The sequence below is a fragment of the Gambusia affinis genome, linkage group LG16 (genome assembly GCF_019740435.1).
Source record: "Gambusia affinis linkage group LG16, SWU_Gaff_1.0, whole genome shotgun sequence".
Lineage (NCBI taxonomy): Eukaryota > Metazoa > Chordata > Actinopteri > Cyprinodontiformes > Poeciliidae > Gambusia > Gambusia affinis.
This window is the reverse complement of record NC_057883.1, coordinates 25,808,287-25,880,375: the sequence shown is the minus strand read 5'-3', so window position 1 is coordinate 25,880,375 and position 72,089 is coordinate 25,808,287. Positions and strand designations below refer to the sequence as shown.

General features: G+C 37.8%; 1 protein-coding gene across 1 annotated transcript; it reads right to left on the bottom strand.

Moving 5' to 3' along the window:
• Window positions 1-18,843: 18,843 nt before the first annotated feature.
• htr1d (5-hydroxytryptamine (serotonin) receptor 1D, G protein-coupled) lies at window positions 18,844-48,208 on the bottom strand. The gene is made up of 2 exons (XM_044142476.1): window positions 47,910-48,208; window positions 18,844-21,968 (listed from the first exon to the last, which is right to left on the bottom strand). The coding sequence occupies exon 2, from the start codon at window positions 20,885-20,887 to the stop codon at window positions 19,778-19,780; it is 1,110 nt and encodes a 369-aa protein (XP_043998411.1). The 5' UTR covers window positions 20,888-21,968; window positions 47,910-48,208; the 3' UTR covers window positions 18,844-19,777.
• Between the last annotated feature and the right edge of the window lie 23,881 nt (window positions 48,209-72,089).

The following is a 72,089-nucleotide window of genomic DNA, read 5'->3' as shown; positions in this document are numbered from 1 at the left end:
TCTTGTAATAAAACAAAACAGTTATTAACAGTTGATTAAACAGTCGAATAAAAAGTGACTCAAAACCAAAGTAAAGGGAGGAAGAACTGTTCCTCTTGCTCATGTTCTGGTCCGCGTTGAGTCACGTGATTTTCACACTTTCGTTTTGACTGATTACGGAAAAATGTGCGAACCGAGATGAGCTGCTTTAAAACAGACTGGCTTTGTTTCCTGACGTGTTGATGTTGTATTTATCAGTGTTTTCTGACGTATTGTGTCACCATCGCTTCACAATCAGATCCTCATCATCTCCGTGTTATCACTGTATGATACGGCTCCATTCATTTCCTGTTCATTTCCAGCAGCAGACAGGAAAATAGGAAAATACCTCCCCGGATTTAATTTATGGTTTTCTTTAGGCTGTCTTTGTATTTGTGTCTGCATTTTGTCCTAATCAGATAGTGATTTTTCTAGCTAAGAAGTTTAGATAGCCTCATTTCCAGCTTTATTGTTGTACTCGGTCTCGGTTCGGTTTCAATTCATATATGAACGGCAAGCGGACCCGAGACTGCTCCAATAGCAGGAAGCATGGCATTCTGGGAAAATGCAGCCAAAACAAACGCGTTAGCTTAGCGCTAGCAGGGAGAAATGGCTCTTAGTCGTTTACCAAAAACAAAGAAAAAAGTCATACAACCGTTAAGATCTGATGCTACTCCATTTTAGTTTACATTTTGCAAAGAAGGAAGTGGCACTCAGTGTCTTTTCTCAGTGGTTTTGGTGCAGCGCCCCCGCTGGCAAGGAGGGGAACAGCTTTTTCAATTAGTCTGGATCTTTTGACAGTGCAGTGAAAAACCGGAGGCTGAAATACTTTGAGGAGTATTTTTACTATTCTGTACTTTTACTTAAATAATTATATTATGAAGTATTTTTGCTCTTACTTGAGTAAAATTTCTGAATTTTCTGCCCACTGAATGAAAATCAAACATGTTTTAACCAGAAATTCACCAAAAAACAGACCTGCAGTTTCTGTTAAAGTTTTATTGAAAGAAATTGATTTAGAAACATTTCTTTTATTTTTTCTACTTATATGAATTATTGTCATATTAATTCTTAAAAATATCCACTTAATTTTATATTTTGGTCAGTGTGATTGTGTAATTTTTTAATATTAAATGATTGATTATTTGATCAGTTAATACTTGAATAGATTTTTACTCTTACTGGATTCATTTCTTGGATGTCGACTTCTTACTTTTACTTGTACCACTCTTTCTTACGTACAAAGTTTTGGTTCTTCATCCACCTCTACTCAACAAGCGGGACGTTTTTCAAACAGCTCTTTTTACTCTTACTTGTGTATAAATATGTTGAAGTATTGTTACTAAAATGTCTGGGTGTTTTGCCACCTTTGGTCCCAAACTGAATCAGATCTACTGAACTGTTATGTGGGAAACCCTGAAACGGTTAAATCTACTTTTCAGGCAGATGATAACCCTGAAGGGCGTCAACCCTGGACCTCATACTTATAATTGTAGCTCTATTTTGTCAATGTATATTCATTAAACTATTTTTGTGTTAAAAATAGTTAAAAATTGAAAAAAAAAAGTTTTTCACTCCAAACAGGGAAAACAAACAAACAAAAAGGTCCAGATAGGTATTCAAACAGCGTTCAGAGTTTTAATTATTGATTAAAACCCTGAACGCTCACATGCACTAATTATCTGTATGTATATCATATTTCTGTTGATCATTTTTGCAGTTAATCCGTTTACAGTGACAAACAATAAATCAGTCAAAATGCAGCTGTTGTGCCAGCTGCCATGTTAAATCAATGTGTATCTAATTCTTTTCTATTTTTCTTTTTTTAATATAACAACGCTGAACCATCTGCTAAGAAAGAAGCGCTGTATAATTTCAGTTTTTGTTGAATAATAATTGTCCCTTGCAAAAAGAGCGATTAATAAAGAACCAAAAACTGGAACATGGCAAAACAAAATAAACGCAGAACATATTTCCTTTTCTATTCTTCATATTTAAAATGATATAAACTTTGCTGCAGCTGCTGAGCTGTTTCTACGTGTTGAGGAAACAAAACTGTGCAGCCAGTGGAGGCTAATGAGCAGCAGCACAACGACAACCTGTTTGCTTTTCCAGGAGGGAGAGAGAGAGAGAGAGATGGAGGTAAAGATGGACAGCTTGTTAGAAAACCAGAACAAAAGACACCTTAGTTTACTGCTGTCATGGTTTAGTGACTCAGGTTCACAATCAGCTGTGATTACAGCTGAACGTTCACATGTTGTGTCACTTTCACCATGAACTGACTGAGATGTTCCTGTTTTACCTTCTGGAAAAACGTGACTTTTATTTTGCCTCCTTGGATTTCTACAGAAAGGAGAAATCAAGTACCATACTTGAACAGGTTAAGATATGTCCATGGCCTATACAAAACCCGTTTATCACATTTATTGGACAGTTCTGCCCATTTTGAGCAGTTTTAGAGCATCTTGTCAATTTAAATCCAAATAATCTGCTGCTGGCCACGCCCCCAAACTCAACCTTTACACTCACACCTGGAAATGGCTGCTAACCGAACAAACATACAATCATCCATCTTTGAAAAGCAGAAGTGGAGCTTCCTGCACAATCAACAAGAGTGGAACAAGTGGTATCTGGGTGATAAGTCAACAACAAAATGCTTTTTATCTTTTCCAGAAGCCATTGTGCATCAAATATAGCGGTAACACCAGCTTGGGTTGCTAGGTAACCACACACTGTGACTTAATAATCAGGAGGTTTTGGAAACGACTCATTTTTGAGACCCCAAGAAACATTAAAGAGGACCTACTATGAAAAATGAACATGTTTTTATACTTTCAGTTGGTTCTAAAACATTTAAAGAAAACATCCAGCCACTATTTATCGATAAGTTAATGTTTTATGAATCGTTCCTATTTGTTTAGTCAGCTGTCACAGGCCCTGAGCCGTTACCTAGCAACCCAAACTGAACTCCAGCACATTTGGTCAGCTGGTACATGCTGTACAATGGCTACTGGAAATGACTTGTATTTATTTGTTGACTTGCTGTCCAGAAACCGCTTGCCTCATTTTTGTTGGTTGTGTAGAGGGCTCTACTAATGCTTTTCAAAGTGTACAGCTGTATAACTGCTCACCTGTAGCAGCCATTTTCATGTGAAAGTGTAAACACTGAGTTGGGTAGCGTGGCCAGCTGCAGCGTATTTAGATTTAAAGTGACAAGACGTCTTAAAACAGTTCAATCTAAAAGGAGATCAAGACGAAAATCTTTTTATCCAAAATGAATGTTTTGCATAGACCATAGATTTATCCCAACCTGCAAGTTTAATAGGTCATTTTTAATTTATGGACATAAAATGGTTGTGGATGTTTTCAGCAGCAGTTGAGACCCAATCAGAAGTGCAAAAAGTGAATTTTGCTAACAAATCCCCTTCAGAATAAAAGCAGGACGGTTCATTGTGTTTGTGTGTTAGCAGATCGTGTTCTCCATGCCGCTGTTGTTCTGCGGTACTGTAAGCTCACTGCGCCCCGCTGGGTGCTGACAGGTTTATGTTTGACATGATTAAGCGCTCTCCCTCTGCGCGCCAACATGGCTTCCGGCTGCCCTCCATCTCCCAGCAAACGGTTTGTTTGACAGCTTGTGGAAAACGCGGCGCACCTCCTGCTTCCCTGACGCTCCGCTCAGGGACTCGGCTTTTCAGCTGCTCCACGCCAGTCTCTCAATCGTTTCTTTTCTTTCTGACTTCATATTTTCTGCTGCTGCTGTGGGACGTCGCTGTTGGATCTGACCTCCGGAGATCTCAGCCCACACCTGGCGAAACACAGACTTCAACCTTTTTTCTTCGTTCCCCTGAGAGTTTCCTCAGTTCTACCCTTTTACTTTTGATTTCTGCCTTTTACAAAGATGTTTTACTTTCTGACATCTTTTATCTGTCAGCCTGAAAAGTTCACTGACAAGCACATCAAAAGGCATTTGAACTAAAAACAGACTCCTGTGACGTCGCCTATATTTGTGTTGCTTCAACTATAATGGAGAACAAACTGGACAAGTTTGTTCAATTAAATAAGAAAAACAGTGGATGGATTTTCTCCAGCTGCCCTTTACTCCTACAAAGTTTAGTAACGTTCAGGTTTACTGAACTTTAAAGGTTAACATCCCGATACCTTCATCGTGAGCGGAAAGATGAAAACGTAAAATAATAGTTTTTATAGAAAATTACAAATAAAGAAAATTTAAAATGAAAAAGTGCCTCTTTCATCATTTTAATGCTCCTATAAATCAGTCAACAAAATTTGGCTTTTTTCCTCAAGAAATACCATTTAGAATCAATTTCTGCAAAAATAATGACAAATAAATAAAAATATAACAAAGTAAGAGAACAAGCAAAACAGGCTAAAAATGTTTAGCCTGAGTTTAAAAAAAAAAGATTTTCTGTGGATTTAAGGACAAAATTCATAAAAATGTATTTGTTTTCCAGATAGTTGGTGATACGTCTTTGAAAAGCAGAAGTGGAGCCTCCCGCAAAGCCAACAAGAATGCAGTAAGTGGATCCTGGACGGTATGTCAACAACCAAAGACTTTTCTTTTCCATATATGGAGGTGAACCAGCTGACCAAACATTCTTGACATCCATTTGGGTTGCTAGGTAACGGACTGGGGTTGCTAGGTAACGGTGCAACGCTTTCTTGTTTGTGACGTTATATTCCAGACGTTTTCTAAATGTCTCATTGTCCAGACACTAAAACTTCAACTTACTGCCAAAACTAAAACAGCTTCTATAGCTAATAAAAACTAAACAATATTTAATTGATAATAACTCATAAAAGGCAGCAAATGCACTCTAAAAACTAATTAAAACTGAATTAGAAAAACAGAACGTCACAACAAAATAAAAGTAAACTATAATAAAAAACCCAAATTATTACAACCATGACACAAACAGAGCTAACAAGACATTCAATTAATTCCTTAAACTTTTTATCTTTCTCTGTCATGCAAAAATAAAAACAGAATCTGAAGCGATTAATCGGATTAATCCTGATTAAGTGAAGTAATTGTCAACCAATTGATGAACTGGAGTATACAGGTGCAGAAAGCACATTCACAACAGAAATGAGGGAAATAAATACATATTTTACATTTAATATCAAAAAATCTCCTCTGCTAAAAATCTTTTGGACGTTCCTTAAATAAACAGTTTCATCTGTGATTCATTTCTGTAACATCAAATGAAGACGGGAGTAAAAACTCTTCAAAGTGTCTTTTATGTTCCCGTCATTGTTACAGTGGAAGAAAACAATAATTAAAATGAAAACAATGTGTGGGCCTTACAGGAAGTAATGGCTCAAATGAGAACATGGAAGCAGAACAATCTGAAGACGAGCAGCGAAACGGAGGAAGAGCCAACGGAGAGAAAACGGCCAAAACCTTTTAATGGCAGCGAGATGAAGAACAGGGAGAGAAGAGAGCGACATGTTTTCACCACGCAGCCGCTTTAAACCTTTAATGACTGTTTTAATTAGACAGAAATTCATCGTGTTACAGTCATCATCATCATCAAGTTTATTTATGAACCGGCAGGAACACGGTGCTAAACACAATCATAAAATATAATGTGATTATAAAATAGAGAAGATACAAAATACATACAGATAAACAAATAAAACAAAGTGTAAAACAATCAGAAGGTCTCTGGAGGTTTTTTGCGTTTTATTTTCCCGGGTTTTTCTCCTGCTAGACGGCACCGAGGCCAAAAGCAATCGGGTTTCTGTTTAATCTAGCAGAGCCTCCAGAGGTCCGGATCCATTAGACTGAATCAGGACCAGGCAGCAGAAGTCACACTGCTGGGCCTCTTGGAGGATTGGCAGCTTCTGCTTTTTATTTGCTGCTCTGCTGTCGGGTCGAAACCAGAGCTTCCTGACAAACAGCCAACCAAAACACACAGTGTCCAAGTTTCAGACGGAAACGTCTCTCTGCACCTCCAGACAACCCAAAGACAGAAACATGTAGCTGATTCAACCAGCCAGTTCATTCATCAGCTTTATTTGTTAGCATGAAATCCTTCATCAGTAAGTTTTAGTCCAAATATCTAAGACAAAACTAACGTCTACGTAACTTTTCAGGAACATTCAGCAGCTCGTTTAAAGGCAAGAAGTTCTAGTTCAGGTGGGAGATTATTTCACTGTCAACATGTTGAGTCCCTGCGTGCTGCGGTGGCGTAGCGGACAGCGCGACCCACATGTGGAGGCCTTGAGTCCTCGACGCAGCCGACGCAGGTTCGATTCCCGGACCCGGTGACATTGGCCGCATGTCTTCCCCCTTTCCCGTCAGCCTAGTGGTTCCCAACCGTTTTAGTGCAGCGGATCGGTCAACCCTTCGTAAAGGGGGGTTATAAGGATCGACATCGACGGGGGGGGAATCGAGACCGACCCGTTGTTTCTTCCTCATTCTGCTGCATGTTGGCGCGCAAGACATGACCCACAGCATCCGGTTTAGGATTTTCAAAATAAAAGCTCCTCCAAACTCAATACAGAGAACGGACATATTTAATTATTTCTTGTGCGGCCCGGTACCGATTGGTCCGTGGACCGGTACCGGTCCGCGCCCCGGTGGTTGGGGACCACTGATATAAGGGACACTAGAGCCACAAAAGACCCCCTGGTGGGAAAAAACAAAAAACATGTTGAGTCCCATTCCTCAGGTGCTGCACCGTTACCTAGCAACCCAAGAGGAGCTCCAGCACCTTTGGTCAGTTGTTGTCACTGCAAAAACGTAAAATCTCATCAAGTATTTTTTGTCTAGTTTGTAGTGCAAATATCTTCGTTCACTTGAAATAAGACAAAAACTAAATTACAAATAACTTTACATTCACTGGCAGATTATGAGATTTATAACATCACCTTTTAGCTACAAGTGAAATAAATCCTGACTTTCATTTCAGAATTCAGAAAGTTGACTTTCTTCTCACTTTTGATTGATTTTTACAGATTTTTTTTTCTCAGTATTCTGACTTTTGGTCTCAAAAGATTAAAGTTACGTATATATTTTTTTCAGAGGCTCTAATCCTCTTCCATCCTTCTGATTGCCTTAATGTGTGTCTACATTTTGCTTCTCTGCTAAAGCACGTCTGCAGACAGGAACCACACTGTAAAAAATGTGGTTTTCTGGCGATTCTTCCTTTTATGAGATCAATAGTTGAGCTTTCACTGACAGACATTGGAGAGAGGAGCCACACGACTCCGCTCTGCTTTCTTTCTCTCCATCCAGTCACATTTCTTCATCCTATCTCTTCCCCAGACCATCCACTGGACTTTCTTTCAGTCTTCTGGTTAGTTACTCGGGTCAAGACCGGCCAGCTGCGATCTGGAAACAGGCGAACAGAGACGGAGGCTCAGGTAAAGGCCAGCGTTCCCTCCACCATGAAAGAGCCTCTGGTCTGATAGCATCCAGCTTGACCTATAAATGGACTTGAGAAAGAAACGGATCTTGTCGTCTGGAGAGGCTCGGTTGCCAGAAATGAGTTTAAACATCCCTGCAGGGACAGAAATTTCAATCTGACATTAGGAGCTGGGTGAGACAGAAGCAAAATTGCTTCGTATTTGGCAAAGCAGCAGCAGGGAGGATTTCTGAATCATCGACCGGAAAGCAGACAAAAGGAGGAAAACATTCATGTTAATTGGTTCATGTTTTGGGGATTGTTAATGAATGTTTTCTGAATCAAACGGAAAACTTTTAATCACAGTAGATTTGTCTTTTTCCGTTTAGTTTCAGCTCTGTGGACACAGTTTGGATTGTTAAATGATTTTGGTCATGAATTAAATCACATTAAATTTCCTTAACCCTTCAGCTCCGACTTGTTTTGCTCTAATTGGTGTTGTTACTTTGGGGCACATTAAAATAAAAATAACCAGAATGTCTCCTGTGTCTCACTCAGTAGCTTGAAAATTATTCAGCTTCAACTTTGACACATTATTTTTCTTGTACATCAACAAATTTAATTTACTGGGATTTCACAGGAGAAAGACTTAAACATTAATTTTAGTAATCAATTAATCAATCATACTGACCATTAATATATTAATCTGATGAAGGATTTTTTTTCATTTGCCTTTTTTCTACAACTTTAGAAATACATTAAAGATGCAAATAAACAATTAAATTCCTCATTTTAGTAAGAAAATAAACATTTTATTGCCTAAAAATCAATTTGATATCATTTCTTTAGTGAATTTGAACCAAGTGATTTAAGGCGTTTTAATCAACACTGCAAAACACTAAATTTTACCAAGAATTTTTGTTTCAGGTTTTAGTGAAAATATCTAAAACTAAATATCTTAGTTTTGCCTTACTTTAAATGTACTAACTTAAACTTTTTATCTTTTTCTATCATGCAAAAAACCCAGAATCTGAACAAAAATAGATAATCTGAAGCGATTAATGTGATCACTCATAGTTAATTGATTATTGACATGAGCTAATTTAGCAATCGATGAATTGGTTAACTGAAGTAAAAAAAAAAAACATATTCAGAGCAGAAATGAACCCAGAACTAAACAAAATAAAAATACTTTTTACATTTAGTGTAAAATATTGGAAATATCTGAATTTAGTTGTTTTCATTTGACTTTTTGTCTCCCAGCTCAAACAATTCAAAGACAGTTTTTCATTTATGATCAACCTGCTGTTCAAAAAATCCGACAGACTCGGATGTTTCTCCTTCATACACTGAAAAAAATACCTCTTTGGATGAACATAAAAAAATCATGGAAAGGTTTTCCACCTGATTACTTTGCTTTATTTCAGCACCATGTAACTCTGTTACTATTATTTAAAGCAAACATGTTGGATCAACTTCATTTATTTATGGTTATTCTAATTTAAATAAAATGTGTTTGCTCAATATAATTTATTAAGGTTGATTCAACTCATTTACTATAGTTGGACCCAAAGTAATTTAATAGAACCAGCCCAACTAATCTGCAACGCTTTGGACCAAATAATTTACTGATGAACTTTAATGGCAATTTAGTTGAAACCAACTTTTTTTTCTCCAAAGAGTTTTTGCAGTGCTAGTGGCTCGTATTTTTTTGAGACAGTAGGCAGTCAGGGTGAGGACGTGGCAAAGGTCACCGGGAGTCGAACCAGCGACGTGCACGTTGAGGACTAAGGCCTCCAAACGTGCAGTGTGCTAAACCGCTGCACCACCACATCACACTGGAGAAACCAACTGATGTTACAGTGACACCTTCACAATAATTATTAAGTTGATCCAACTCATGAACATTAAGTTAACACAACAAACATGCTTCATCTGAAAGAAAACTATTTAATGGTGTGGAAATCTTTTCCATGATTTAATTATGTTAATTCAAAGACTTTTCTTAAAAAAGTCTTTTTTTAAAACAAGACTTTTTTTACAGTTCTTAAATGCTGAAAGAAATTTAAGAACTGTTTCAGTGCAGTTATTAAATGCCAATAGTTCCCTGCAGAGAAAATAAATATCTATAGTTTAACGTGTAACTAAAACCACTCTGAAGTTTTCCCAGGCGTAAAACAGTGATGTCTCATAATCTCTCGTGATCCCCTGATCTCACTAGATCCTCTTCAGAGGGAAATGAATCTGACTACATTGAATCACGTTGTCTCAACTTAAATACATTTTATTCAAGTTGAGACAAAAACGATTGTGTCGCGTGAACTCGTGTGACATCCTGTGATCTCACTCGGCTTCAGCACCAGATCAGTCTGACTTTAATGAATCATGTTATCTCAACACGATTAAATTTCATAAACGTGAAGTTGTTGAATTGTTTTGTTTATCCAACATGATTGTATCACGTTTTTGTTTGAAACATGAAATTATTTAGTCAAAAGTACATGATATTCTTTTGTTAATCTGATAACCCCCTAAGTTCATTTTTTACAGTGTACCTCAGTAAACCGGATTCAGTACAAACAAAACATACAATGGGGAAACCAGCTGACCAAACATTCTGGAACTCCACTTGGGTTGCTAGGTAACGGGTGGAGTTCTGCTGGGGTTGCTAGGTAACGGGCTGGGCCTTCACTAGGTGAAGGGTCATTACCTGCTAACTTTACGTCCCAGAGATTTCTGAAGCCTCTCATTTTTTTTTGCACCAAAAACTATTAACTTATTGCCAAAAACAGACAGGTGATATTTATTTAAGCTCTTGGGTTGTTGGTAGAAGCAGTGGAAACCCAAAATTATTATGCAAAATTTATATCTAAAAGGTAATTTGACCTCTTTCTCCCAAATATCTTAACTTTATACAGGCACCAAAAGTTTGCATTTTCTATTCTTAATTTACTTTCTGCTCTTTTCAGGAGAAAAGTTTGTGGTATTTAATGTAGTGCAGTTTGGTTCAATTTAAAATATGAAAAATGATAAATCCCAAAGGGGTTAAATGTTTCACGTCATCAGTACGGTCTTCTCTCTTCAGTCCAGTTTGTTGTCCAGATGAACATTGAGTTTTTCCTTCTGCCATGATGGAAAAGTTTGTTAAAGAGCCACTAAAAGCATTTATCAGCTGCCTCTTCCTTCTCTGGTTAACATAACAGTTAGATCAGGAATATTCTCATTTGTGTTACTATGGCAACCGTTCATGCTACAGTTAGTGTCACAACAGGTTCTTATGATGAATCCAGTTGCTTTTCCTTAAACACAACGATGACCTTTAGCAAGTCCGTTAGCATCATTTATGGGTAAGAGTCTTTTCTCACAGCTGTTTTTATTTCCACATGAGGCATTGTGGCCGGATGTAGATTTCTTTTGTTGTCCTGGTCCTGTTAGTCTCTAGTTAATATCTTCACTTTACTGTCTGTCTTTACCACTGGACATGATAAAGATATTTTACAGCTAAAGTTGCTAAAGGGAACCTTTTATGCAATGTCACAGATGTACATTTTTAGAGAAACATTAGTAGAGTCTCCTGCACAAATAACAAGAATGCAGCAACTGGTTTCTGGATGGTAAGTCAATCCCAAAACCCTGGTCTTTTCCAGCAGCCATTGTACAGTGGTACAGCTGACCAAACATGCTGCAGCTCAGCTTGGGTTGCTAGGTAACCATGCAGTGCCCATCCACTGTAACGTAACAGTCTGGAGGAATTTGTTTCCCAGACACCAAAACACATGAAGGTACCACAACATGGTCGAAATGTAAATATAAAAATGAGCAAAAAGAACATTTTGCATAATGGGTCCCTTTAAACTGTGAAAAATTCCCTGAATGAAAATGTTCACCATGCTTCACTCCGTTTGGGTTCGTCTGCTTTTAACAGGACGGATCACTGAGTGGAACAGAAAAACCCTCGGCTCCCTCCTCTCATCCAAAAAAACTCACATTTTCTCTGCCAGAAGCTCCCAAGCATGATAAACATTGTTTCTGAGTTGTTATGGCAGCCATTTTTGTATTTAGTTATGTTTGTCCCCTGGATATGTGAACAATCTGCCTGTGGTTTAAGGTAAACGTGTTCATGTTTTGTTACGGTTAAGATGTTCTGCTTCCTGTATTACTGACTAACTCTAAACGGACTCCAAGGAAAATATTGAGCTCCGTTTGTAACCTTCACATCTGATCTTTTAATATTCACATAAAAATGTTCCACTTCTCAGAAGTCAAAATTTACTCTTACATTTGTAATCTTTCTGTTCTTATCCCTCTTTAAACATTTATTGCCTTTAACCATGTCACTGTGACACAGTAAAGGGCAGAGCACCAGGATAAACAGAAGAAAACGAAAAACAAAGACAAATGTGAAGGATTTTATACGGGAGGCTAATAAAACCACGTAAAATTCATACTAAACACACAATGTGTCATATTATAATAAATTAAGAAAACTTCTGAGTTAAATGCACTGTTTTATTCAGGATTTGGAAAAAATAACATGAATAATAGAATAAAAGTAAATTATAGTGGGATTTGACCCAACATGGATGAGTTTGGCTCAGAGGAAGATCATCGCTTAAAAAGAAAAGTCTTTTCTTATTTGTTCTCATTTAAAAGGCCTCCTAACTAACTAACTAACTAACTAACTAACTAACTAACTAACTAACTAACTAACTAACTAACTAACTAACTAACTAACTAACTAACTGTCACTGCAGCACAAGCAGCAGGCCAAAGGTGCTGGAACTCTGGTTGCTAGGTAACGGGTGGACTGCAGTTTTGGTTGCTAGGTAACGGGTCTGGATTCTGCTGGGGTCAAGAGGTCAGAGCAGTTCTTAGAGATTTGTGATGTTACTTTTGGAAAGTTTTTAAAATGGCTAATTTTTCAGACGCCACAAAAAACTTGATTGTTTTCAGAAACAACAGAAATTCAAATTTTAGCAGAAAATTGTGAAAGTTCTGAAAAAACACTGAAAAAACATTTGAGCTGTATTAATAGTACTGTAATCAGACAAAAGATTTTTCACTTAGTTGCCTGTTTTATACAGCATTAAAGATGCAAATCAACAACTAAATTCCAATTTTTAATAGGAAAATAAAAATTTTATTGCCTAAAAAGACATTTCATAGCATTTCTTTAATTTGAACTGGATAAAGTCGCTTCAGGAGTTTCAGCTGACGCTGCAAAAATATCATTTAGAAAAGCATTTCTGTTTGACTTTCTACAGGAAATACTTTTGCTTTAAGACAGGGAGCCAAAAGTGGGCCCCTGAGGGCCGGCGGGCCTCCCGGAGGGCGGGCCTGACTAATCCCATTAATCCAGATTAATGGGATTAATCCTGACTAATCCCATTAATCCAGACTAATCCCATTAATCCAGATTAATGGGATTAATCCCATTAATCCTGACTAATCCCATTAATCCAGATTAATGGGATTAATCCTGACTAATCCCATTAATCCAGATTAATGGGATTAATCCCATTAATCCTGACTAATCCCATTAATCCTGATTAATGGGATTAATCAGGATTAATCCTGACTAATGGGATTAATCCTGACTAATCTCATTAATCCAGATTAATGGGATTAATCCTGACTAATCCCATTAATCCTGACTAATCCCATTAATCCTGATTAATCCTGATTAATGGGATTAATCAGGATTAATCCCATTAATCCGGATTAATGGGATTAATCAGGATTAATCCTGACTAATCCCATTAATCCTGATTAATGGGATTAATCCTGACTAATCCCATTAATCCGGATTAATGGGATTAATCCTGACTAATCCCATTAATCATTGCCATTTTAGTTCCACTAGACAAATAGGAACTATTATTATTGTTGTTGTTTTTTCTATAACGTCCCAATAAATGAATGGATGTTTGTGATAATTAAAGCAGCAGGATTATTCATTTTTTCAACAATAGTGTAAACATTTGAATTGTTCTGTTTTAGTTGAGGTTTTTTTTAGTCCAGCTCAAACCACTGAAAGATGTTTTGGTGTAAATGTGAAGCAGTTGTTGGGTTTCTTTAATATTTCATGCTGTGTATCTGTGAGTCCGTGTCGGAGCTGCAGACCCAGAGCTGCGTTGGAGGATGTTGTCACATCCTGTACGTATACAATAACCCAAATGTCAGCACTCAAATCTGCATAATTTATGTACGGTGTTGTCTCTGCAACCCAACCTTATTCTGTCTGTTCAAAACCAAAAGTGTGGACATAAAATCAGTTTTTATTTCTCAGATATAACAGAAACCTATTTGTGTTTTTTGCACAAGGAGGAAAAGGATCTTTTAGTGGGAAGTAAAAGATGATTCATTTGAGAGTTGATTTAATTTATTTTAGCTGCACATTCCTGAAACTTTTCCTAAAAATAACTTAAAGTATCTGTATAATGCTTAAACCTTTTTACTCTGCAGAAACAAAATCCCATTTCTAACTGAAATCCTTAGAAATCCTCCAGTTAAATGTTGCATCTTGTCGTTTCCCTGAAGCGATGCTGGTGCTTCCCGGCGCTCACTGCATCGTTTCAGCTGAACAGCATCGACGGAAAAACCACATAAAATCAAAACCTGTCCAGACGCCATCAGGTTCTAAACCTAAACTGGATCACAACCCCACTCTCAGGTTCATAAAGGTTGTTTTCCCTCTTCAGTATATTTAAAGAAATATGAAGACATTTTGTACATTTATAGAAAAGTTTGATTCAAAAACTCCTGAATAAGCAAAACAAGTGAACATTTCAAGGCATTAAAGCAGAAAATAAACTTTGTTAGCATTTTTAAGCATCCATCCATCTGAATATCCTTTCATAATAAACAGAAATTCAGCTCAGGAAGAAACGGCCTCTTAAAATCCCCACTTTCTCTTATTTCAGTCAAATGAAGGTTGTTCTTTTATTCTGTGAACTACTGACATGTCTCCAAAATTCAAAGCAGAAATTTAACATTTATTTGCAGAAAATGAAAAATGATGAAAAAGATGCCGTACTTTCAGATTTCAAATAATGCCAAGAAATCAGGTTTATATAAATGAATGTAATAATAATGATTTTTGATGATTTGTGTTTCGTCTGTTGAGTTTGATCTTTTTGGGTTTTTTCCCACCAGGGGGTCTTTATTGGCTCCATTGTCCCTTATATGACAGCAGGCTGTCAGGAGGGGGGAGAGAGAGGGAGGACATGCGGCGAATGTCGCCGGATCCGGGAATTGAACCCACGACGGCCGCGTTGAGGACTCAAGGCTCTATCCGCTACGCCACCGCAGCACGCCCCGTCTTACTGCCCTTCAGCGCCGCCATCAGCAGCTCTTACGATCCGTCACTCTGCTCTCCTGACGAGAAGCGACGTCTTCTGAGGTCAAATGCGTCGTGACCTTTCGGTTTTCCTGCTCCTGACAGCTGAATGTCAGCGGCAGCAGTTTCCCCGTCGCAGCTGATCTCCAGCCACGGTTCATGTTTTTCTACCGTCTTTGGAATAAAATTAAGATTTTATTCAACAAACAACAGAAATGCTGCAATTGGAACAAAATGTAGATTCTGATGAAGGTCAGTTTAGTTTAGTTTAGTTCTGCATCGTATTTATACTTATTGTATAAAATGTACATAGATCTATATCTGTGTTCAATTCATAAACTGTTATTTATTAATTAAAAAGTAATCAAAATGACCTCCAGTCTCTCTCTCTCGACCCTTGACCCTTGACCTGTGAACTGACCGTTTGTGGCGACTTTGGGGGATTTTGCTGCGTTCTGTGAAGCATCAAGTGTCCAGTTAAAGTTTTGTTTCTCTCCACAGTGGAAGCTGGTCGGGTTTTCTGTGTTCAGGTTTTATATTCTGTTTTCAGTTAATATTTTATAATTAACGGTTGTTCAGTTTGTTGTTTTGGCCCTGGAGGCCCTGAAGCTGAAGTTTCCCTCTGCTTGTTGTCCTGACTGAGATTTTACTGAAAATTAAACCATATTAATCCAACGGTTCAGGATACTTTATTTTGTTACAGCCAGTGTCAGAATTGACCCTTCGTGGTCTTGGGGGGTTGCAACAGAAAAAAATACAGAAAAGTCAAATACTGGCCAGGAAAAAAAACAGAAATTTGATCTAAAAAACCCTCTACAAATAACTTTAAAATGTCTGAATTTCAAAAGAAGAAAACTTTTTTTAACTTTGGAAAATTTCTGTATTTCAAAACTGGAAACTTGGCTAGAAAAAAAAATGTATTTGAGATTTATTTCAGAAATGTTCTGGAAAACAAACAAATTTCAGAGTTTCAGATTTAATGATAAAATAGTAATTTAATGAATGAAAACCATTTATTAGTTTCCTTCCAATTCATAAAAAGTCCAGATAAAATCCAAAGTTTAAGTCGAGACGTAACAAAGTGTGAATATTCCCAGGTATTTTACACTGTTGGCCGTTTTAATCCAAAACGTCTTAATTCATATCCGTTTATTGTTTCTGTGCCAAAGCTACAGTAACAAACGTCTGTTTTATATTCAGCTGACATTTTGAAAAGCAAACAGAGACGAGAAACCATATTAATGTTCACAACATGTCAGAATATTTTCATTATTTCATCTTTTATTTATTCCTAACTTTTATTTCTCATTAAAACAGATTCGTCCAGCCCTCTCAACACATTTTAAACAGAATAATAATAATAATAATAATAATAATAATAATAATAATAGTGGATCTGGTGGACGGGCCTCTGATGGTTCGTTGTTTTCAGAGATTCCAGGATTGTGATTTAAATCGAACTTTTCCTGCAAGTCCATTCAATCTGCCAATAACCTTTTCCCACATGAACACATTAATTAACAAGCACATAAAAACCCATTAAAATCAATATTTGCTGTTTATGTAATATCAATGTGACCCTGTTCTGCTGCTTCAGCGTTATTGTTGCAGCTACAACATGTACACACCTCAGCCCCGCTCTTTTATTTTTATGCAAATGAAGCGTTTGTAGTCTGGCTTCTTATTTTCCTCTGGCACAGAGAAACACGGGAGCAACGGCAGAGAAAACACACATTTTCATTTACATCTCTGCAGGGTTCAGTTGCTTCAGGTTTGCTTTTTTTAACAGTCACAAAAAATCATTTCACAATAGTTCCAGAAAACATTAAAAACAAAAAATAAATAAATAAATTAGATTTTTGGGATGTTGTTGTATCTGTTGTAGTTCTCTCCTTTCTTTTGAAAGATGCATGCTTCAGTCTTTAAAATGGTTTTCTTGCATGGCTCCAAATAAAATAACCTGTTATCATCCAAACCTGTTTGGAAGATGAAGATTTTAAATCTAAACGTGTCAAAGATGTAGTTTCCATAATTCAATTGAAAAACTCAGTAATATCTTTTTAGGATTTATGGGTTACAGCTAAAGAAAACCCCCAAACTCTCTTCTTCAATAGATATAAATACTGAAGACAAAATAAAGAGTGATTTTAAAAATAAATGTTTTGTTTTACCATGATGTTCAGCAACGTGAAAGAAGCTGGAAAGTTCACTGCAAAAACTCAAAATCTTATTATGTCCCATCTTAATACACTTCCAATAAAACAAAAATAACAAAAAGTAGCTTTTCAGCAAGATATATTAGTTTATTTAAAGTAAATAATTACTGGGACCTGATTAAAATAGTTCCACTGGCAGATTGGTTCATTTATAATGTCTCCTTATAAAGGGAAACTACCAATTAATATCTGGTAGATAGTTTTAGGGTTACCATTTACTTTTGGGGTTTTTTCAATATAAATAGAATTACTAACAAGTTCTTATACCTCGCTGAAAAGTTGATTTTAAGTTATTTTTGTCTTATTGAATTAGAGACTAGACAGAAAATACTCTGTAGCATTTTTGCAGTGTCCTCAGATGCATTATTTTTTTTTAAGTGAAGCTCCCAGGATCTGAAGTAAGAGTAGAAAATTAAAGTTCCTAAAGGTCGAGAGTCGGAGATGATTTGCGGCGCCGTTTCAGGACCAGTGGGTTTTATCAAGCCCAAAATCAGCAGCACAGCCAGGAAGTTTGAGATCTCTTCATCCTCCCCTCTGCTGACAAACTGAACTTGGCGCCTCGATAATTAGTCCAACGTTTAGAAACTACAGCGGCTGTAATGAGTCACAGCAAAGGTAAAATAACCCAAACAGGTGATCAACTCAAAACCACTCCTACCTTTTTACTCTCTCTCTCTTTCTTTGTAGTTTAAACACACCTGTTACCATGGCAACCGCCTGCATCCCGCAAGACGAGCAAAGATTACGTTAAAAACAAAACATTCAGTCCGTTACCATATCAAGTTTATTTCTGGATTATTAATCGTTGGTTCCCTGAACACAGTGATGGTTGATTGACCAGCTGTACTTGGTGCTAGAGAGGCTAACAGGAGGAACAGTTTAGTCCAAAACCTTTTCTGTTAAAATAAAATCTTCAGTGTGTGTCAGATACACGTTGCATATTGATCTGTTTAGCTAACGTAAGACTGTAGCAGACAGGCTACAAGGTGTACAAGTTGTATCAGTGCTGCTATTATGCTGTACTTAGCTAACAGGAAGCTGTTTGTGAGACAGCCAATCACGTGACCACGTAGAACGGGCATCAGCCAATAAAAAGCGGCCCTGTGGTTAGGGTCCACCTGGGTCACCACTGGGAGGGATGCTACCATTTATTTATGCATTCACACTGTTAAAAGCTCTGGAACATTTGAAACGTAGCCTGGGTGGCGCAGACAAATAGGGCCTGCAAGTTCGTTAGTTGATAGTTAGAAATCTTCCTGCGTTTCCTAACGTTACAAAACATGAATGAGACACGTGACGTTACGTCTTACCCCAAAAGCCCGTGGCGTGGAAAATCCGAAGGGAGGAGCTGATAACTGGGCTGACAGCGGCTATGAGGAGCTGAGAGAAGCTGTTGACGTGGCTGAACCAGAGCGATGAACCGGTGGAAAGGCGATGAGCTGGGAGGCGACGGACATCAGTGCAGCGACACCTTGGCGGGCCGGCCAGGGCCTGAGGCGGAGAAAGACGGCCCGGGGATGTAGACGGTGGGATTCTGTGCCGGCTTGCCAAAGATGGACCGTGGAGAAGGTGGCGAAGGAGCAGGAGACGGTGGATCCCAGTCAGGCGAGAGAGCGGTGGGAGAAGCTGCTTGGAGTGAACGAGGCCGGGAGAAAATCTTCTTCCATCGGAGGAGCGACTGAGGGGAAAAGAAGAGGCCGAGCTAAGCGGCTTTAAGACGGAAGGATGAGAGGTGGAAGGACGAGGGATCACGAAGAAAAGGATCTGGTGGGATATCTGGCTGAGGCATGTGGATGAACGGGTTGAGCGTAGCTGGAAAGCGGAAGATGGAGGTCCTTATCAACTGGAGCTCGGTCGGTGATTGGCTGTGACGTGGCTAAGCGGGACGCGCCGATTGGATGATGCAGGTGGGGCTAGAGAGGCTTCCAGTTTGAATTTACGCCCAGGCTTCATCTCACAAATAGTCCAAATTAGGATGCATTTTTATTTCTTTCCTACTAACGGAACATTTCTGTTTAAATAGCTTTTTGGTGTCTTTCTATCCTAAGACAAAGATATAAAACTTCAGATATTTCACAACGAGATACTAACGTTCGTGGAAAACCCCACAGAACCTTTTATTAAAGCAGAAGGTAGGAAAGAAAGGCTTACAGGATTCAATTATGTCCCATGAACTGATCAGTAGATGATTGCAGGGACGGAAAATCTCGCAAAAAAAGAAAGAAAAAAAAAATCCCAATTCCCCAAAAGGGCTCCGTAAAAAGTCGAACATTTTTGACTTTTGGGATTTTTTTTTGTGTTTCATAAATTGAAAATTTCCAAGAAAAAAGTCAAAGTTTGATATTAAAACTTTGAGAATGTTTTTAATTTTTGTTTTCTTTGTGTTTCAAGTTGAAAATGTTCAACTTTTGAAACTCAAAAAAATTTAAAAAGTCCTAAAAAATGATAATCTCATAATTTTAGAGTTATTTGGCAGAAATGTTCTGATTTTCTATGCCATCGGTGTCCCAGGGCTCAATGACTCAAGTCAAACATCTGCTGGAAGAAAATGGGAAATTTTGAGATCAAATATTTTTGTTGACTTGTGAAACTCCAGAAGTCAACAAAAATCTGGAATATTTCTAGTTAATCTCAAAATTTGCAAGTTTTTTCTTGCAGTTTTTCAACTGTTGAAACTCAGACATTTCCATGTTTTTCTTGTAGATTTTGGAGACTAATGTAAAAAGTTCTGAGTTGTTTGGTGGAGATTTACTCCTATAATCTCCCTAATATTCCATGAATTGAACTGCAGAAGTTGGAATCTACTGGAACATAGTTTGTGTGTTTGCCGCGGCCTAAAAGCTCCGTCTGCACTTCATGAGCTTGTGGAAAGCCTGCTTGAAGTCGTCATTGAACGCCGTGTAGATGACGGGGTTGATGAGCGAGTTCAGGTATCCCAGCCAGGTGAAGAGGTCGAACAGAACCGGACTGAACCAGCACGCCGTGCAGATGGCGTTGACCAGCGTGCTGACGAAGAACGGCAGCCAGCAGACGATGAAGGCGCCCAGGATGATGCCCAACGTCTTGGTCGCTTTGCGCTCCCGCGCCGCGCACAGGCGTTTCCTCTCCAGCACGCTGTCCGCCAGCTTCACCTTCACGCTGTTCATGAACACAGGTGAGCCTCCGCCTCCACCTCCGCCTGTGTTTCCAGCGTGCAGGTGCGCGTCCTGGTGCGAGGCGGAGTTCAGAGAGCAGAGCGAAGACCCCGCGGAGGTCTGGATGAGCTGCGCCGTGGTGAAGCGCTTCCCGGATGCCGGCGTCTTGAAGATGCGTGAACGCGCCGCAACGTAGATCCTCCCGTAGAGGATGACGAGAAGCACAGTGGGGACGTAGAAGGCACCAAAGGTGGAGTACAGGGTGTAGGAGATCTTCTCCGTGTTCACCACGCACTCCGTCAGCTCGCCCTGCGCTTTGGCCTGCCGCCAGAAGAGCGGCGGCATGGAAATGGAAATGGAGATCACCCAAACGACCGCCACCATCATGGCCGCCCTGCGCATGGTGCGGTGCTTGGAGTACTCCAGCGCGTCCGTGATGGCCCAGTAGCGGTCCAGCGCGATGACGCACAGGTGCAAAATGGAGGCGGTGCAGAAGGTGATGTCAGAGGAGAGCCAGATGTCGCAAACAATCTGACCGAGCGACCATGTTTTGGTCACGGTGTACACGATACTGATCGGCATCACCAGGATGGACACCAGCAGGTCCGTGATGGCCAGAGACCCGATCAGGAAGTTGGCCGGCGTGTGGAGCTTTCTGGTCAGGAAGATGGTGGCTATGACGAAGGCGTTGGAGAGCGCGGTTACCAAGGTAACGACGCCAAGCAGCACGTAGAGGGAGACCTGCAGGCTGAGCAGCGTGGCCTCGGTCCAGGGCGCCGCTGTCGCGTTGTTTTCCGTGACGTTTTCCATGATTTCAGTTCATAAGAAGATCCAGAGAAGAACCGAATGATGTTTAAAAAACAACTGGCTCATAACACATCAGATCTGTCAACATTTTGAATCATCAACACTTCCTCCAAGTCGACCCGGAAGTTATCGCCATAAGCGCTAATGTTGTTGTTTTGTCGTCATTTAATAATCATTATTAAAAACAATTAATGAATAACTATATCTCATGAGTATTTAACACTGGAACTGGAAGACATTTTAAATATCCAAATACATAAAATCATCTCAATTTATTAACTCTTATTGTGTGTATAATAACTGTTTTATGTCGACTGTTTGTTCTGATTGTATTTATTGACTAAATGTCTCTAATTCAATCATTTTAATCTTGTTTTGTGTAAATTGATCTTGTTTTTGCTTTAACCTTTTTTCTAATTGTGATTTTAAATCAACATTTTTGATCCACTTATTTGTTTTCAAACCTGTTGACTATCTGATGTGTTTATGTTTCTAATCTGTAATATTGCTGAAATGTGCAACACAAATCAACTTGATTGACTGTTTGATCAATAAAAATGTTAATTATTGTGTATTTTCTCAACCAAATCAATTATTACATTTCAAATTCTCCTTTTTGCTTCGTCGTTGAGGTTAAATCCTAATCCATCAGGTCGTAACATCGTCATAATTTCCAATTTATCAGCCATAAATCTGTTTCTCCTCTTCAACAAAACCCAGAATTGGATGTAGGAAGATGATGACACTCGTTTCACTTTTATCTTTTGTTTCTTCCTGATTTTAGGTTCTTGTGTCAGACTTTTTCTACGACGCTTTGAAGACAAGAACACCAGAGTTGCATGATTAATGTGAGAACTGTTTCGGTGTCGGAGTCTCTTCAGCGTCTGCTGGGACTCTGGGCCATCCGCACAACTTCGCTGGAATGAGATGATAAGAAAAGGTTTTCTTTCAGTTTCCCAGAGTAAAATGTTTGTCCATTAATTTCTCCTCTTCGCTGCACTGATTATCCAGGAACGTTTCAGTCGAGGCGTCTGTTGGGATTACGACGTTCAGAGTGACTTTAATCCAGCGATGCATTAATCTTCTATATGAAAGAAGCAGAAAAAAAGATATTAGACATTGTTTCCTTTTGCCATTATGTGTGTGTATTTCTGTGGATACACACAGAAATAATTCATTTGTTGACAAAATAGATGGCAATTTTAGGCAAATAAGGAGCAATTTTGATGACATTTAGTTGCTAATTAAACTGTCAATATTTATGATTATTATTCAAATAAAAAAACTGGCACTAAGTCAGAAACCAGCAAAGAAAAAACTGAAATTTTGAGAATAATTTCCAAAAATTGTGGAAATTTCTGAGTTAAAAAAATCAAACATTTGCAAGAATATTTATTAATTTTGAGATTAATCTCTGAAATATTTTAGAAGTAAATGTGGAAATTTCTGAGTGTGAAATGTCAAAAAATTGCAATAATTTATTTTTTTTACATTTTTGGAACAATCTCAAAAGGTCTTTAGAAAAATCTTGGAAATTTGTTCATTTTCAATGTAAAGTTATATAGGAAATGTCCGAAATAATTTTGAAAAAAACATGCAAATTTCTGTTGGAAAAGTTTCAAATTTGCAAGAACATTTTTTAGAAACTTTCAAAACAATCTCAGATTTTTTTTTCTAGAAATAACATGATTTTCTGAGTCTGAAAAGTCAAATTTGTGAGAAAAATGTATTTAATGTTGAGAATAATCTGTAGAAAAAAAATGTTTGAGTTTGAAACAACAGACCTTTAATTTTTATTGGGATTTTATGTCACAAAATGGAGCATAGTGATAAACTACAAGTGCTTTTAAAAGGCTTTATGCAAATAAAATTCAGATTAAATTTATATCTGTTGATGGTAAGGAGTCCAATTACTTATTTTTAAAGCATGAAGTTTCATCTGATCAACAGTTTTAGGGATCATCTAACCAGTCGGTTAACCTAGTTACCAAGTTGGAAGACAAAACTGACAGAAATGTTGCTGTTATTTGTTCTTCATTAATTGCATCACAACTAAAAAGTCAAACTAAATCTGATCAGTGAAGAGATAAAAACAAAACATTTTTTGGTCAAATCTGTCTTGAAATATTTGATCTTGTCAGAGGAAACAATTTTTGATAAGTTTAAATGAAAATGTGGCTAAAATCACACAAACACTATAAAAATGTGTTTCTTTAACACCAAAGATGTTTTCAGCTGAACAGAAAGAAAACAACCGACGTTTTTCATCAACAAGGTTTTTTATAGATGACTTTTGTTCTTCCTGATAAATGGTTTGATAAACGTCACTTGATTTCATTCATTACTATTTATTAATATCCACAAATGTAAATAGATGCAAGCAAATATTTTTGATAAACATGTATAAAAAGTCTTAAAATCTTATATTTAGCAGCTGAAACTCACAAAGTGAATGTGTTTAATTACATAAATATAAGGACAACACTGCAAAAAACACAAATAATCTTACCAAATATTTTTAGTCTAGTTTAGTTTCTAGTGCAAATATCTTATTCATTTTTAAATTAGACAAAACTAACTTAGAAGTAACTTTTCATAAAGAAATAGGAGCTTCTTTAAGTCACAGATTCATTAATAATAGGAAAAAAATGCTGCTTATGTTGGCAGGTTATTTTTATTTTGTTATTAGAACAAAATATTTCTCTTATTTTATAACTCTTATATTAACAGTGAAACTAGAACTTTTTCATCACTATTAAAGAATTACTGATTTAAAACGCGCTCCTATATCCTGCTGAAAATTAGTTTAGTCTTATTTCAGGTATAATAAGAAATTTGCACTAGAAACTAAACCAGAAATACTTTTTAATAGATAGAAAATAGATTTAGCATTTTTGGATAGTAAGTCAACAACAAAGCAAGTGTCTCTTCCAACATATACAGTTAAGAAAAACCCGCCCACTGGGTTGCTAGGTAACGAGCTGGGCTTGGCTGGGGTTGCTAGGTAACGGCGCAGTGCCCTTGCAATGTGACTCAACATGTTGTAAGTGAAATAATCAGTAAGCTCTTCATCAATATTAAGAACTCATTGATATTAAGATATTAAGACTCTTATCTTTTGCTGAAAAGTTTCCTGTAAGTCAGTTTTGTCTTATTCCAAGTGAACTAAGATATTAGCTCTAGAAACTAGACAGAAATACTTGGTAAGGTTTTGTGTTTCTGCATTGGAGATGTAGAAATCATAAATTCAAAGCCACCTCAGACCATATATCTAAAAAATGTTCCCAGTTTGCTCCGTGGCATTTAAATGGCTGCTGGTTGTCTCCCATCAAAGGCCTGTGTGAGCAGTTTGACAGCCAGGAAAAGGCCAGAGGGAAACCATCAACGCAACGCAGGCGAATGCATGGCTGACATCAAATGATTGTGTTACTTACCCAGCACTTCAGCTTAGTTAAAAATTCAGAAGAAACGTAAAGGGTATAATTTTGTTTTTAAACCAGAGGCACTGAGTGGCTTGGTTATGAAGATAATAGTCATCCAGGAAGATTAGACGCCTGCCTGAGTTTTAAATTGTTACTCACTCCTGAGCAAAACTCTGAAACTGGAGAAAAATTCACAAGTCTTGGCATTTGCCTGAAAAAGAAGCAAGCAGAGATAAAATAAAAACTATCATACAAATACAGTTCAGAAGTGAGCAGCTTCGGCGTTTTGGTCAAAACCTTTAAAATGTGGTTTAAAGGAGACCTGTTCCGCTTCCTGGGCAGGTCGGGATAAATCTACGGCCAAACTAAACATGTTCATCTCACTTTTTGCACCAGATCATTCTTAGATTTTAGTCTGCTCAGTTCTGCCTATTTTGAGCTGTTTTAGGACGTCCTGTCACTTTAAATCCAAATAAAATGAGTTGGCCACGCCCCCAAAACAAAATTTACACTCACGTGAAAATGGCTTCAAACACATGGGCAATTATACAACTGTGCATCTTTGAAAAGTAGAAGTGGAGCCTTCTGCAAAACCAACAGAAATGCATCAAGTGGTTTCTAGATGGTGAGTCAACAACAAAACACTTGTCTTTTCCAGCAGCCATTGTACAGCGGTAAAAGCAGCTGACCAAACGTGCTTGAGCTCATTTTGGGTTGCTAGGTAACAGCATAGTGCCTGTCGAGGTTTTTGTAACGCCTCATTTTCCAGACATCAAAAAAAAAATTGCCCAGTAGATGTGAGTGATGGTGCGGTGAAAGAAGCCTGATGAAAGACATCTATGACCTGGAACTCATTTCCACCTGTGTTTGACTTTCACTGCCATCTCAAAATGTTCTTAATGAGATTTAATTGAACTCCAGTTCGATTGCCTAGAAAGTGCGGTTCATTTGGGGAAGTGTGAACGGTATTCAAACCTGTAAAACACAAAGTCGATCTTGTCCACCTAAAACCCTCGGTTCAGTTGAAGTGAATTCTGGTTTGGTTCAAATGCATATGTGAACACCAAGTGGACCAGAAACTGCTCCAAAACCCGGAGGTGGACTACAATGCAGGGTATTCTGGGTAAATACAATCAAAACCAACACAGTAACTAGCCGGTAAAATGGCTTTCCTGGCGCCTAAAGACAAAGGGGAAATCCCAAATCTGATGCTACTCCATTTTTGTTTACATTTCACGAAGAATGAAGTTTTGCTCTGTTTTTTTCCCCCCGGGGTTTTTGTGTCATTTCCTCCAGTGGTTTTTGGTGCAGCGCCCCTACAGGCCAGGAGGGGAACAGATTGAAGGGGAACTGCAGCAGCTGAAAATGTAACAGAGGTTGCAATTTGTTGTAAATTCACTGGACCATCAGGTATGAAAACATCTCCTATTCTCCTTGAAGAAGTAGAGAAATTGAGTGTTATACTCGTTAAAGATCCAGTCTTCATTGCACACATTAGGACTCCAGTTGGATCTCACACTGAAGCCTTCAGGTCCGTACAAAATAACTTTTTCCTCAGCAGTTTAAAGCAGCATTTCTGTGGCGCACGAGGAAACTGGATTGTTGAAGATATATACTTTTGTTCTAGCTTTTCTCAGTCATACTTTTTATGGTTATTGTGCTCCAGACGGCATAACTAAGTGCTATAATCTATAATTTGAAGGATCGGCCTCCATAGATCCTCAAACAAGTGAAATATCTTTGGCCTAACATTTAATGTCTTTGTTACATAACCCTCAGTATCTTTATAGAAACTTAAAATAACTGCTTTATTGCGTCAGCCTCTTCAGGGACGGCCGATTCTTGTGCAGCTCAACAATCCTGCCACAGTAAAATAAAACCAGAAAGCTTTTGTTTCCTCACCTGGGAATCAGTACAAAGCCAACGCCTAACAGAAAATCACCTCTAACCCGACTTTTACAATTTAAGGCTAATTCAGCAAGAGCCAAAGAGGGCTAAAATGTTAGCTGTGCTAACTCTAAAGCACTAACTGTAAACACTTCACCAACATGGTAATTAATGGAAGCTAATGCTAAAGCACTAACTTCAGTACACATTTTGAAATTCATGTTTGGTAATCTCCTTAAATATTATATCTGTCTTGTTTTCTATTGTTGGTGTTTTACTTTGTTCATATATGTTTGTTATTTTAAATAAAGTTATTGAGGGGGAGGAGAGAAGAGGAAATAGAAATCACACTCTTCAAAATAAGAGTATGAATATTAACGTCTTAATATTTGGCGAATTCTTAAAAGTCACTAACTGAACCTTTATTCGACTGAAAGTTTATAAAACAGGCAAGTAAATTAGCACTTTAGGACTTATCTGGAAAAATGAATACAGGGGAAGCTAAGTGTGCTAAATGTTAGAAAAATCTCCAAAGCGCTAAACAAAAAAATTACTTAGTTGTTTACAAAACAGCTAAAAAAATTAGTGCTTTAGAATTTATCTGGAACAATTATGTAGCTAACCCCAAGCAGGCTAAATGTTTTCAAAGTTAGCAAAAGCGCTAAACAAAAATTACTATTTGCAGAACGGCTAGGTGAATTAGCACAATAGAATTTGTCCAGAAAAATAACTTTGAGGAAGCTGAGGGCGCTAACTGGCGTTCAAAGATAGCAAAGGCGCTAAACAAAACATTAGCTACACTATTGGCGCATTAGCCGTTGTGCCAACCACATGCTGATAGTCATAAACATTTGATCAGGAAATTAACATCCTGAATTTAAATGTAGATTTCAGTCATTTCCCTGTTCAGTTTGTTCAAAGCTCAATCTTCATCTTGATGATCCACCAGAATAAATAGTGAATATTTAAGTTTTTTAGTCATAAAAACCTCCATGAAACCCGTCCTGTAGACGTCTTCAGCTGCTGACAGGCGAAGCATCAACACAGCTTGCACAGCCACACTTCACTGCATCAGAAGAGACTGGAAAGTGTCTGTTAAGAGCGCTCAGCGTTGTTTTATTGGATTCACAGCGCGGTCAGCAAGCAATGAGATTGTTGTGGAGAGTCGATCAAGTCTCTTGATCTGGTTTCAAGCAGCTGCCCTGTAATATGATTCCAGTGTTTTCCTGCACACACACACACACACACACACACACACACACACACAAGCATGTGCATTAGCATGTTTGATGAAAACTGATTAAACTGTTTGGCCATCTATCAAGAAGTCCAAAACGAGGCTTATCTCCAAATGGACCGGGGAACAAACAGAACCAGCTGATGAGCGTCTTAATGAATGGACCAGAGGAAAGGATTTGTCTGGACGCTGCCTCTCGAAAAATATATTACGGCTACATCTGGCCTTGAAATTGAAGATCTAATACAGCGAGGCGTGGCTCGCACTGCAAAAACACAAAATAGGACCAAGTATTTTTAGTCTCGTTTATGGTACAAATACACTGTAAATAAAATTTGTAAAAACTTAGAAGCAACTTTTCATTGGGACAGTAGGAGCTTGTTTGAAGTAAATAATGTCTTAATATTGATGAAAATCTGCTTGTTCCAGTTTATGTCACTGGTCAGCGGTGTCCAACATGCGGCTCGGGGCCACTTGTGGCCCTTAGACTGATTTTGTGTGGCCCTCAACTGCAATAGAAAAATGAAACAAATTTGGCAGATGGAGACTTTTAATTTGGAATCAGGGTCAAAATTGTCAACAGCATAATTGTCTCACTCAGGAAAATGTAAAATACATACAAAGTATTTGTGTTTTTATAACCAAGTTTTAACAAAAAGTAAAACCAAGAGACTTTTCCTGACAGCCAAGTCGGGTGCAACCAGTTCAGATTTGATTCTTTATTTATTTGGGTTAATACAGCAAACACTTTGAAACAAAGTGACCCAGATTCGGCTCTTATTATTACTGACAATAATGTATTCAATTAAGACCAAGAGAAACTCAAAACTAACTTTTCATACAGCAAAATGCCAGATTAAAGTGGTAACAGGTTATCCATTTCTGCCAGAAAAGTTATCTTAGAAACCTTCTTGAAAAAGTTAATTTGGGAGAAAAAAATTTAAATTTCAGATTAATGTCACATGGTGATTTCTGAATATCAAATGTTGACATTTTTCCAACACTTTTTCTAGAAAATGTCAAAGTTTAGCCAGACATTTTCAGAGTTTTAGGTTGAAATGGATTTTTAGTTCTTCTTTAAAACACGTTAGTGTAAAAATCCCTTTCAAGCTTTGAATCTACTGTAAACAGCAGGCGACCAGATTGGCTTGATTTTATGTTTGTTTGCACCTGGACTAATTTTGACTCTTTAATTTTAGCAAACATGGCAAAAAGTTTGTACACCCTTGTTAAAAGTGAAATAATCTCCCAATGAAACCAGCAATTTTTTGCCAAAATTAAGTTATTATTTACTCAAAATAAGATGAAAAGTTACTTGTAAGTTACTTTTGCCTTATTTCAAAGTATTTAGATAAGATAAAATTTATTTGTCATTGTCATCAACAGATTAAAACGAGATTGAGACTCAAGTTAAAGTGCAGGTTATATAAACAGACACAACACACAATATAAATATAAATACATAAAAAGATGAAGAATCAAACAGCACAAAACCAGAAATAAATAAACTTCAGAAGATGGTTATTTGCATGAGAAACTAAATCAAAAATACAAGATTTTGTGTTTTTGCAGTGTAAAGCTCTACAGCATAATTTTTCCTCATCAACAAAAGTAGAAAAACAGGATTGTAATAGAAAAGAAGCCAAAAAATCCAAACATTAATCTGAAGGCCATGCTGATGCTGTTCTGAAACGGTAATCCCCTCTGAAGCCACCAGGCCCGGTGGAGATGGGATAATCGATTTACCTCCGAGGAGGCAGAGCCACCCGCAGTCAGCTAATGGCCGGTGTTTGCTAAAGTGTGGAGTGAATGAATCTGATTTAGTGAGGCTGGAGAGACGGATGTTGAAGTCAGGCGGCTGCATTTTAAAATAATCCTAATTTTGCAGTCGGTGTTTCTGCCAAGCCACTGCGATGGCTGGACTTTATTACGATGTTGATGGGCTCATCAGAACTGTCTGCGATAAAAACCTCATGCATAGAAGAAGCTGAGTGAGCTGCAGTGTGCAGAAAACATCCAATATTTATCAATTAAATGTTTCAGATCAGCACAACAACATAAACTGAGAAATTATAAATTGCACTTTCCAATCTAATCTAATCTTTGTCTTAATTAAAGTGAGTTTTGCAGAAACTAGACAAAAATTACTTGGTAAGATTTTGTGTTTTTACAGTGTTGTCCTTCAATTAATGTAATGCAATCAATTTCTTAACATTTTGTGAGATTAAACTGCTGCAATATGAAACAATAAGGCTTTTTACCAGCAAATGTTTAAATTTGTAGATATTATTAAATAGTGATGAATGAAATTGAGTCCAATTCATCCAGTCCTCTAACAGGAAGTCAGTCCTCTAACAGGAAGTCAGTCCTCTAACAGGAAGTCAGTCCTCTAACAACGGATGTTATGAGAACCAGTGTGATTGGAGAGAGAGCGATCATCATCTTTTATTTCTGCCTGTTCTCACCATGCTGCAGCATCTCTGCTGCAGCATCTCTGCTGCAGCCAAGCTGCGTGGACTGCAGTAAAAGCATTCGGTACTCAGCGCCTCTGGACCCGGCCGCAGTAAAAAGACGTTCAGAACAATCGGTTCCTACAGGCCCAGCCGGTTTCTGAGGATTTATGGAGAGCAATTCCACCGCAGGAAAATAAAATAAACTGCAGGAGAAATTAACGACAAAATGAAGTTCAGACCTCGGCGTTCGTTACGGCGGCTCAGAGGGATAATCTCTGGGATTAAATACCAAGGGAACAGATTACTGAAAACAAGACAGTTTAGCTGCGTAGCAGGAAAAATTAGTTTGATTTCAAATTACAGTTTAACAGTTTTGTTAAATATATATCAGCATCTATATATATCTATATCTAAACATCTATCTGTATATATATATAGATATCTATATAGATATAGATCTATATCTATATCTATAGATATCTATAGTCTCACCAGTCTGTTTTAATCATTATTTGCTGCATTTATTTGTCCTGGTTGGTTTCAGTTGGACCCGTTTGACCACCTGAATCTGAAAAGACATCTTGTGCTTCACTGATGTTTGGCTGTTTCTTCTGCTAATCTGAGATGATAATCTGGTTCTGTGTTCTGCTGTGTCGAGTTTGTTCTCCGGTTTACACACTGACTCTCAGCTACAGCCGAAATCACACCGCATCTTCATTTGTCAAGTTCATTTTTCTCAGGTTTCCAGCAAAATGTCGTCACTTAGGCACAACATTTGACTTTAGCAGGAACGCCTCTCCAAAAGGCGCGATATTAAACATTAATCCACTGTTTAATATTTCAGGAAAGTCGTTTTTTTCTCGTCTATAGCTCCTGTAGAAGAGAAAAAGAAACGTCACAATTGGGAGTTTCACGGTCCTGTTTGCAAAAAGCTCCACTTTTATCTGGTTTTCTGAGGTCCATCCGGGTTTCAGGGGTTTGCAGGTCAGACTGTTGGAGTCGAGCTTTAAGGTTTGGTGTCTGTACTTGTTTATGTGGAAACTAAAAGGTTTACAGACACTATATTATTACAGAAAGCTTGTTTTGCTGTTTTATTTGGATCAGTTACACAGTGGAAACATTTATTTAGATTTTAGTTATTATGAACCTGCACTTTCCTCTACTAGTGAATTTTTTCCTACTTTATTTTAGGGTTAGGGTTATCTAACCCTACAACAAACATACAAACTCAATATATTACTGATATTTGGTTGATGATGATTTGCTGAAATCCAAAAATATCTGAAACTAAATTTTGTTTTTAGTTCAGATACCAAATGGACCTTCCAGGTGTTTCCTTGATCAGCTCAGGTTTATGGGTTATCAATACATGATCATTACATCATTTCATTCTTAGATAACGATATTTTATTCTGCTCAGTTCTACTGTTGCTTTAAACCCAAATCAGTAAATCAACAACCAAACACATCATAAGGCGCATACAGCCGGAAAACTAACTGACTAAACCTGCTGGAAATCTGGTTGCTAGGTAACGGGGCTTGGCTTGGCTGCGGTTGCTAGGTAACGGGGCTTGGCTGCGGTTGCTAGGTAACGGGGCTTGGCTGCGGTTGCTAGGTAACGGGGCTTGGCTGCGGTTGCTAGGTAACGGCTCAGCGCTCACAAAAAGTGACTTAACAATCTGTTGCTTTTCACATAGTTTGTTTTCCAGACAACAAAAACCTTTAAGCTGTTGCCCAAACGCGGCTGACTGGTTTTTAAGCTTTTGGGCCGTTTGTAGACGCAGTGGAGAACCAAAATGGAGGAACAGAAACGTTCCAAATGGAAATCATCTTGGCACTACAGTTCAGCTCTACTGCTGTCCTGTGGTTGCTGATGGGGGTTCAGCCAATCCGTGCCAAGGAAATGAACTAGATTGGCCGCCATGCAAATGCCAGCCAGTAGCTTTTCATCTGGTATCTCAACCTTCAAAGATGCATTTTCTGTAGAATATTTTAGTCACGCTCTATAAAAGAAAAACCTTGAATAGAAAAATTTTCCATGAATTAAAATCCAATAATAGGTGGAGGGTACACTAAATAAAGCAAGTTAAGCTTCAAGCAGCTTTATTTCTCTCAGTGTTGGAAACCAATGAAGATAATGGAGACTCAACATCACACTAGGAGTTCTTATTTTTACCCAGTTGTTCTAATTAAACAAACTGATGAGACACCATCGGTCCATCGATCTCCCTCTGAAGTAGACAAATTGAGATGAAACATCTGTATTTAAAAAGTAATGTTTGTTGGAGGGAGAAAGATCCAGGGAGAGAAGTGGGAGTTTAGCTGAATGGATGAGAAGCAACAGCCGTTTTGTTGAGCGTATGAGTCATAAAGGCGAAGGGCCAGTGAGTCACTGAAGGTTGGAAAGAAATGATCCATCCAGCAGATAACAGCCGATGTTTAACAAGAGCAGCACTGAGGATAACATGAAAGGCCCTGGAAGCTTTTCCTGTATGCACTGAAAACCTTCTTAGAAAAGGTGAAAAGTCTCCTTTTATGACAGTGGAAACGTGTTCAGATGCGCAGCAGGACAAACATTTGGGTGAATAACTCACTCAGGTTTGATAATTATGAACTCTACAAAATGTCAACCAACAATCTGGAGGAATAACGAGCTTTCAACGATGTTGAAGAGTGTGTTTACGGGAGTCTTTACCATTTTTCCAGAAGTACATTTGTACGGTCAGACACTGATGTTGGACAAGCAGGACTGACCTCCAATTATCAGCTCTAAATCATCACAAAGGTGCTGCTAAACAGACTCAGTTCCTTAAAAATCCACTAGTTATGCAGCTAATTTCACTTCTAGCAACATAGCAATTTTGCTAACATTTAAAACATTTAGCACACTTAGCTTAAATGAATAAACTAGAATTCTGAAGTGATAATTTACTTGGCTGCTTTGTACGTTTTCAGTAAAATAAAACTCAACATTTTTATTTCCCCCAAATATCTTCCCCAAAACTTTAAAATGTTTTGGGGAAGATTTCTTGTATTCACGCTCTTATTTTGAAGTGGATGAAGACTGTTTAAGCAAAAGGTTCTGCTTCCTCTCCTGACATCCTCATCTTGAGAAATGGAAATTACATTTACTTTACACCCAGAATGCATCAGTCATACAATAAACAGTTAGCAAATTAGTAAGAATTAGCAAAGCACCACCATAGGTGGTAGGTGTGCAATAACAAATTTCACCCTGTTGGGGGCGATATACTATGGTGAAATGTGGGCATCAACATGGTTGAATTTAGCATAGCATCTAGCATTAGCTTACACTAAATACCATGTTAGTACAGTGCTTTACTGTTTAAGATTAGGAATTTAGCGTTAGCATAGCTAACTGTTTAGCTAGCAGTGCCCATTGCTGCCTCCTTGTCAGGTTTTAATGTTTGTACTGGTATTAGCTGGACACAATGTTCCAAGAAATTATAAAGAATTTTGTTTTTGCTATGAAATGTTTCTTTTCTGAAAAACAAGAAATGTAGGAGAGCCACTCAGATTTTCTGGAGAGAATCATCTTCAGTTGAGTTTTGGGGAAATAAATGCACATAACTTAAAGAAACTCAATTGAAAAAGCCCAACATGAACCAAAACCAGCTCCAGTTTGTTCTGTCGCCTTTTATCTGTCGTCTCTTGTCAGCTTTTGTCCTGCTGGGTGTTTGTTTAACAGTGGATTTTCACCCCTTCAGGGAACTGAAGCTGTTGTGTTTTTATTGGATGTACAGCAGGAGTCTTCGCAAGGAATCGGACTGTGAGAAAATCAGTGTGTCTCTCAACGTACAATGTCAGCTTCTCCTCTCTTTTCATCAGTTTTCACAGCATTGTTTCACTGGAGGGGACAATCCTCCGCACTGCACCGTCTCAGGCAAAGCTAATTGTGTTTCGTCGTCAATCAGGAGGATCTAACCTTCTACCCTTCGGTTTATTCTTGTCTTTTTTGGCTCAGATTCTCACCGTTTTCTTTCCTTTCATTTCTCTAATCTGTTTGCATCATTAGAGCTCTGTCTGAACACGGGGCCCTCCAGTTGGAAGTTGTTTTCATAGTTCCTGACAATCTGGCAGTTAAAATGGCAGCAGGGGTCGTGATGTCCGGATCTATACGCATTAAACCTCTGATCCTCACTTTCACCGCCGCCTGAGCCATTAGTGGTCTATATTTTGTGATTGACGAATTATTGAAAGACGTCCATGTTTCCAGCTGACAGAGTTCAGTCTCCATCTCTCAGGATTGGAAATCACATTGAAATGTTAGGAGAATTAAAAAATAAAAATAAACAAGAACTTTTTAGCTTTAGTTGTCCACAGTTTGCTTCCAGGATCTCTTGTCAAGAAGTGTATGGGGGTGTTTGATGTGCATAATTTATTTTTCGATGTTCTGATTAGAAAACAGTAGAACTTTATTACTAGAACAACAGCCATACTCATTTTTTATAACTTTTTTTCTCTATTTTTTTGTCAAATATATTTGGACTTTTTACACCAAACTTATAACAAAAGATGTGAGGAAGTTTGATTTTTGTGACTTAAAGAGGCACTATTATGTAAAATTCACATTATGCTGTTTTAAAAACAAATCAAGCATTTAAAAAAAACATCCAGTTTTTTTCTTTGGTGTCTGGAAAATAAACCGTTAAAAAAATCTACAGAATGTAATGTTACAAATCAGCAGGCATTGATCGCTGTTACCTAGCAACCAAAGCAGAGCTCCACCCGTTACCTAGCAACCAAAGCAGAGCTCCACCCGTTATCTAGCAACTACTGTAAAGTCAATAACGCAACGCAGGAGGAGTAGTGAACTTAGATAGAAACGTTTTAAATTAATTTGAATAATAACCTGAATTTAATGCAATATTTGATAACCAGAATAAATTGGAAATAAATTGTGACTGAATAGTTTGTAAATGTGAATTGGTGATATATAAATATGATGAATTCAGTTGAATCATGTTCATGCTCCAGTAAAACTAGAACATTATTATAAATTAAACGTTCCAATATATTCTAATTAACTAACACAGTATAAACAGAAAATGTCTAAAAATACATCAGTTTTGTTGTAATTAGAAGAGATTTTATCATGTAAAATCGACGTTTTTTAGCTTTACGTCGTGTTATAATTTATCCTCTCATCAAAACCAAACCTGCAGTGTCGCCTTGAACCTTTCATGAAAGTTTGAGAAATACTTTTGTCTCCATAGCAACCATTCAGTTCTGCAAAACGAATGAGTGAAGGGGGAGGAGCTTTGAGACGCAGCTCCTCCCCCTTGCAGCTCCTTCAAACTAGCCAGTTGCAATTAGCAAAGACCTGGTAGAACTGCAGATCTGCTGAGTTCATTCAATGGTTATTAAATCCCTCTTTAACTTTCTTAACATTGTGAAGACTTTCTGACAGCAGAGTTTCAGAAAGAGCAGGCGTTTTTAAAGAAACCTCAAGGAAGTAACATTTTGTTAAATCATATTTGACACATACAGCATTTTGATAACAGCTGAAAGTAACACAGTTACTTGATTGTGGTATAAAATTCCATTATACGACTGGAAAACACATGATACTTTAATACCTTTAATACGTATTCGAAGGCTTTTCATCTCAGAGATCAGCCGTCTGGTAACAAGAAACACCTCCAACCAGCCAAAAACATTCATTTTACATTCAGTTTGGACGATGCTTCACACTCTCTAAAATAAGAAACACACATTCAGCTAAAATATCTTTTTATTCTATTTGCAAGAAGCGTAGATAACTTTTTATCTGATTTTCTACACCCCCAGGGTCGCTGTGCTAACATAACCCATATCACCAATGAAAGCTGCAGATGCAAACCAAAGATCTGGGCATTATTTTATATCCTTAGAGAAATGCTTAAGGAAAAGCTTTCCACATCCACAATCAAAGAAACAGTTCAATAAAGTTATTTTAATTCAAACTGAGAAAATGTTTCTGTGCTTTACATAAAGAGCAGAAATGGATGAATGGATAAAGAAAAAATTGTAACATTCCTTCAAGGTTTGGTTTAATGCAGTGAATTATTAAGAGAAGAAACTTTTTTACTTTCTGAAAAGCTTGAGTTTAATTTTCTTATGTTCATAAATGTAATCTCTTTGTTTCATCGTGACAGGAAACCATGCAGCCCTGAACAATCAGCACAAACCGTTCAGGAGCTTGATAACAGGATGATAACAGGAACTGGATTGGTCAGCTAATATTGATGCACTCTACAAGAAGGGGCAGAGCAGCTTGTACTTCCTGAGGAGGCTGAGGTCCTTCAATGTCTGCAGCAAGCTCCTCTGGATGGTCTACCAGTCTGTCGTTGCCAGCGTCATCTTCTATGCTGTGACATGCTGGGGAGGAAGCATTAAGAAGAGGGATGCTGGACGACTAGACAGGCTGGTAAGGAAAGCCGGCTCTGTAGTGGAGACTGAACTGGACTGCATCATGTCAGTATCAGATAAAAGGACCCTGAATAAGTTACTCAACATCATGGACAACGACTGTCATCCACTCCACAGTACCATCATGCAGCAGAAGAGTCTGATCAGCTGGAGACTTTGTACCAAGGGCCATATTACTGTACAATGCTTCACTGAAGGGCAGGGGAGAAGTGGACTTCTCTGCTTAGTCCATCGACACAGCAGACTTCACCTCCACACTCCTTATAGTGTCATACAGACTGATGGACTGATGGACTCTGACTGACTCTGTGGGCTACATTATAAGTCAACATGCACTCCTCCATTCTGGCAACTGCTTTAAATTTAAATTTAGCTCTTAGGATTTTAGTGTTTTTTAGTATTTTTAGCTCTTAGTAATGTTGGTCTGGTAATTGTGTTAATTTGGTGATTTAGTGTTTTTGTGGTATATTGTGTGAATTGTTGTGTATGTTGTGTGTAATGTCTTGAGCTGCTGGGACCTTGAATTTCCCCTTTGGGGATCAATAAATTATTCATCATCATCATCATCATCATCATCATCATCGGCAGCGTCTGCTAACGCCACGCCGCTCCAGAACGCTTCTCTCAACGCTGCGTCCCGACCGGCTGCAAGGTCTAAAGGTCGAATCCTCACAACGCCAGAATAAAATCTAAAGCACAGGAAGAAGTGATCAAAATAATATGTGAATAAAGTACAAATATTCATATCTATCTATATAAAATCTAGCTAGCTAAACACAAAGCTAATCAACATGTAGCCTCGCTAGCTCTACTTATTGTCTGAACAAAACGGCACTGATGGTCTAAGTGACACATTTTATCTGCATAAAGTTGCCAAAATGTTTTCAGTAAACCTTCAAAAGGCTCCAATAGTCACACAGTAAATGTTTTTAAATAAATAAAGTTTAAACCCTTCATGGATTTAAATCCTCCAGACAATCCAGTAAAACCTTCAGAGGACAAATAAATCTGAGTTATCTGTGTAAGAATGAAATGAGATGCCATATTTTTTCAAAATAAAGCCCACGGGAGATTTTAATGGCTCTTAAATGCTAAAGTGACCTGAAGTATGGAAGTACTTCAACTTAGTTGATGACAACAGAGTTTTCCTGGCAGCTGAAGCAGCAGAGCGACGCGTCCAGCTGCAGAAACACCCTGAAGAGTCAGAAATCTTCCCTGAAGTGCATTAATGTGCAGACGTTGTTCCTAAAGCCGCTTTAATCGCATTTGGTTGTGCAGGTAAACAGAATATGAAAGCAAAAATAGCTTAACGCTGCATTCCTTATTATTCCATTTAAATTTTCACCTGTCCACTGAATTTATAATATTTGTATTATTATAACTTGCAATCCAGGAAAAAAAAGGAAAAAAAAACAAACTTTTCTATCAATATTGAGTAATTATTGATCTAAATAAGTTTAGATCAATAATAATAATAATAATAGTAAGTTTTCAGGATCAATAATTCCTGAAAAGTTACTTGAATCTTTGTGACTCTAAATTAGCTAAAACAAAAATATTAGTAAAAGGAAAATGATAATAATAATAATCAGAAAATAACTGCCAAGATTAAAAGAAAAAGGATCCTGACCCTCATAAACAATTTCAATCTTATTATGTTGTTTTGCATCAATTTCTTTGTTTATTTTTATTTAGTTTTTTGTTCTTTGTTCTCTTTTCTAACTGGTTCTTTGCTGTTTTGTTGAGCAAAATCTTAACGTTTCTTTATATCCACTAACTGGTGATTTTTTATATTTTTTTAAAGTTACTTATTAATTTAGTCTTTTTTCAGGTTTTCTGTGATATTTGCACCAGAAACTAGAACCAAAATCCTTGGTAAGATTTTCTGTTTTTGCAGTGCAGTGGACTACATCGTTCTATTTTTCATCTCAACGTGTTTCTTTTAGTGAAATGTGCAGAGATCATTTGCCTTCTTTGTGTCTCCCAGAAACCGTTTGCTGCAGCACCTATACACACCCAAACATCATTAACACGCAGCAGCAACATTAGCAGCAACATTAGCAGCAACATTAGCAGCATCTGAAAAGCTCTTTTCTCTGGACCAGATCTGTCTCTACTCCCTGAAGGAGCATCTTTATCCTACAGCCTGTCAGCTAAAGACAGAGCCTGGAACAGGTTGGGATTAGTTTATGGTCTATACAAAACATCTTCATTACATTTTGTTTGCACAAAGTCATTCTCACATAATAAGGTTTTAGTGGCTTCTCTGAGCCATTTTAAGGCGTCCTGTCACTTTAAATCCAAATTCTGGTCTTTTCCAGCAACCATGGTGCTGGAACTCTGCTCGGGTTGCCAGGTAACGAGGCTGGACATAAGGAGTTAAATTAGTCTCAAAAAGATTGAGAAGGTGGACAACAAACGTAAGGCAAGATTTGTAAGTGTACAACATAAAGTGAACAATTAGTAATAAAATACACATTAAAATTGGTAAATGCAGATTTTTGAGACTTTCTTACCAGGAGATTCACAAATGACACGATGCGTTCGAGGCAGAAGATAAGGTTGGATATCTCATTATTAACCAGATTTACTGGGATGTTGGAAACACCAAATGTTAAGGAGGGAATGGACATAAAATGAACTCTGACCCTTCCCTTCATGGGAGTTTGCTGTAACACAGACTGCTACAGGAAATCCACCATCAGCCATCCCCATCTACAATAACTCTTTGAAGAATATGAATTAATACAAGTGAAAAAAACCCATTTCCTTTCTCTTTGGGTTTGAGAAGGTATGTCTGAATTTTGAATTGGCCCAAAAGCACCAAATTAAAGACATTAGCTTAATTAAAGTTACTTCATTCTAAAAATATTGGCTTTGTAGGCCGTACTAATGAAATAAACTACTTTAGATGGGAAGGTTCTTCTTCTCCTGGAAAAATAAAAACTCCCTGTAAACTAACGAGAGCTGCAGCGCCATCTTGTGGCAGCAGCTTGGCCTCCATCTTGGAGAGTTGGGTAGTAACAAGGTAGTAACTAGGTAGTAACTAGGTAGTAACTAGGTAGTAACAAGGTAGTAACTAGTTACATTTACTTGAGTAACTGTTTTTATGGAAAGAAACTGATTTGGAAACTTTTTATTTGTTGCTTTATTTGGTTATTATGAAGTTATGTTAGTCACATGATCATTAAAATAACAAAATATCCACCAAACTTTATGTTTTGGTCCATCTGATGATGTCATTTTTAAATATTAAATGATTGATAATTTGATCAGTTACTTTTTATCAAACACTTTTTTACTCTTGATGTATTTCCTGAATGTCTACGTTTTACTTTTACTACTTCCAGTCTTATTTACATTTACATTCTTTTGGCTCCTCAACAACTGGAACGTTTTCAAACAGCTCATTTTCCAGGCACCAAAAACATTAACTACTGTTTCCGTGGTTTTCTTTAAGTGCCTGGGAAGTTTTTAGAAGAACAAAGACTTCCCCTTTAAGTGGCTGTGAGTTCATGTAGAAACGGTTCGGAAACAGTTCGCAAACAGTTCGGAAACGGTTCGCAAACAGTTCGGAAACGGTTCGGAAACAGTTCGCAAACAGTTCGGAAACAGTTCGGAAACAGTTCGCAAAAAGTTCGCAAACGGTTCGGAAACAGTTCGCAAACAGTTCGCAAACAGTTCGGAAACGGTTCGGAAACGGTTCGCAAACAGTTCGGAAACAGTTCGGAAACAGTTCGCAAAAAGTTCGCAAACAGTTCAGAAACAGTTCGGAAACAGTTCGCAAACGGTTCGGAAACAGTTCGCAAACAGTTCGCAAACAGTTCGGAAACGGTTTGCAAACAGTTCGGAAACAGTTCGGAAACAGTTCGCAAAAAGTTTGCAAACAGTTCAGAAACGGTTCGGAAACAGTTTGCAAACAGTTCGCAAACGGTTCGGAAACAGTTCGCAAACAGTTCGCAAACGGTTCGGAAACAGTTCGGAAACGGTTCGGAAACGGTTCGCAAACAGTTCGGAAACAGTTCGGAAACAGTTCGCAAACAGTTCGCAAACAGTTCGGAAACAGTTCGCAAACGGTTCGGAAACGGTTCGGAAACGGTTCGCAAACGGTTCGGAAACGGTTCGGAAACGGTTCGCAAACAGTTCGGAAACAGTTCGGAAACAGTTCGCAAACAGTTCGGAAACGGTTCGCAAACAGTTCGGAAACGGTTCGGAAACGGTTCGCAAACAGTTCGGAAACAGTTCGGAAACAGTTCGCAAACAGTTCGGAAACAGTTCGGAAACAGTTCGCAAAAAGTTCGCAAACGGTTCGGAAACAGTTCGCAAACAGTTCGCAAACAGTTCGGAAACGGTTCGGAAACGGTTCGCAAACAGTTCGGAAACAGTTCGCAAAAAGTTCGCAAACAGTTCAGAAACAGTTCGGAAACAGTTTGCAAACAGTTCGCAAACGGTTCGGAAACAGTTCGCAAACAGTTCGCAAACGGTTCGGAAACAGTTCGCAAACAGTTCGCAAACAGTTCGGAAACGGTTTGGAAACGGTTCGCAAACAGTTCGGAAACAGTTCGGAAACAGTTCGCAAAAAGTTTGCAAACAGTTCAGAAACGGTTCGGAAACAGTTTGCAAACAGTTCGCAAACGGTTCGGAAACAGTTCGCAAACAGTTCGCAAACGGTTCGGAAACAGTTCGGAAACGGTTCGGAAACGGTTCGCAAACAGTTCGGAAACAGTTCGGAAACAGTTCGCAAACAGTTCGCAAACAGTTCGGAAACAGTTCGCAAACGGTTCGGAAATGGTTCGGAAACGGTTCGCAAACGGTTCGGAAACAGTTCGCAAACGGTTCGGAAACGGTTCGCAAACGGTTCGGAAACGGTTCGGAAACGGTTCGGAAACGGTTTGCAAACAGTTCGGAAACAGTTCGGAAACAGTTCGGAAACGGTTCGCAAACGGTTCGGAAACGGTTCGGAAACAGTTCGGAAACAGTTCCGGGCAGCGAGTCCTGGAGCTGCAGGCGACTCAGCGGCCAAAAGGATCCTCCATGTTTTGTCCAGAAACATCTCAGCTCCATCATCACAGGCAGAGAGCCGGACGGAGAACACGCAGCAAAGATGGAGGATTTACCAAACTGTGTTTACTGAACACGGAGACGCGGTGCGTTTTGGAGACGTGAAGCTCAATGAAACTCTCACATCCTCTTCTAAGGAAAATCATCTCAGCTCGCAGGATTTCATGTTTTCTAAGAAGTTACCAGAGAAGTTTCTCACATGTCTTCTCTACATGTTAGAAAAACCCAAACTGCTTCTAAATTATGAATGTTTTCTAATCACATTTGTATCTGGATGTAGAGTGAAACTCAAACAGCAGGTCCTGATGATTCATTTAACAAAGAAAACAATCATGATGAGGAACTTTGATTATTGGAAAATTCACTGGAAGGAAAAGAGCAGCAGAAACAAGGAGAAAAACTAAATATTACCAAGTATTTCTAGTTTTTAGGGCAAATATTTTTACTACATTTGAAAAGAGACAAAACTTACTTTTGAACTTTACAGAAAGATTTGGGAGCTTTTCAAAGAAATAATTCCTAAATATGAAGCAAAAGGTTCTGGTTCCGCTGGCAGATTATTAGTGGACCCAACTTTCTGTTAAAACTATTATTAGTAACTAAAACTATTATTTTGGTTATTGATTATTCAATCATTTTGGTGATTAATCAATTAATCAAATGTCAAATTGGCATATTCTTCAGATTTGTCATTTCAGCCTTTTTATATCCTTTTAGAAATTCCATTAAAAAGTGCAGATAAATAAATCAATTCCTTTTTTAAATGAATTAAAACAAACATGAGGAAAGTTCAGCGTCGGGTCGATCAGAGGATCGTTGTTTGGATCAATTTATTCATCAAAAATAGCAAAAGATGCTTCATAAGAGCTTTTCTTTTCTCATATCTCATAACATTTTGAATATTTACAGAAAGTTTTTTAGATTTCTTAAGTACAAAACATGTTTTTGTACATTTTTGTCTTCATTACTGAGTGTGTTGTTCCTTCAGTAATTTGCCTTTTTTGAGTCTCCATTTATTGATAATCGATGATTAAATCAATGGACAGTTATTTGAATTTAAATTTTCCTTTTTCAACAGCTTAGTTATGAAAAAAGGACAGCAAATCTTTTAAGAAACACCGAAATGAAGAGAACGCTAAAAAACATCATAAATCAAAATAATCATTATGACACCAAACTTTTCCAAAGAAACATCAACTAGAATGTTGCAGGAGTTTTTTATTTATTTATTCAGGTTTTATTTTAAATCGTCTATTTCTAAGACAGTTTTTCATTCTGCTGCTGTTCTCCTGTCAGCCGCTGAGTCGGACCTTTAGTCTGTTTCCAGTTTCTCCAGATTGTTGCTGAGACGACATGTGGACGCTGCAGACAGCCGATGGATTTAGTTTTACAGTTTAGCAGCTTAACTCGTCCTCACAGATGTTGCTCCATGATCCGCTGAATAAGACGCTGAATAAGACGCCGCAGGACAAGTTAACACAAAAACAGTGACAAATAACTTCAGATATTTTGCTACAATATCCTGCAGAGGAGAAAAATCAGAGCAGAAGAGTTTACGTTAAGAAAAGAGAAACAAAGCTGCGATTTAGTGCGAGATCTGCTTCTTGTTCTTTCACACCTCCAGGTCCATGAAACGACCAAGGAAATACGCACAACATCCCACAGACTGGCCTATTCAAATCCCACAAGGCAACCTTTCCATCAGGACGTCCACAGCAAAGTTCAGATTTCCTCTTTAAGTCGGAATAAATGAATCAGTGAGAACAAGAAATCTTGATTTATTTAGTTTTACTAAGCTGGTAAAAAGACAGAAAGAGTAAAAACTGTTTCTGCCACTAATATTATTTTACTAATAACTGATTAATCTATTCATTCTTCTGATGATTTATTGATTGACTGAAATAAAAATTACACATTCTACTGATTTTACATTGAGTCACTTCAGCCTTTTTATACATTAAAAGATACAATAAACAAATTATTTTAAGATTAGAAAATAAAGATTTTATTGCCTAAAAGTCAAAACTGCAGGATTCCTACAATAAATCTGGACTTGAAGCTAAAACGATTTGAGGAGTTTATCTGAAATGTATTTATTTTTATACAGTTTTGACTTAATTACTTTTCTGAATATGTTTTTTTTTCTCACCAGTTATCCAGTTAGCCATTAATCGATTACTGGATTAGTTGACAATTATCTCAATAATCAATTAATCAGAATTGATCAGAATAATCGTCGCTACGCGGCTACAGCTGAGCTAAAAACAGACTAAGCTAGTCAACTTATTTTAAAACTTATCTTTTAAAATAACTTCCCTCCCAAAATCCTTGCAGTTTCACAACTACAGGATGTGAGACGGCGTCTTCGACTTGATGCACGATTGCTCAAAATGTTGCAACTGTTATGTTTTTTAGTGCAATAGATTGTACATTTTTTAGTGCAATAGATTGTAAATTCCACCTGACAGGAAAATGTCTTGTGTGAAATAAACACAGAAATGACTGATTGAGGAAAATGCCTCCACTGAGCTGCAGAAAGTCGTGAATTTAGTTTGGGAAACTTGATCTGAGTCCATTTATTCATCTTCTGATAATGTATAACTAGCAAGTGATATTTTCACATTTCCTGTCAACTTTAAACATTTTTAACTCAAAGTCACGGCTGGATGAGTGAACGCCCAGCAACCTGAAAACTAATTTACTAATTGATTAATCGTTAACTGGAGTTTATAGACTCAATAAAGGCTAATTGTTCACAGAACAACACACTCAGAAATGCAAATAAGACACAGATTCTTCTAGGAAAGAAGTGATTCATCAAATTAATCATTACTAATCAATGATTGAAATAATTTTCCATTAATTTAGTAATTAATTATCATCTGGAGTAAGTTTTCTCAAAAAAGGTCAGTTGTTCAAAGAATAAATCACGAAGCCAAAACTTTACGAAAAATAAACATTTTGCATTTAATATACAAAAGAATCTTTGTAAATATGTTTGATGTTTTAGCTGCAGATTCTTTAATATTTGAATGATCAGGCGTTTGAAAATGCTTATTTTTTAGAATTGAATTTTATGCATCTTTAAATATATTTCTAATATTCTATGTACAAAAAGACCTAAAGGGTTGAATGAAAAATTTGCAGAAGGTGCCAATTTTTTATCCAATTAATTGATTAATCATCAGAATCTATTACCAAAATAATGGTTAGTAAGTCTTCTATCCGTCTCCCACTCCTTCATTCATGCAGGGGCGTAGATTTGGTCAAAGGTTTGGTGGGACCTTACAACTTACACATGGTCCTGGACTGGACTGGAGGTCAGAGTTCAACCTGCTGTGACTCTCGCTCACCTGGAGTCACAGCGGCGGTTAGAGAGACGGTGAAACGGACAGTGATGCGTTTCCACCTGGACCACCAGAATCTGACTCTGAATCCAAGGAAACTTTTCACATCGTTCGTCTGGAAAATCCACTTCATTTACTGGGAATGTGTAACCGACCAAAACAGCAAACTGGTTCTGTTCAAATGCATATGTGAACGCCAAGTGGACCAGAGGCCGCTCCAAAAGCAGGAAGTGGACTACAGCGCATGGCATTCTGGGTAAATACAACCACAACAAATGTGTTAGCTTCGAGCGCTAGCAGGAGAAATGACTTGAGGTCTTTTACTGAATTGTCTTCTTCAGAGGTTTTTGTTGTTTCCTTTTGGTGCAGTGCCCCCTCAGGCGAGGAGAAGAACTGGTTTTTCAATTATTTTGACTCTGTAGTGAGAAAGTGAACTGCAACAGCTGGAAATGTGATGATGATGATGATGATTATGAATAATTTATTGATCCCCAAAGGGGAAATTCAAGGTCCCAGCAGCTCAAGACATTACACACAACATACACAACAATTCACACAATATACCACAAAAACACTAAATCACCAAATTAACACAATTACCAGACCAACATTACTAAGAGCTAAAAATACTAAAAACACTAAAAATCCTAAGAGCTAAATTTAAATTTAAAGCAGTTACCAGAATGGAGGAGTGCATGTTGACTTATAATGTAGCCGACAGAGTCAGTCAGAGTCCATCAGTCCATCAGTCCATCAGTCTGTATGACACTATAAGGACACTGACATATCTGATACTGACATAATGCAGTCCAGTTCAGATTCCACTACAGAGCCGGCTTTCCTTACCAGCCTGTCTAGTCGTCCAGCATCCCTCTTCTTAATGCTTCCTCCCCAGCATGTCACAGCATAGAAGAGGACGCTGGCAACGACAGACTGGTAGACCATCCAGAGGAGCTTGCTGCAATTAAATGTAACAAATGCTGCCATTTTGGTCCCTAATTGAACTAAATTTACTAAACTACTATGAGTCTTTTCCAGCCATATGGTGACATTTTATAGCACATTAACAAAACTGTAGCTGTGTTTTTATTACAAATGTGAGAAAAACTCCTGTCAATATTCCACTGATGCCAAAAACACAATTAAACAACTGCAATGTTTCCAATAAAATAGAATGCAAAACAAAATCACACAGGAATAAGTTTGTTCTCTCCATAAGTCATTAAAAACAACCATCATCTTCCAACCACTTCCTGTTGTCTTCTTTGTGGTTTCCACCAGTAGTAACGTCCAGTTGGTCACATGACTCGTGCGCAGTGAAAATGCTAGCACCAAGACGTTTTATTAAAACAAGTAGTGTGTTTTGTCATATTTCCGTTAAGCTAACGTATTTCCGTAGCTCCAAACTGCAGTTAGCTGGTCCACTGGAATGCAGCTAACGTTACATCTGACTGAAATTGGGCTCCCGTCTCTTTAAGAAGCTCCTACTTTAGGAGCATTGGACTGAGGAGTAGTTGGTATAATGAGCTTGGCTAATTCCTGCTGCTGCCACTAGTCTGAAGGAGCTGAGTGAGGGAATCGCACTCTGAGACAGAAATAAATTAAAATATTTCTAAAACTTGCCACGAATAATCAAAGCAGCACCAGATATGTTCTTGATTTTTAAAAAAGCAGATTTTACGGCCTGTCAGAGTTGTTTGTGCTGTTTTTGAATATTCTCTGTCGTTATTGAATGTTGTTTCTCCTTATACTTCAGTTATTGGAATTCCCTCAGATCTGGATTACAAATCCACTTTTAGCTCAATATTCTGACGGGGAAATTATAATCTGTCCTGAGGCGACTGAGTGAATTACAAATCAGTGTCAACAGCTCCTTCCTTTCAGAAGGTTTCTTCCCTTCAGGTAAATTTATTTTACAGGTTCCTTCCTCTATGCACTTAAAACAACCATTAAATATTAATACTTGATTTTACAATTTGCATAAAGAGACTTCTTCTTTACGATGCGAAGGGAGAATAATAAGTTTTAGATCACTTAATATTAAAATTATTGTTTGAATTTGTAAGAGTTGTTTCATTGATTCAGCAGAAAATCCAGATGTGGGAATGAAATGGAGGAACGTTTGCTGCCCTCATCCTGTTTGAAATCTCTGGCATCAGCCGGCTGCTGAAAGCAGAACCGCGGCTCCGACTCCAGAGTGGGTTTCTGAAAAGCTTGAGAGCACAGAGGACAGATCCATCCCTCCTCCCAGCTGGAGCTGGACTGGATGCTGCTCACTGCCTGCTTTCCTCCAGTTAATGCAGAGAGAAACGACTCAGAACTCTGGACTGAGTTCAATTATACATTTGAGCTGTTTTTCACTTTAATGACAATATTTTAACTCTCCTTCTTCATTTTCGACATAAAATCAGCTGCGAATGTGAACCCAGACATTAAAGAAGAACCTGATCAGATCTTTAAATGCACCAGAAATTATCGCTCTAAAACCATCATGTTCGTTTCTGCTTCATTAAAATAAGACAAACGTCACACTTTCATGCATAAACAAGGAAAACAAAAGAGTTCCTATATTTTCTGTTGGATTTCAAACTTGCAGCACATTCATTTGCTCAAAGGGAAGCTGGAATCGAACCCACAACTTTCTGATTTCAAACCCTTTAAAACAACTGAATCAGCAGAAACCAGAAAAACGGCGAAGGCCTCAAAGGAAAATGAATATTGGCGCAAAAAGTGGGAAGAACTGACGGGGCGCTGCGCTAGAGGGGGCGCCAGAGTGACTTCTTATTACTTATGATGCAGAGGATGAAATGGCACAGACAGGTTAGATTAAAGCACATTTAAGAGTTAACAAACTCCTAAATGTGGTCGTTCTTATTAAGGAGCTTGTAAACTTTAACTAGGACGCAGTTTGACAAAAGCTCAGCAATACGAATCCAAGATCGCTGATAGAGCTGCAGCTTCTGCCTTTATCTACTTTATCATGCAAAATATTTAGGTTTTCATCAAACGATGCCTCGAACATCCTAATCTCCAGGAAACTTCTGGACCTCATCCTCCCCCTCCTGGCAGCTGATCTCTACAGATGTTTCTGCCTTTTCTCCGGTTATTTTCGAGGATGTTTCTGAGCCTGAGCCGCCAGAATGGTGAAGGGAATGGCTGTAGACATTAAACAGTTATTCCACTTACCGTGTGCGCGTCCCGCTCAGTAAAAGATTTCTGATTAAACGCGGAGCGCAAGAGAAACGTGGCAAACCGCGCAGAAGCGGCGTCCGGAATTTACGCACAAACGGGACGCCGCGGCTCGGAGTCATTCAGCGCAGCAGCTTCTGCGATGCTCCAGCTGAGCAGTCAGTGCCGAGGTCTGCTGCACATCGCGGAGGAAAGCTCAGAGTCCGGGCGCCGCGGTCCACGGAACTTGAGTGGGTCATGTTGCGAAACGCAGCCGTGAGAAGAAACCAGAACATCCAGTCCACGGAAATGTTGGAGGAAATTCACCAGGTAGCCCAGATCTGCGGGTCACGTTTAGTTTGGGTTACATGGGCGCGCACACACTGCAGCCCCCTCCCTTCCTCCACCAGTTAAAGACACTACACCCACACATAAAACACGGAGAGGAAGGAGAGGCAAGAGGCTGCGAGACCCTGTGGACCCACGGAGGTTCAGGACAGGAACACGCGAGTCTCTGTTACGCAACTGCTGCAATTTTTAGGCTTAAAACTTTACAATTAAAACGAAAATATAATCCGGGACACGTTTATTTCTCTCTGTGAGCATTTTGATAGGAATGTGCTTTTTCATTCTGGTTTGTAAACAGCTGCAGAGGATTCGAGTGGATTTCTGAGTATGGCAACACATTCGGGACAAAAAGAAATCAGGCGTGAATTTCTGCCCAAAAACTAAAAGCTTTTTAGATTAATTTCAGAAATTTTCTAAGAAACATTCCTGAGTATTTTCCAGAACTATTTTTCTGTTTTCATTTTTCAGGTTTTTCTAGAAATGTTTTTAGATTAATCTCAAAATTTGTAAGTGTTTTTTTCCTCAAGTTTTAACTTTTCAAACCTCAAAATTTCAGAATTATTTTAATCTTTTTTAAAATCAGTGGAAATGTTTTCCTCTGTTTCTGTCTCAGTGGCTACAATTAGCCATCATGCTAATAAGATGATTGTTGTGCAATTATAGAACAATTTGTAAATGAACACAGAGAACTCAAATGGCTTTTGGATTATGCTCAGTAGGGACAAGAAGAAATGATGGGAAATTTCCCCAGGAAAACTCAAAAATTCTCAGGTTCATTTCAGAAAGTTTCTAGAAAAAACATGGAAATTTTTGAGTTTCAAACTTCGAAACTCAGACATTTCTGTGTACATAAGGTTGAAAACATTTGCCTTTTTGACAAAGTTTTCAGTTTGAAAAGTTGGAAATTTGCTAGAAATTAATTTAAAAACTATGAAATTCTGAGATTAATCTAAAAAAAGTGAAATATTTTTGTCCAGCTCCAAACGGAGACGCAGGTTGTGGGTCTTCCAACAGGAAGTTGGTGTTTTGTCAGTTTGGTTTCTCATTTTGTGCCTCGTTTCTCACTGGATCCGGTTGAACTCCTGCTGTTTGGCGAAAGCCCAACTTTAACTTTGACGGACTGGATCTGATGAGACGGCCGGCGCTCCGCAAATAGATTCCTTTCACCTTTCAGGTCAATTTATGCACAACAATCTTTCAACCCCAAGAGAGAATTGTTTCCCGTTTAAAGGGTTTTTTTACTCTTTTGTTCGGACTTTCTGCAGATTCTGCAATAAATTGTGGCTCTTTTAAAGTTTGCCAACAGGAGGGAAAAGGAGTCACGATGTGAACACACCAGTTTGAAAACTGACTTTGCACACATCAATAAAGTGATGATGATCAACACTCTGCTGCTTAAATTTATTATTACAATCTTCCAATAGATTCTTTCTTTCGTTGCTGTTCTCACAGGAGTATTCTTTACTAGAATGGTAAATTAAATATTAGTTTGCCTGTTCTGGCTTTGGACACACATGTAAAAGATGCAACAATCTGTTTTGTTGCATAAATTACAACATTCAATCTTCCAGCTGCACCAGAAGATTCCCATACTTTCATTGTTTTGACAAAAGTTGCAGAGGTTGAAGAGAACAGCAAGAAGAAATCAGTGAGATACAAAAGGTTCTGCTAGCATAAATCACTTAATACAACAGCGTTTAATAATACAACCAAATATTAAATAGTAGTGCGAATATCTTAGTACACTTGATATAAAACAAAACTAACTTACAAATAACTTATATTAACACACTACTGGAGGGCCAAAAGCTCCAGCATTGCTTTTAGCTGCCAGGTTGTCAACTTAATGCTGTAAATCTTAAATGTACACATAATATTTAAATGAAAAATGGACTCAGTGGAAGGACACTAACTGTCAGCACTACCACAACTAGATAAAAGGTTTCAAGAAAAAAATGAGCCAGGAAGAGGGAAGTATGTCAGTTATGCTAGCTTGACTATGAGAACCTTAACATGAACTTGGGCTGCAGGATTTGCTGAATTTCAGTTTAGTTAAAAAAAAAGGCGACCTATGAACTCTGACCGATCACCAGTAGACCGGGTGTTTAAACGGGCTAATCAAGCGCCTGTGTTAGCTTAGCTACTAGCAGCGGCAGCTAAGCTAACATAGCGATTACTTACTGATAATTGCAAAAATAAACACCGAACCTAAAAGAACAAAACTGTAACGGGCTGAATATTGTTTAAGTGTTTTCTTTATTGGTGTTGAACCTTGATACATAAAGTGAAGTTGTTGTCTGTTGCTATGGCAGCGAGTCTGCGTGTAGCTGCTTAGCCGACACAGAAAGCGAGAAAATAGAGGGTTTCAGTTGTTCTATAGTGATTTTTCTAGGTATAAACAAAGTTTTGTGCACATTTTGTAAAGAAATCACATCTACTTCCAACTTTTTAGTTTCTTTTTTTGCTTGAGGTTAAAACAAAACACAAATTTTATTTTGAAGATAAAACAGACAATATTTCTACAGCCATTATTGAAAAGTCTGGGATAAAAATGCAAACAGAGAGTAAGCAGAAGGTGAGGCAAAGTACATTCATTTTATTTCTCGAATGCGTTTTCTGATTTGTTTTTGATGCATTCTTTGCTTTTGCCACACAAACCGGAGGCGTTAACGTTTCAGCACAGATGAATCTGTTTGTCCCGACTCAGCCCTGAACAACACGAGGCTGATTCGCCCTGCAAGCGTCGCGCTTTAGTAAACACAGTCAAATATAACAGCACAAAGCCGCTGCTGTTCTGGGTCGTAATGATTGGTGTGTTGGTGTTCAGGGCAACAGGAAGAGGAAAATAAACTGATTAGAAACTCTGTAAAGTTAAACATTCTCACCTGGCAGGATCCCTGAACCTGGTTCTGTTTCGGTTTTCTGTTTGGGAAACGTCCTGCTGCCCGTTTGAAATAAAATCAACACTCTAGATCAGTTTCTCCAACTCCAGTCCTCCAGTCTCCATCCTGCAGGGTTTAAATGAGCTTCAGGTCTAAAACACTGGAATCAAACAGTTTAATTTCCTCCTCCTGGTGCGGGTCGGTTCTCCAGAACCTTCATGACCTCATTATTCTGTTCAGGTGCAGCAGAGGCTCATCTAGAGGCTGCAGGTCTGGAGTTACAGACCTGATCTACAAAAAACAGTGAGACAAAATGACAGCAGCAACCTGAAGTCATTTAAAATGCTACCGAGTTGCTCCAGAATGATCAAACAGAAACTTTTCAAAGCAACTTGTGAATGTTTGCTGGAGTCGAATGTTTAATGGACAGAACAAATAAATAAATATAGGAGTACATTTCTGCCAAGAAACTCAAATTTTCTAGAAGAAACCAAAACATTTCTGAGTTTGAAAAGTTGAACTTTTCCAACTAATACAAATTAATTCTTATTTTTGTTTGACTTTAATCTTGCAACATTACGAGTTTATTCTCGTTTTTTTATGTTTTATTTTATTACAAGCACTTTGAATTGTCTTTGGCTGAATGGTTGTATGTAAATGAAGTTGCTTTGACTTTATTATTCTGAATGCTGCAGCAGTCTGCGGTCCTACGTCTGACTTTATAATTGGCTTCTAATAGCAATTAGTTAGAAGCCAACATTTGTTTTAAAAACAATCCTAATGAAAATGGAATAAACAATAATCAGATTTCCATGTTTTACTCTCAGCCTTAGTATTTAACCTGTTTTAACCAGAAAGCTGTCGCTGCAGTTTTCATCAATTTCTAAACGGCTGAATTTCAGATTTTCTTTGGTCTTCATTAAACTGGGCTGCAATTACCTTTACCTGAAGTCAACATTAATGCACCCAAAGATTCAAGCACTGTCGGATTTATCGAACAGAAAAGTTCTTAACGAGCTTCCTGCTAAAGCGGGAACCTTTTTTTTTTGTTTGCTCTTTCTTGTGCATTTCCTCTAAACTACAGTGAGCTTCTGTTCTCCTTAGTTTGCCCCAGGATAATGCTGTTTCCACATGACTCACCTGTCTAATGCAGTTAGGAATGAAGAGTCCGCTTTGCCATTTACTCATTCCTGTGCTGCACACACACACACACACACACACACACACACACACACACACACACACACACACACACCTGCAGCACAAACACATGAAGCAGTTAGTCAGCCATGGCTGCAGCTCCTTACTGCTGCTGGAAACGATGGAATCAGGTGGAGCTCGTTAATCCTTACACTGGAATCTCCTGCTCGGATCTAATCCCAACAAGCAGAGTGGCCTTTGAATGGGACCGAGGGTTGGAGGCCGGTCCAGTTAAGGGCCGGCGTTATGGAACTCGGTGAAACAACCGAGCCAACAGGAAACACCCGACGTTTCTGTGCAGCAGCTGGAAACAACGTCGTCTCAGAAAAAAGAGAGAATTTAACTTTTGGGGGATTTCTCTAAACTGCTTGTAGTGACAGTAGTTCAGATTAAATAATCCCCAGAATTGGACTGGTCACCTTGGCCTAAATCTGTAGGGTGTGGAAAATATTTGAGTAAATGAATTATTGGTGATCTTGAAGGGATTTTTAAGATGGTCATCAGAAAGATCATGTACAGCAGGGGTGTCCTGCGGACCAGGGGGGGGGGGGGGGAGGGGTGCATCTCGCATTTTTTCAGACGGGGTGCCGGCTTGCTGCGGTCTGCGGGCCGGTTCTAATAATAAATCAAGATCATCCCAGGGGCCGTAGAGCCTTGACTCTGACATATGTGATGTACAGTTTATCAAAAAAGAGACAGACAGTATGTAGCCTAATGTCGCTTTTAGTTTACTGTAAAAATGGCATTAGGTTTTGCACAAACAGACAAGAATACAGTTTCTAAGCTAGCTATTTCAAACCTTTGGGAAATAGCTATCCTATATGCCAAAACAAAAATAAGCACCAGACAAACTAAACTTTGGGAAATTTATACTCATATTTAAATAATGTAGCTCCTTAAACACCCAGAAAACTGAAGGGTTATTAAACATCCTTTGGATCCCGGACGAGCCCCCAATGTGTTACGGTCATTATGTCATCAGGCAGGACACACAACATACGGAGTCCAGACCAGATTATGTTTTAATTTTTCTTCACTAGTGGAGTCTTGCACAGTCAGCATTCATGGATTCCAGGTCTTAATCTTATAAATTAATTTGTTACTTGTGTTTTCAACAAGCTTTTCACTTTTACCCACCATGACATGCTTCCTGTGTGATACTTGAGCAAACATTTATTGGGCTCCAATTATTTCTCAAGCTGATATTAATTTGCTCACTTCATAAAGGCTGACAGATTTTATATTCTCTCTTAGCTTTCTTTGAGGTTTTGCAGCTTTGCAGGCATGGATTACCTTTTAAAAGGAAAATAATTGGCTTGTTACAAACATTTCTGCAAATAGCTAAAGAAAAATCATTGGTGGGTTCAATACATATTTCTCCCTTGGTAATTAAAGGAAAGCAGCCAGGTTTTGTAAGCATCAGCTCCTCCCTAAATGTCAGTGTCCTAACAATAGCACTGGAACATGTCAACCTTTTTCTAGGAAGAAAAACATCATAACTCAGTCAAAGGTGCATAAAAGTATTTTTCTACATCAGCGTCCATTGGAGAGGCAAACACTGACGGGGAGGCAGCGTTTTCCTGGAAGAGTGACTCCAGCGGGTCAATGCCGAACCTCACAGCCCAGCAGCGCCTCATTGACACACAGGGTGAGTTTGAGTGGCCTGCTAGTAGTACAGAGCTGTAAGTTATTAAAAATGTATGGGACATTATGGAGAAGTCAATCGCACTGTGAGCAAGGAGGAATCTGGAATCCAGATACAGATCTGCTCTCAAAATACTAAATCATTTACTATTTTTAGGTCTGGAACATGTGATGGAGCCAACTGGTGAAAATCCACTTCAATAACACAAAATCTCACCACATAGTTTCATCTAGTTTCTAGGACAATAGAAATAACGCAAAACTAACTGTTTAGCAAGAAATAGGAGATTGTTTTTATGATTATGTCATGACAGTATAAGAAACCACCAATCAGAGTCTTAATGCTGTCAGTCCAATCCCGCTGGTTTACCACAACGTAGCCTGCCACGAATGCTAAGGCTAATTAGCACAGCAACAGATGATAGTGGGTAAATGATTATCCTGTAAAGGCAAGTAGTTTTCCCACATTAGCACGTTGAGTAGCGTACATGAGGGTGATTGACAGCGCTAAGTCCCTCCTTCTGGCTCTGATTGGCTGTTTGACGGTTAGCGGTGCATTTTTACAGACCGCGTTAGTAGCACTGGGGTTTCATTCACACATTATGCGTTTCATGGTCAGAGGTTTCACAAGTATGGAAAACAGATTTTTGTGGAATTTACAAACTGCAGCTTTAAGTCAATAATTCCTTATTAACGAGAGAAAATATTATTTCCACTGACAGATTATTTTATTGTCACATGGTAAAAATGTCTTGTTATAAATGAAATAATGGAACAAATACAGTTTCATCAACATTCCTTTGGGCTTAACAGCAGCATGCGCTGTACAATGGCTGCTGGAAAAGACAAGTGTTTTGTTGTTGACCCTCTGTTCAGAAACTACTCCCTGCTTTCCTGTTAGTTGTGCGGGAGGCTCCACTTCTGCTTTTCAAAGATGTACAGTTGTATGATTGCACATTTATTTGCAGCCATTTTCACATGTGAGTGTAAACATTGAATTTGGGATCCGAAAGCAGATTAAGATTAAAATCTCATTATTTAAGAAAGATTTTGCTCAAAATATGTAATAGCCATGTTTTGTGTAGGCCATAAATCTTGAAGCCTAATAACCCATTTATACCACTTTCACTAATCCAAATATCAAATTTGATGCAAACTGGTTCCAGTCATTTTATAGCAGCTTCCAGTTATCACACTCGTTTCACACCAAAACTTCAGTCTCAGTCAGTAGTGATCGGTTACAGTGATTGGTCCATCCAGCAGACGGCGGTCAAGAGGCCCATGTCAGCTCTGGAGCTGAAACCCACAGCCCAGCTGGGTCCATCTGTTGACAGAACAGCTGCCATTTCTGGAGGGAAGCTGAAAGTCCTGATTCCCACAAGTCATAAGGAAAACAGCAAACATGTGGATGAGATGATCGGCTTTCAGGAGACCAACGCTGTGGCTCATGGAATAAAGAGTAATGTGTAGAGAAAAACACTTACAACTTGTTAGATGAACTGGTAAAGATGGAGCCAGAAAGGTTTAGATCAAATGGCCCAGTCAAAGTTCAGATGCAAATCCAATTGAGAATTTGTGTCAAGACATGAAAGATGATGTTTGCAGATGCTCCCAAACCAAATCTAGCTTTCTATATTTTTCCCACTGTTGGACAACTTGAAATTCTTTGGTTGTTTTTTCTTTGAGAAACAATTAAAATGGTTGGAGAGCAATAACTTGAAACTCTCTAATTAATGCTTTTCCTATGTGGGAAAAGCATTAATTAGTAACTACTAATTGTGATGATTTAACATCAGGTACATTCGGTTTGTTGAACGTAAGAAAAGTAATATTTGTTACAGCTTTAGCTGTTGCAGTTCCCCTCCTTGCCTGTGGGGGCAGCGCACCAAGAACCAGTGAAGAAAAATACACAAAAACCTCTGAAGAAGATTCCTAGTGCAACTTTCTTGTCATGAAATGTCAACAAAAATGGAGAGTAAAATTTCCACGAGCAATTTCTCCTACTAGCGTTTGGCTAACAGGATTGTTTTGGTTGTATTTTACCCAGAATGCCCTGCGCCGTGTTCCACTTCCTGCTTTTGAAGCGGTATCTAGTCCGTTTAGTGTTCAAATATGCATTCAAACCAAACCAGAGTTCACTTTAACTGAACGGAGACGGAGGTTTGTAATTGAATACAAACGGGGCGTTTTGGTCAGAGGGCCTGGAGTTTGATCAAACATTTACTGAGAGCTCTGCGTCCATCTTTCTACAATGAATCCATCTTTCTACAATGAATCCATCTTTCTACAATGAATCCATCTTTCTACAATGAATCCATCTTTCTACAATGAACAGAAGTGTGTGACATTACTAACTGTTAAATCAGAATCCCAGCATTCTGTTTATTTAGGGTTAAAACGTTTAGCAGAACAAACGAACTGGTGAGTCTGGACGGAGCCGGTTGCTACTGGGACGCAGGTGGAAGTCGAGCTGTGCCAGTTTGTATTGTGCTGGAAACGGGACTTTTGGATAAATGACGTTTAACATCACATTTGTGATTGTAAGTGAAAACATGTGTTTACTGCTGGGCTGTTGACGCTCTGAATGTCAGTAACGCTGTTCCTGGCTGCCATGTGTCATCTGAAGCCGGCAGCTGCTCATTATGTCAGCGAGACGCACCGCAGTGAACTGAGAGCAGCGGACATTTACAATCTGGGCTCGGTAAACAACACTGATAGTGTTTTGTGCCAGACATATAAATGAGGCCCAGCTAGTAGCTTTAGAGGCTGCGCTCCATCTGTGCAGCTTTCAGGTGCATTTTGGAAAACTGTTGGTTAAAGAACAACCTGCTGATTTTTTACTGATCTGGTTTCATCTTTTTAGACACAACTTGACCGTCAGTTACCTGCTACTGACAGGAAAGAGTTTACAAAAAGTCGAAAATTAGTGGAAAGCAGCAGTGAGAACGCAAGAACGAAGATCCTGGAGAGGGACAGAGAAGAGACGACTGGAGACAGAAAGACAGAAAGACGAGGATAAAGCTTGAAGACAGAAAAATCTAAAGCTGAATGAAGAAACTGGACAGAAATGGGATGAAATGTGACTTGGCTGCTCTTTGGAATAGTTGGAAAGAAAACTTTAAGAGCCACAGAAATGATCGTCATGTTTCCTCAGAGCGAACGGCCACGGCTACCATTTGATGCATAAATTGTTTCTGTAGAGTGAAATGCGTCCGAACAGCAGCAGCATTTTGTTTGTGAAAAATCAACCTGAGATTCTTCTAGAGAGTCATCAGATTACACTGAAAAACTGAAAAACTGCTTAAAACTTAAACTGCATTTATTGAAGAATCATAAGAGAAAAACCAAATGAATTGAATTTGGCCTAAGATCTTGTTAATTGTTTAAAAGTGGAATATCGTTTATCGGTTGATGGAGGCAGAAGCAGAACGCTGTCAAAGACCAAAAGGTTTTGCTGAATCCTGAAGAATTTTTCCAAAGGAGCTGAAAGTTTTATAAAATATTTAAAAAATTATAAAAGCTGAAACTAGCAGAAGAAACAGCAGACGTCTACAGAAGAAGCTGAATATTTTGATACAAGGACACAATCTCAACTGCTAGACATTTTCAGTTTCTCAATCCGATTTTCCTCCGAAGCAAAAAGACGCGGCGGACGGACGGGCGGACAGACGGACGCGGCGGGCGGACAGACGGTTTCCCCAGCCGGTTCTGGCCCAACATGATGCAACCTGCATGCCATCCCAGGTTGCCTCAGACTAAGGAGTCGAAACTCACGACGTCTCCAGGCCTTCAGATCCACTTCACTAAAACCATTTATGATGATTTAATCCTGACAGGAAATCTGTTTCATCTCCCAGTTTTCTGCCTCAACTGGTCCAAACTGGACACCAGAAAGGAGAGAAACGTGCAACACGATGTTCCATGAACACGTTGGCAGCAAAATTAAACTTCATCTTTAATTTGTAATAACGGCACATTTATGATGCAAGTTTCTTTAAAAAATAAAATGTTTAAAGGCACAAGATGATTTTATTGTTCTTGAAAACTTACAACCAAAGATGTTTATTTTCATTTCATTTAGTAATTTTTAATTTAAAAACTAGTTTTAAAATAAATTATTTAAATAAGAATAAAAAAATGTAAAAAAAAAAAAAAAATGACTCAAGTCTCGGATTCCAAATTTAAAATCAGCTTCACCAGACGGACCAAAATATAAAGTTAAGTGGACAGTTTGGTATTTTAAGGACACAAATAGCAATAATTCATAAAAGTAACAAAAACAACAAAATCAGAAAAATTAAAATTCCAAATTATTTTCTTTCAATTAGAAACTTATGAAACTTTAACAGAAACTGAAATTTTTGTTAAAATATTTGTTTTTCATTCAGTGGGAAGAAAATCCACAAAATTTACTCAAATAAGAAAATAAATACTTAAGTAAAATGTGTTCAAAATACTTTTAAAAGTGTTTTTTTTTTCTAAAAACTTACTCAAGTAAATAAAACTGAGTAAATGTAACTCATCTCTATTTAACTCTTTAGGAAAAAGTAAAATATTTTCTCTTCCACAACAGATTTGGAGCAAGATGGAGAGAAAATGAATGAATAAAATTATTTTACTGTTGTAGACAAAAAAAGCATCATTTACATGCGAATATTCACTTAGACAAAAATAAACTGCTTTAAACAAAGACAAAAAATACAAGTTGAGTATTAAACTCCCTGTTGGGACAATTCATTCATTTTATTTTTATTTCTTTCTCGTTTTAATGCCACTCAGAATCTAATTTACTGATTTGCGAATGTCCAAAACTTCTTTTTTCTGCAACATTCCAACTTTCTGAGCCTCTAAATTTTGGGTTTTCATGAGTTAAAATCAGGAAAGTCTTGAAATATTTCACCTTTATTACTTTATGTGTGAGTTTAACGTTGAAAAATGAAAATATTTCACCTTTTTATGATATTCCAGTTTATGTAAATATAAATGTGTGAATTGTAAAACGGAAGCTAATTTGACCTTTACATAAAATATTATAAACTTTGAGATTGTTGTAAGTTTTCCAGAAAAACTATTGGAAATTTCTCAGCTTGAAAAATTTTAAATTTGCTGGAGAAAATTGAGTTTGAAAATTTTCTAGAAATTCTTGGAAATCTTTAAAAACTCTTAGAAATGTCTCAGTTTGGGAAGGTGAAAAATTTAATTTGCAGAAAAAAGCCAGAAATGTTTAGATTAATCTTAGAAAATTAATAAAAAAATAAAAAATCTTTTAAAATTCTGATCTTGAGAAGTTGAAAATGTGGTAAAATAACTAAAAAATGTTGAGATTAATCTCATAAATATCCTTAAAAACACTTTTGGAAATATTTTGGCTCTCCAAAGTGGAACTGGTCCAAGAATAAAATGATTCTAATCTCTAATCTGAGAGAATAAAATCTGAACATTTTGGGAGAAAAGTTCTGATTATTCCTGTGACTTTATTCAGTTTTGTTCTATTTTTTCTCAGTGTGACCCTGAAACACTGCAGCTGTGAGTAACGTTCATCAGATTCTTTCTTCCTAATCCTAACCTTCTTCCTAATCCTAATCTTCATCCTAATCCTAACCTTCTTCCTAATCCTAATCTTCTTCCTAATCCTAATCTTCCTAATCCTAATCTTCTTCCTAATCCTAACCTTCTTCCTAATCCTAATCTTCTTCCTAATCCTAACCTTCTTCCTAATCCTAACCTTCTTCCTAATCCTAATCTTCATCCTAATCCTAACCTTCATCCTAATCCTAACCTTCTTCCTAATCCTAATCTTCCTAATCCTAATCTTCTTCCTAATCCTAACCTTCTTCCTAATCCTAATCTTCTTCCTAATCCTAACCTTCTTCCTAATCATAATCTTCTTCCTAATCCTAATCTTCCTAATCCTAACCTTCTTCCTAATCCTAATCTTCTTCCTAATCCTAATCTTCTTCCTAATCATAATCTTCTTCCTAATCCTAATCTTCCTAATCCTAACCTTCTTCCTAATCCTAACCTTCTTCCTAATCCTAACCTTCTTCCTAATCCTAATCTTCATCCTAATCCTAACCTTCATCCTAATCCTAACCTTCTTCCTAATCCTAATCTTCCTAATCCTAATCTTCTTCCTAATCCTAACCTTCTTCCTAATCCTAATCTTCTTCCTAATCCTAACCTTCTTCCTAATCATAATCTTCTTCCTAATCCTAATCTTCCTAATCCTAACCTTCTTCCTAATCCTAATCTTCTTCCTAATCCTAATCTTCTTCCTAATCCTAATCTTCTTCCTAATCCTAATCTTCTTCCTAATCCTAATCTTCTTCCTAATCCTAACCTTCTTCCTAATCCTAACCTTCTTCCTAATCCTAATCTTCTTCCTAATCCTAACCTTCTTCCTAATCCTAATCTTCTTCCTAATCCTAACCTTCTTCCTAATCCTAATCTTCTTCCTAATCCTAATCTTCATCCTAATCCTAACCTTCTTCCTAATCCTAATCTTCTTCCTAATCCTAACCTTCTTCCTAATCCTAATCTTCTTCCTAGTCCTAATCTTCCTAATCCTAATCTTCTTCCTAATCCTAATCTTCCTAATCCTAATCTTCTTCCTAATCCTAATCTTCCTAATCCTAATCTTCTTCCTAATCCTAATCTTCCTAATCCTAATCTTCCTAATCCTAATCTTCCTAATCCTAATCTTCCTAATCCTAATCTTCCTAATCCTAATCTTCTTCCTAACCCTTTCCTGCCTGATTTTCCACGGAGCTGTTTCCTCTTGATGTTTCTGGGAACTGGACGGGTTTTTGCCTCTTCTTCTTCTTCACTCTGTTTCCTGCAGCACATTTTGTCGCCTTCTGTCGGCTCTTCATCACATCTGTTTATCGGTGAGCCTGGAAGAGTCCTGGGCTAAACCTTATCACTAATTCAGAGGGTTCAAAGGTCATCCAGCGCCGGCGCTGCTTTTGTTACATAAACTTTCTTGGTTGGATTCAAAGTAAATCTTTAGTTCTCTGTCATAACGACTCAAAACGTTTTTAAGTGACAAAGTTGTGAAATGTTGGAAACTTTGGCAGCTAAACTGTCAAATTCAAGAGGAAAACAAGTTTCCAGAAACCAGAAAATAATCCTGGTTTACAGAAAAAAAACTAAAATATTACAAAACATAAATAAATAGTTGACACAAAGAATCACAATTCTTAATCCTGGATATTCTCAATTGATTAGAAAGAACTGAAAAATAGATTTTAGTTTTAAGCAACAATCAATCAATGAATTAAGTTGATTTCAGCAACAAGGCAGTTAAAGGCCATGATAAAAAATTAATAAAAACATTCAGACAGAGTCATTTAAATAAAACTTAATTTTTACACTCATATACTTTAAACAGAATCTCAAGGTTGAGGAGAAAAATTGGTTTCTGACTCGAAAATTGTTCAACAATCGAATCGTGAACCTGAAAATCAGAATCGACTCACTAGACAGAAAGATTCAGATCTCCAGTAAAAGCGTCACAGGATTTTTCAGCAGTTGTTGTAAACTGTACAACTAACATAAATCTGTGTTCTTATGTTTGAAGAAATGTTTTGTTTTGTAATGTAAATAAAATTAAAATCACACTAGAATAAATCATTAAAATCCATCCAGTCATCACCCTCCAGCCACTTCCTGTCGTTGTCGTCTTTGTCATTTCCACCAGAAGTAACATCCTGTTGTTGATCATGTGACTCATCCTTGCCCAAAAGCGTTTTATTGGAAACAGAGATGTTTTTAAAGTTGTTTTTCTGAGGAAACTCAGCCAGTGATCCTCTGACTGGCTGCTTTTCCATTAAATAAGAAACAATTAAAAAGTTAATAATAAGTTTGTTCACGTGATAAGTTGTTGAAAAACATCCTCCTAAGCACTTTATGAATCATTAATAACTGTTTATTATGCATTAATTCTGATTAATGCTGCCAGTATATGTGAGCCAAATCTGTTCACCTCTGTATTTTATTTTTATTTTATCTAAAGTTGTTAAACCTTGTAAGAATTTCTAAACATTTTTTTTAGCAAGTAGTCGCCCAATAACCATTTATTAATGCATAATAAACAGTTAATAATTCTTTACTTTTTCTCTCTGTGGGGAAATTTACAGGAAATAAAAAACGAGACAAAAAATAAATAGGAAAATATGTTTGAAGTTTCATAACTCTGAAACAGGATTATGTTTCCGCATTTAGTCTGATGAGTTGCATGAATAAAATATTAAACCAGAACCTTTAATGTGAAAGATGCAAACAGCTAAACAATGGTAATAAACATTTCACACTGATTGAATGGTAAAACTGTTTAATTGGAATCAGTTCTGGTTCTTCTATACGCATTTAAAATGCAGAAATCTTTAACATATTTATGTTCACGTTGGACTTTTTCTGTCTTTTCCATCTTGAAAACTCCTGAAACTCCGACAGGAGGTTTTACTTCCTGTGTTTTGGGAATATAACATTCTCTGTGTCTAAACTTTCCAGATCTGACCAGAATATTCTGACATTGATCACAATACTGTACATAATTTACAAGAACCAAACAGTTGGTTCTGTCACAGAGAACCAGGACTTGATTCTGTTGGTTGTTTGTTATTCACAGAAATTGGACGAGACTTTTTTCTTATATGTTGCTGACAAAAACTGTGTGACTGGTCAGACATTTAAAGTAGATTTGGTTATTATAATGTCCAAAAATATCCAGCTGACACCAAGCAGGAAACTTTCAAACACCCAATGTTTTTCTTCCACTCCATAAAACTGTCAGGTTTCTGTTCACAAATGCAGAAAAAAATGTTCCCAGGGAACTTTGACTCCTGTTTTTCACACCGGTGAGAAAATAAACAAATCGTTAAAAGCTGGAAAAAAACCATGAAACTGAAGTAAAAGTGACCAAAGACAGGAATTAAATGAAATATGATGAAAATGGTGCCAAAATTATGACAATAAACTCAAAGTCTGACAGATTATATAAAAAATGTGTCACAATATAAAGCTAGATTATTAAAGGATTCACATTTCTGCTGCTGGTTTGTAATTTCAAAAGGTAAGAAGAAGAAGAAACAGGAAGAAGAAGTTTTGGAGAAAATATATTTCTATACATCACAATATTTACTTTAAATTGAACAATATTACGTAGAAATGGCCGAATTTCTGTTTCTGTAACCATAGAAACCATTTGGTCAAAACTGGCGTTTAAAGCTGCAGAATTTAACTTTCATAAAAATATTTATTTGTGCATATTTATTAAAATTATCACCATGTTTTGACAGTATAATCTGAGATAATCTGTGAAAAGTCCAACTGTTCTAACCAAACTAGAATCAACCAATCAGAGCCAGGAGGCGGGTCTAAGCGCTGTCAATCACCCTCGTCCCTTTGCTCTCTCCTATTAGCTAAGGCTAGTTAGCATGGTTTTCCAGTGAGTTGTCAGTTAACAGGATCGTTTTACTGCGGCGCTGCAGATAAAATCTATATAAATATATCTATACTTTTTGCATCAATTTCCAGATATAAACAATAACATGCAAGTTAAGATGACGACCAGGGCGTGCTGTGGTGGCGTAGGGGACAGCGCAACCCACATTTGGAGGCCTTCAGTCCTCGACGCGGAGGTTGCGGGTTCGATTCCCGGACCCAGCCGACGTTTGCCGCATGTCTTCCCCCCTCTCCTGTCAGCCTGCTGTTGGATAAGGGACACTAGAGCCACAAAAGACCCCTGGAGGGGAAAAAAAGATAAGCTAACGACCGACTCACTGAGTAGAAAAACTCAGAATCTTTAGGCTTTAATGCGTCTTATTAAAATCCCAAACGATAGCAAGGCTTTTCAAAGCTTTGCTGCACTGAACGTGATGCTGATTTTGTCAAAGCAACATGATTGGATGTTTAGCTGGCAGCACAAATGGCCTCCATGCAGAGACCAAATCTTGGCCTTCGCACCTTTTATACCCCAGAATACCTGGCCCAGTTAAGTCAGTGACCATCCTGAGAGCAGAGCTCAGACCAGAGCACATCCTGCCAGAACAGGAAGTCCCTCAGGCAGAATGACAGGAAATTCACATTACGATTCCCGGCCGCCTTCTGCAACCTGAGACGTGGATTCGTGTCATTTGGGCTTTAGTCAGCGGGCCTTTGTGGGAAGCTGTCTGAATATTTCAGAAAGAGCCAAACAAACAACCAAATGAAGAGCAAACCGGATCAGCTGGGGTCGTCTGACCTGCAAGCTTATTGGTTGGACTTTTTTCATCTTGTACACTGCAAAACCACAAAATCTGACCAAGTCGTTTTTTAGAGTGTCTAGAGCAAATCAGAGAAACTTTCCTTATATAAATAATGTGATATTGATACGAACTCCACTGGCTGATTATTTCACATATGATTAAACATTTTTACCATGTTACAAAATAATCTGCCAGGAGAACCAGAACGATTTTCATCAGCATTAACAAATTATTTACTCCAAAACAAACTCCTGCATCTTATTGAAAAGTTACTTATAAGTCAGTTTTGTCTTATTTCAAGATATTTGAACTACAAACTCGACCAAAAATACTTTGTAATGTACGTCTATCTATTCAATTCATCAGCAAAAAGGGGTTTTAAATATATCTATACTTTGATTAAAATGTGATTAATTCCCTGCAGCAGTGAAACAACCTGCCAGTCAGCAGCCATCTTGGTAGGCCATTACCATGGAGTTGCTATGACAACAATAAACAGCTTTGGCCTCGTTCCTATCTAACTTATAAACAACGTAACTAGATTACAACTGCACAGTGGCGCAGTGGGTAGAGCTGTTGCCTTGCAGCAAGAAGGTTCTGGGTTCGATTCCCGGCCCGGTGTCTTTCTGCACGGAGTCTGCATGTTCTACCTGTCCAGGTGACCCCGCCTCTCGTCCAGAACCTCACCTGGAGAGGCAGCAGCTCCTCCCGACCCCACTGGGGTCAAGGTGTTAGAAAATTGATTGATTTCTCTGCTGGACCAAAAACTTGACACATCGGATATTTTCAATGTTTTTTGTTTCAACAAATCTGAATATTTTGTTGACTTCAATGAAAGAGTTTCTTTATTTCACTTTCATTTTATAAATGACATATTTAGGGTACAAATAAAAACTAAAACAGTTTCAGCTTCACATTTTTCTGGCAAAAAGTTTGGACATTACCTGAACGCTGCCAATGACTGCAGCTTCAAGGCATTTCTCCTCTTTTCTCCTCTATTTGCTCTAAAATGCACCAAAGATTCTCCATTAATATTAATGAGCCGCCCTGATAAGAGATGAAACTGGGATGGAAATCTGAAGAGACTCCAGGCAAAAGGAAATGTGGGCATGCAGGTGAAAATTCATTCATTCAAATGCATTTTGGGTTTAAAGAACATTCATGTTTTCACTTTGCTGCATTTAGATTAGCAGCTCTCACTTGGAAAAAACTGAGTAAAAACTTTCTTACAAACTCTTGAGATTAACCTAAAATATCTTCTTGGAAAACAAGGAAGCTTCTGAGTTTGAAGAGTCAAAAATTACAAGAAAAAAATATGAAATTTTGAGATTCATCTCATATTTTGTAAGAAAAAACTGAAATCTTTTGAGTTTAAGAACAAAAAAAAGAGAAAAAATTCAAAAAACATTAAATTAATCTCATATTTTTGTTAAAAAATTACATTTCTGAGTTCAGTCAGTGAAACATTTGAAAGAAAAAAACTCAGAAATATTTTGATTAATCTTGAAAATTTTCTAGAAAAAAAAAAGAGGAAATTTCTGAGTTTGAAAAGCCAAAAATGAAAGAGAAAAGACTAAAAAACTGTCAGACTAAGTTCAGGTATTGGAGTCAGCAGAAGTTACTCCAATACTAAAATTATCAGGAAGGAAACTGACATTTGGAGATTAATCTCAGATATCTTCCAGAAAAAAACAAAGAAGTTTTTAAGTTGGAAAAGTCAAAAAATGCAAGAAAAACTAAGAAATTTAGAAACTAGTCAGATATTTTCTATGAAAAGGGATTTATGAGTTTGAAACATTAAAATTTTGTTTACTATTCTTATAAAAGATGATTTCAGGTAATGTTCCTCATGTACCATAGAAAATGTTGGGATATCCAGAGAATGTGTTCATCCACAATCCTTCACACCCTGAAGCTCAACAAACCCTTAAATTTGATGGATTTGTTGAACTTCCAGGTAACTTCTGCAGCAGACGAGCATGGAGCCGCTTCTATAATCCCTGTAGCGTCTCTAATCCCGCACATTTCAACAACACACACTGAAACATCACTGAGTGAATCTGAAACAGTCTTTAAAATCTGAAGCCGCGCCGTTTCAACCAGCCGTCACTTGGAAACATGTTTTAGTGACGATCGCCGCCTGCAGGCCAGACTCTGGGAAAACTAACCCTTCATCCTCATTCTTCTTCTGTGGTGGATTGACACCGAGACGCCTGAGGAAGAAAAACCTAAAGCCAGCTGGTGGACTCAGATCCATCTTTGGGTGGATAATAATAATAAAAAAAGATTTACACAATTCTGAGGACCAATTTGTAAAGTCCAAATTAACAGCAATAATTTGGATTATTGTTTTTTAAAGATACATTTTCACCATTTCATTTATAAACATCACAGTTTCAAATTAAATATTTAGTTAGCAAGCTACATAAGCTAATTATATAGATTTTTCTACTAAGCACCAAACTATTTAGTTTGGATCAACATTTGGTTTGTAGAAAAGTTTGTAGAAAACCCATCATTTATTTTGATAATCCATTTCAGTAAATTTTATATTCAGCATATTAGCTCAGTATTTAGATGTGAGCTTAATGTTTAGATCCAAACTAAATAGCTAGCTTCAGAATATTCAGTTTGAAGCTAAACATTTAGCCTCAAACTAAATATTTAGCTTTAAACTAAACATTTATTTGGAAGCCAGATATTTAGTTTTAGAAAATTAGCTAAATATTTAGTTCTGAGGTAAATGTTCAGCTCCAAACTAAATATTAAGATTACTGGCTACATATTTAGTTTGAAGTTAAAGGTTTAGTCTCAGTCTGCATGTTTAGCTTCAAACCAAATATTGAGTTTGCAGTCAGATGTTTACATTGGAAACTAAATATTTAGATTACCAGTTACACATTTAGTTTGCAGCTATATCTTTGGTTCATAAACTAAATGTTAAGGTTACCAATTACATATTTAGTTAGAAGTTCAATGTTTATATTCAAGCTAAATATTTAGCTTACAAATGAGATATTTTGTTTGGAGCTAGACATTTAGTTCATAAGCTAAATATTTAGTTTTCTGCTCAAATGCTTAGTTTAAACTAAGAAATTTATAGATGAATGAAAATTAAAATTAAAATTCATGGTGAAAAATTAACTTCCACTTTTTTCCTTTATTACTGATTAAATAAGCCAAAAATATTAGCATTAAGTTTTAACAGTGCAACTTTACAAACTGTGTTGCACAACTGGAAGCATTAGCATTTTTTTTTCTAGTTTATTTGATAGCGACAGACAAACTGAAGGAAAACAGCAGTCCCATGTTTACGTCACAGTGCAATAGCAAAAGCTAATTCGCAGCATTTGTCCCTAAATGGGCTTTTAAAAAAAAATACTTCTAAAAGTAATAATCAAACAGATTAGCATTAGCTAGCGTTAGCTGCACAACATTTTGTCATTTTTATTTTGTTTAGCTTTTTGAAATTTCTGTGAACAATCACAATGAAATTAAATGTGAATGTTTAATGTTTCACAAAGGAATAATTTCTCAAAGTAAGAGTTAAAGACAATATTAAAATAATGTTAAAATAATGTTAAAAGCTAGCAAGAAAGCTATTAGGAGGAAATGGGGAGAGGCCGACCCCCCCTCGTCAAAAACAATGGACTGAAATAATAGAAGAAATCTACATTATGGAAAAACTGACACATGGTTTGAGACTTCAGCAAACAAATGGAAGAAATGAACAATATTCAAGACAAAAGACAGCAACAAAAATAAAGAACTAGACAAACTAGACGGGTCAAATAGAGGAACAGCTCCCAGGCTAAAGTTTTCTGTTATGTTGATTGTAAAGTGATCATATACAATTTATGTAAACAAAAGGGAAAAATACTAATAAAAAGTTCAATGATAAAAAACAAAGGAATGATTTAACAGATTATTTCCACCGGCTCACAGTTTTCACCAGGCCAGAATTAAACTTTAAAACATCAGGCCGCGATAAAGAGTCTCCATTTATTGTATGATTTTTAAAAATAAAGGTTTTGTTTCCATCCTGGCATTTATTTCCACTGATTTCGTGTTAAATTATTGGCTCTTCTGATGCGCAGCCCAAACCCAACAACAAAAGCGTTTTATAAAATCAATTAAATCTGGTTTTGAATTAGCTACAGCAGCACACAGCGCCGTTTTTATCAGCAACATAATTACAAGGAAATAAGGAGTGCCTGTAAATAATAATGAAATGCTATTAGAGGTTATGGGATTGCTTGTGCAGGTCTTCTGTATGCAAAACGTTCAGTCCATTCTTTTATCTTTTTAGGGATTACTGCTACAGCTGCTCTGCATTCAGTTATCAAATGAATGTTTGTATTTTTCTTCTCTTTGCTGGAACAACCACATTGAAAACGGCTGAATACCCAGAGGAAACCACAGAAAGACTCTTCCAGTGCAGAACAAGCGGAGCACTAAAGAAACAGCACAAAGAAAGCCTGAAGCATCTGTATTCATTGTGCCTCAGCGCTCAGTTCCCTGTGAAGCATCGAGCAGACAACTACTTAAATGACTTCTGGGTCAATTTTGGATCTGGAGGTGACTCTGCAATAAGGTTTGGTATTGACGTTTCTTGGAGGCTTCAGTCAAGGGCTCAGGTTGCAAACACAAGAACGTGGATCTGCTCTCCACGGTTCCTCACTAACACGCTTACAAGGAAACTCAACTATAAGAGAGAAGAACTATGGTGTCCGGATCATTTAAAGCTGACCCATTACGCTTCCTTGAACAGATTATGATTAACTTTGGCGGATACCAAACATGTTCATTACATTTGTGGCTCAAAGTCCTTCTTAGAAAAGGAGAGTTTAGTCATAATGAGCTGTTTTAAAGCACCTTGTCACTTTAAATCCAAGTGACCTGCTGCTTGACCCCCAATCAACATTTTCCCTCACATGTGAAGTTAAAGATGGCTGCAAACTCATGTGCAATTACACACCTTTGAAAAGCATTAGTAGAGCCTCCTGCACACCCAACAAGACGCTTTAAGTGGTTTCTTGATGGCAAGTCAACAACACATTTATCATTTTTCCAGCAGCCATTGTAAACACATACTGCGGTAAAACCAGCTGGAGCTCTGCCTGGGTTGCTAGGTGACAAGCATTTTTGAACAACTCATTTTTCTGGCCCCAGAAAACATGAACTTATTGACTGGATGTTTTTAGGGCTTAGACTGTTTTTAGAAGCATTTCAGACCCAAATGGATCCTTAATATTGATGAAAAAGTTCTAGTTCCACTGGCAGATTGTTTCACTTGTGGGAAAAAAAGATTAGTTAGAAATAAAATAATCTGCCAGTGGAAGTAAGAATTTTTCATGAATATTAAGGAATAATTGACTTTAAAAAGCGCCTTCATCTTGCTGAAAGGTTAGTTATAAGTTAGTTTTGTCTTGTTTAAAGTATATTAAGATATTTGTCATCATCAATCACTTTATTTTGGTAAATTGTCCACATTAAACACAGAAAACAACAAACAATAAACAACCCCATAATTTACCAATAAATACCAATAAAGTAACAGGATGAAGTAAAGCTTACCCACCAGCATGTCTTCACAATACATATATTAACCTACATAACAGTGTAAGATTTGATCATTTTACATTTTAAAGTTCACCAAGAAAAGAACAAAACCTCAAAACATCATTCAATTCATTCCAATAACTGAAACATCTGGACTTTATCCAAATTAGATTTATTTTCTCTTAGCTTAAATCATTTCTGAATACCAGAAGGAAGACATTTGTTCAACTCATTATTTTTATATGAACAATATCTTTAAATGTATTACTGTGAATAAAGAGTTTATCAGTTGGTTCATGGTATCCCACCTTATTAATAAACCTCAAAAAGCCTTAATAATTTGGACTCCAAACAAAACTAGAAATACTAAAATGTTGGATTTTTGCAGTGAGTCGACACAAAACAAGCGTCTCTTCCTGTAGCAGAGGTTCTCCGTTTAAACTCACCACTGAGTGTCGATCGGGACAAACTGAGGAGATTTCCCACTGGAGAATCTCTCTCTGTTTGTAAATCAGAACAGAAATAAAGTCCACCTTAATTCACTTTACACATTATCAAGTACAAGTTACTGCAGTGCCACCTGCTGGCCACAAGTATATTAAATGCTACAACCGATAGCTAACAGGCTAACTAACCCACGTGTAGTTAGTAAAGGTCGCATTAAACCGGCGACTCTTACGAACATCAACATGTAATACAGACAGAACTGCTGAATGAACTGCCTTGGTACATTTAACAACAGTTACTTACAGTAAGTCAAGAACACATCGACCGCAACCGGAACCGGAAGCAGCAGCTGCGTGTCTCCCTCTGCAGCTGCTGAATGTGCTGTAACGAACTCGCCACCGGGTGGCGCACCTCCCTCTCCCAGTCCAAAGTAATCAACACCCGAACCTTTGTAACTTTGTCCAGAGCTTACTGGAACAACCAGCTGATCAAATGTGCTGGAGCTGCACCTGGGTTGCTAGGTAACGGGCTGCGATGGTTTGGGTTGCTAGGTAACGGGCTGCGATGGTTTGGGTTGCTAGGTAACGGGCTGCGATGGTTTGGGTTGCTAGGTAACGGGCTGCGATGGTTTGGGTTGCTAGGTAACGGGCTGCGATGGTTTGGGTTGCTAGGTAACGGCACTTAACATGTTAAAAGTGAAATAATGTGCCAGTGAATTTGGTACTTTTTCATTAATATTTAGGAATTAAAACAGGCTCCTATTTGTTGTTAGTTATTTTTGTTTTATTTCAAGTGAACTAAGATATTTGCTGTACAAACTGGACAAAAATACTTTGTAAGATTTTGTGTTTTGCATTAAATTTCTCGAAAGGTTCTTCTTACTTATTGATTACAAAACATTGTGATTTTTTTTATGTGTTTTACCTTGAAAACTCAAATTGACCCTTTCATTTAACACAAAGACCTGAAATAACTCAAAAAGTTCAAGTTGATTAAATATTCTGCCCTGTTTTAATGAATGAGTGTTTCGCAATAGACCAAACTGTTTCTGGGAACGGAAAGGCACCGATAAGAGTAATGGAAGAATACCTTAAATGGCATTTAAGACGGATTCAGGCTGCAAATTGAATTATAAGGTTGATGTTGTGACAATAAGATGACGGAGTGGGAAGGCATTACAATATATCAAACCGCCGGGTGTTAACTCAGGTTTATCGTTGGCTTGCACTCCCTGGGGTAAGTGGCTCTGAAATGACGAGCACTGCGCTGGAGAAACTCTCCTCATTTCCTGAATCGTACCTCTGGCCTCAGACGGCTGACTACAGATAAAAGCTGTCACATCGTCTGAAAAGCAGGTGAAGATCACCGCGCTGGAGACTCAGGAAGTTCACGGTTGATTTCTTTCCAGTTGGGCTGCGTTCAGTGTGTTACCTTTAATCCATTGGCTCTGCAGCAGCTGCTGCAGCAGCAGCAGCAACGGCAGCAACGGCAGCAGCAACGGCAGCAGCAGCAGCAGCAACGGCAGCAGCAGCAACGGCAGCAGCAGCAACGGCAGCAGCAGCAACGGCAGCAGCAACGGCAGCAGCAACGGCAGCAGCAGCAACGGCAGCAGCAGCAACGGCAGCAGCAGCAACGGCAGCAGCAGCAACGGCAGCAGCTGTTTTCTAGGGAAAATATGAACTTTTCCGGTTCTATATTTCTGGGCTTAAGCTCAAAATATGAGTTGTTTTAGCAAATGTTTGACTTTTCAAATTCGGAAATTTTCTTGTTTTTACTAGAAAATTTATGAGAATAACCTCAAAATTTCTGAATATCTTTTAGTAAATTTTTGACTTTTTAAACTTTAAAAAAATTCCAGTTTTTTTTCT

Excerpts from the sequence above, each read along its gene's own strand:
- htr1d (XM_044142476.1), bottom strand. The coding sequence starts at position 20,887 with ATGGAAAACGTCACGGAAAACAACGCGACAGCGGCGCCCTGGACCGAG.